The 72,089-nt window shown below is 39.7% G+C and overlaps 1 long non-coding RNA gene across 2 annotated transcripts; it reads right to left on the reverse strand.

Annotated features, from left to right (window-relative positions):
* Nucleotides 1–27,261: 27,261 nt before the first annotated feature.
* Nucleotides 27,262–45,868, reverse strand: LOC126498982 (uncharacterized). Of its 2 annotated transcripts, XR_007590944.1 has the most exons (4): nucleotides 45,680–45,868; nucleotides 43,930–44,027; nucleotides 29,735–29,906; nucleotides 27,262–27,480 (listed from the first exon to the last, which is right to left on the reverse strand). It is a non-coding gene; the product is annotated as an uncharacterized lncRNA (long non-coding RNA). The 2 variants fall into 2 exon arrangements; XR_007590945.1 differs by lacking the exon at nucleotides 29,735–29,906.
* Nucleotides 45,869–72,089: the final 26,221 nt, after the last annotated feature.

A 72,089-nucleotide genomic window follows, 5' to 3' on the forward strand; every position in this document is an offset into this window, starting at 1 on the left:
TTTTCTTGTCGCCCTGTGCCTACAGTGCTGTGCATACCTGCAAAGGCTCACTCTGTAGCAATCTCCTGCCTGCAGAAACTCCTCAGGGTGCTGGGTGAGAAAGAAGAGGAGATTTCCAAGGAGCATCTGAGGTCAGGTATCTGGGCATCTCTAATCTGGGACCATTTCGAGAACTGGACTCTATTGTGTCTGCAGTTCCAGCTCTTCCAGATTTCTAGAGATGTCAGGCATAGGAAGGGATGGGCACATGAGAGTTGGAGTCATGCCCATCTCCAGGGAACCAAAAAAAAAAAAAAAAAAGATGCAGGTACCCGTCTTCCATATCATAGGCTAAGTGGGTCACAGCCATTATGATTGGGCAATGTTCTCTTGTTGATGTTAGCCTGGGTGTGAGTTCAGAACTTCTGGGGTGAAGTGGGCCAGAGAGAGCATGGACATTCAAGAACGAACTTGGCTATGGAAATACCTCACTAGCTAAATTCGGTCAACACAAAGAGGGGCTACTAGGGCGTTCAGGTAGGCAGTGTGAGCACTGATACATGAAGACATTACAGTGTGTGTCTGGGTCATTGTATCCATACCCCTCTTCACTGTCCCCTCTCTCCAGGATGGACTCTGGGCTTATTGCTCCCAGGGAGCAAAGTCATAGCATAGAAACTAGAAATGATTATGTATGTTTTTGGTGTTTTAAAGCAAAATCCAGAGCCCTAAAAAAAAGTTTAAGTGTTTTTCCATCTTAGAGAATATTCTGACTGGGAAGACCTCTGGATAAGGAACACCTTGGCCTCCTTGTAGCACTTCAAAGAGGGAGTATTCCTGAACTTGAATCTCTGCACAGATCTGGGGAACTGGAGGCCTTTGGTTAATTTTTTTGTGCCTCAGACTCATGGTGGATTCGGTGCCAGCGTTAACACACATGGACTTCCACCCCAGCCAAGAAGCTGTCTTTAATTGACACCCACTTGCAAAGAAAAAAATTAGTTGACATCAATGGATTCTCACTGAGTATATTAACCACATTTTAGGATAGGCCACATGCCCAGCAGTAGATGACAAACACAAAATGAACTGAATGATATTTATATAGACTTTTTGTTTCATATTGTGTTTGGGTACTTTTTTCCTTATTGATATTTTGCTCATATATTTTGGTTTCTGATTTTTTGTATGTGAATTTCTTGGGTGATTGATTTTCCTTTTTTTTAAAGTTATAAACTGTTTGGCCCATTAGCTCAGGCTTCTTATTAAGTAATTTTTATATCTTACATTAGTCCATAATTTGTGTCTGAGTTTGCCAAGTGGCTTGGTACCTTTTTTGGCAAGGCTGCCACATCTTGCTTCCTCTGTGGCTGGGTCACGACTGGAGACTGCAGAATCCTCTTCCCAGAATTCGCCTGTTGTCATTGCCCTGCTTGGCTACTGGCCAATCAGCATTTTATTAAACAAGTACAAGAAACAAATGTTTATAGGGTAAAACCATTGTCCCACAGCACTGTCCCACCCCCTTTTTTAATAAACAAGAATTCTGAATCTAATATTCTTTGTTTGGCTTTTCTCCTGATCATTATCCATAACAACTTGTAACCAACATTCTAAACAAAAGAAAATATCCATAGTCTCTTTTTTTTTTTTTGAGTGTGGGCATAGTTTATCTAAGCTACTTCTTGCTGATTGGGGGCACTGATAATCTAATGGGACCTAAAGAAAATTTAAAATTATGATCAAGTCATGACTGGAGTATCCTGTGAGGCTTGATCATCTCTGGAAGCAGTCTTGAGTCTGTTATGGATGGAGAACTCAGACATCTGGGCCATCCTTTCCTACCAGATTTCTCAGATGGTCTTCCTTGATCAAATCTGATTTTTTTTAACTCAGAATGAATCCACAGGCTCTCATTTCCTGTGGAAACAAAAGCAAAACATCTTCTCCAAAGCAACATACTTTTTGACTTCAATTTTGAAGTCAAGGTATTTTCAAAATACCTATCTTGGATTAATTCAGCAGCATCTATAAACAAATATCTTTTAGCAGCTGTTGCTCCTTCCTCAGCATTCAAACAATTCAAAGAAAACATAATAACATATAGTGTCAGGATTCTGTGTGTGTTTTCCATCTTTACATGGCTTTATTTTAAACTCTCTTTTATTTTTAATTTTTGGCTTTTTGAGACAGGGTTTTTCTATGTATCTTTGTTCTGGAACTCACTCTGTAGACCAGGCTGTCCTTGAACTCACAGAGATTGGTCTGTCTCTGCCTTCCAAGTGTTGGGGTTAAAGACATGTGCCACCACACCTTGAACTCACAGAGGTTGGACTGCCTCTGCCTCCCAAGTATTGTGAATAAAGGCATGTGCTACCACACCCAACTACTCTCCTTCTTTATTTTAAGAACTTTATCTTTTTTTTCTTTTTTTCTCCTAAGCCTACATGTATTTTTAAACACACTGTAAACCATTCAGAGGTTTTCTTCATCTGAATCTATCTTTACTATATATCTCTTTTTCTGACCACATGAGTCTTTAATTTGGTAAGCAATATGGCTATGATTAAAGCTCAGCTAGATCAATCTGTAGTACATGAGACACTTAATATCAGGGTCATGGGTTTGAGCCCCACGTGGATATCATTCTGTTGCCTGAGGTTTTCTATCCCACCAGGTCCCACAGCCATTTAGCCTCAAAGAAATCACACAGAGGTATACATTAGTTATAAACTGATTGGCTCATTAGATCAGGCTTCTTATTAACTAATTTTTATAACTTACATTATCCCCTAATTCTTGTCTGAGTTAGCCATGTGTCTTGGTACTTTTTTTTGGGGGGGGGGAGGCAGTCACATCTTGCTTCCTCTGCAGGTAGGTCACGACTGCTGATTGTTTGCTTTTCAAAAAGAAAGAAAAAACAGAGTTGGGTATGTGGGAAAGTGAAAAAGACCTGGAAGGAGGAGGAGGAGGGGAAGATGATACTGTTTAAAGATATGTTTTCATTTAAGAAAAAGCTTCTTGTGCCTAAACATGACCCATGTGTAGTAGTGAGGTTGAGTAAAGACAGTGGTTATTGTGACCAAACACTATGTGTCCAATTACTAAAAGCCAGATTTCCCCTGACTACTATCTCCAACCCATGTTCATGTCATGGAATACATTACACAGTGACCGGGAATAAGATGGGCAAAGTCCAAGTGATGTGAAGCTCCTTGTCTTTTCTAATTACTTGGAACAAATAGATTCTAAACTGTAGGAGGAAGGCTGCTAGTTTGTTCCCAGCTGCTTAGCCACAAAATAATCACACAGAAACTGTATTAATTAAATCACTGTTTTTCCCATTAGCTCTAGCTTTTTATTGGCTAACTCCTACATATTAATTTAAACCATATCTATTAATCTGGGTATCGCCACATGGCTGTGGCTTCCCAGCTAAAGTTCTGGTATCAGTCTCTGGTGGGGCTACATGGCTTCTCTATGACTCTGCCTTTATCCTCCCAGCATTCAGTTTAGTTTTCCCTGCCTACCTCTATTCTTTTGCCCTATCAGGTCAAGCCCGTTGTCTTTATTAAATAACCAATTGTATAAACAGCATATAAAGGGAAATCCCATATCACCTCTTTTATTGTTTAAATAAAAAAGGAAGGTTTTAACTTTAACATAGTAAAATTATATATAACAAGACAGGTATCAAGCAAGAATTAGTTATAATATAATATTTATATCTACTTTATCTTTTATCATATTCAAGAAAAACTATAACTATCTATTCTTCAACTCCATCAAAGACTCCAGAAGAATATAATATTACCTAAGTAAACAATAAGCAATTTCTTTACTGCCCACACAGGAACATGCATACCCACATGCTCATACAGGTACATGCAGACACACATGCCCACACAGGCACATGCATTCACACATAACCACATAGGCTCATGCATACCCACAAATCCACATGTATACCACAGATACACACATAATATTAATAATAAATAATATGGTGACCACCCCGTTCACAGATGGCTTATAAATGGTTTACCTATTGTGAAGGTAAAAATAGTTATAAAATTTTTTCTTTTTGGACACATTCCACAGAATGGTCCTATGTTGTTGGATAAACTAAACTAACAGACACAGTGAACTCCTCTGAGCTATGGGAGTGTTCTCTAGCTGTAACGTTGTCTAGTTTTGTATCCCACGACCACAAGCGCTTGCTGAGCACTTGAAATGTGGGTAATGGAACTAAAGCAATTGCTTTTCAGCTTTAATTTTAATTAAGTTTAATGTGTCACTACAGCAATAGGTCCTGCAGGGGCATAGTTTCTGTGTTGTTCAAACTTTAATTACAGGGGACGAGTGACAGGATCTATCACTGTCTGCCCATAACCTGCCAGGTTCTGAAAAATCCTTCTGCGACATGCAGAAGCACTGGGCAACAGAGGCCAGGAGTTGCAGGGTATGCTCTTAGCGAGTCTTAGCCATGAACAGATAGGATTTGACACATCTGACACATCCTTCACCCCTGTCTGACTATGTGAGGCAGCTACACTGGGCAGGCTAATCCGTTCACCCTTTACCAATGTCTCCTCTGCTTCCCTTTCCACAACTCTCCTGGCATTTCTTTGCATCCAAATTCTCCAGGGAGCTGCTTCTTGTGATACAAAAAACTGAGAGTACTTACTACTAGCTGCAAAGCCATACTGACCAGTCAGTGTAATTGAAAATGTTACTTTCCAAAAGCAAAGAGTTCAGGGGGTCAAGTAATAGAAACAGACAACTGAAGTTCAGATCCTGGTACCCACCATACCAGGATGCATGGCTTTGGACAAACTACACATCCTAAGGCTCAGTTTATTTTCTGTGAGAAAGAAAAGTACTAACTTTGCTTGGCTCACAGGACTGCAGTAATGCCCAAATCAGTTATCAGTGGTGCTTAGCATATGTTGATGCTTTAGTTGATTGTGTATTTTATAGATGACGTGGAGGGAAAGGGGTGGCATGGTCAACTCTGGTATTGAAATGTGACAATAATCAAAGAGCTCTGAATAATCTAATCTGTATCAGAGCTGTTTTTTTAAATAAATATTTGGGTGTGCACATGCATGAGGAGGTCAGATGACAGCTCTATGTAGGTGTTATCCTCAGGAATGTTGCGCACATCCTTTGAGACACCTTCTCTCATTGGCTTACAGCTCATCAATTAGACTAGTCTACATGGTCAGTGAACTCCAGAGGCCTTTCTGCCCCTGACCACTGCTACAATAATCATACTACCATGCAGGCTTTTAATATAGTGCTGGGGATTTGAATTTAGGTACTTACTTGCTTGCAAACCAACTAAGTCATAACTTTAGTCCCTAGAGTGTTTTTAAGTTCTCCTTAGGTGATAGCAAATCTACTTCTGTCACTTGGGAAACCACAAGGGTTTAGCTGCTATTATACAGGGACAAGGGGCAGTCAAATTCTCTGTGACCCAACCAGAAAGTGCATACAATCAGGTTCATAAGTTCTATAATCACTGGAGCAGTAGGGCATATTGTGTGCACTCAGGGTCCTAATTCTTCCTGCTCTCTCAGAATCCTTTGGTTCCAAAAACCAAAAACAGAAAATAAACACAAAGAGAACTCTATCACTTGTGACAGAGCATAACTATAGAACATCAGAAATCTCCTCAATGATAGCTCTGCCATACTGCATATTGCTGAGCTAACACAGCTGCAGGACAAGGGTGGACATGTGTGTAAGAAGTAAGAATCTTCTTTAAATTTCATACCTAATTTTCACTCAGCATTTGAGGAAAAAGAGAAGACAAACAAGGGGCAAAATAAAGAATCAAAATCCTTTCTTTTCCCTGTTTGTTTTTTTGTTTGAAAGACACAAAAACCTGCAACTAAGGTCCATTTATTGCTAAAAATCCACGTGGGTCCACATAGAGTAAACAAGGCAATTTGTCTACATATAATATCAGGGATTCACCTTTTCTACAAGGGTTAGGAGCCATGGCAGCACAAGGAATTATTCTTAGTCATTTCTTGCCAAGAACAGAGATTATTCAGGCTGCCTGGGAGTTTTGATTGGCCCTGTGGATGGTGTTAGGAGAAAGAAATGGTCCTTAAGCAGATGTGTCATTTTGATACAAAGACCTTGAAAATTAGAGAACCTTAGCCCTCTGTCTTGATTGCTAATGATCATTCAGGATTCAAATTCAGGGCTAAAAATGGGAAGGTTTCGATTTAAATTTCAGATTAACATTGTCCTCCCAGCAATCTGTCAGAATGGTGGATGAAAAGCAAATGAGGTTATCAAGGGTCCCCCGCTGAATGGAAAAATAAATTTCAAGTATCTGGTTGAATTTCTACTCAACAGCTACATCTTCTGAAGGAATCACTTTAAAAATCAAGATTGGCTGAAAGGTGACATTTGGCATTTGGAGCATGTTGGGAGATTTTTAAATGTTAGGTAAACCATAGAACCTCTTAATATCTATTACTCCAGAAGTTAACCTGCCTAATGTAAGATGAACCCGGGGTTTACCATGCACATATAATTTTAATTTTATAGATCATTAATCTGTAATATAAGCTAATTGCTTTTATAGTAAAGTGTGTGTTGTTTTCTACATTTTGAAAATGTAGAGTTGGGCCAAGGATGGTTTAGCAGTTAAAGCACACATAGTGAAGGGAGGGAGCGGATTCCAACAGGTTGTCCTTTGACCCCACACATGTCCCATGGCAAGTGTCTGTCCATACACACATATACACACAATTAATAAGTGTAAAAAAAGATAGAAATAAAATTTAAGTGGTTCCTAGGCATATAAAGTTGTCACCCATCAATAAAGATCACAGAGTTGGTTTAAAAAAAAATTTAAGGATTTTGGGTGCTGGTGTACCTCAGTAGTAGAGCTCTTGCCTAGAATGCACGACACTAGGTTCCATCTCTAGCACTGAATCATCATCACCACCATCATCATTGTCATCAATGCAATAATAAGTAGGCTTTGTGGATATCTTTCCATATTCCTTAAAACATAAATTCTATTCCAAATCTTCATGTGTTTCTTCCATGATTGTTCAACAGTTTTTCCCCTCTAGGGGTGGGTAACTGAATCTTATTTATTTATCCTCCAAAAATTATTTGTTTACCTACTTAATTATATTTCTATCTAAATATAGGCATGTCCTTTGCTATGATTTGGATGTGCTTTGTTCCCACCAGCATACGTACTGAAATGTAGTTTCTCACCATGGCAGTACTGCAAGTGAAAGTCTTTATGAGATATGTCAGGAGGGCTGGCGCCTCTCTCCTGGAGTGAGAACTGGCTTCTGCTGCTCTGCCTTGGTCCCCGAGGAAGGTTTGTGGAGGACAAGGATGCCCTTGGTAATTTTGTCTCTTCTGCTCGTGCCCGCAGGCCTTTCTGCTATCTGTCACAAGATGAAGCAGCTTCAGGTTCCCACTATATTCCTCTTGTGATTCTAGGTCCCCAGCTCCCGGAACGATGGGATGAAATCAACCTCCATTCTTTATGAATCACCAGTCAGAATATTGTTATCTCAATAGGAAATGGGCCACTATATCCTTCAAAATATCTGAATGCTTAAAAAGAAACATGCTTAAGAATGTGGTTATGTAAATTTTGAATAATTGACAGGATTAGATTATGCTCCTTGGTTATTAACTGTGTTGGTTCACTTCCCGCTACTGCAACACGAATCGAGAGGTAATCAGTGCTAAACCAGAAGGTTTGTGGAGATAGGTATTTCTTTGCACTGCCGGCTCACAAAAACCGGCATGGAGACTTATTACTAATGGAAGCTTGGCCTTAGTTTAGGCTTGCTCCTAACTAGTTCTTATATTTTAAACTAACTCATATCTTTTAATATATGTTCTTTTGCTTGGCTCAGTTACTTTACTCTGTCCTGCCCATCCTGTTTCTTCAACATCTGACTGGAGAGAGCCTGGTGATGTGGGAGTCCCCTCTGTATGTTGTGAATATCATTGGTTAGTAGAGGAACTGCTTTGGGCCTATAGCAAACTATAGGGGAACAGAGCTAGGTGGGGGGGGGAAACTAAACTGAATGCTGGGAGAAAGAAGGGCAGAGTCAGAGAGAAGCCAGGTGGCCAGCCAGAAACAGACACCAGTTGGAAACTTGCTGGTAAGCCACAGCCACGTGGGTCCTGGACTGGATAAAAAGGGAAAGGGGAAAAACCCAGAATGCTGGCTCCCCTTTCTCTGATTTCCGGGCAGCTGGTATCCAGACAAGCGATTGCCACATACTCCTGCCACTGTGGGCCTGTCTGCTACCCTGATTTTCCTGCCACTTGGACTGTATCCCCTCAACCTGTGAGCTCAGAAGACCTTCTCCTGTCTTAGGTTGCTTTCTAATGTGCTGTTAAAGCAACTTGGGGATGGAAGGGTCTATTTGAGTTACAGGTTCAAGCCCATCACCAGAGGAAACCAATGCAGAAACTCAAGGCTCCCTACTACTTGGAGACAGGACCTGAATTCAGCACAGGCCATGAAGGAGCACTGCTCATGCCTTGCTCATGCCTTGCTCAGCCTGCTCTCTTGTACAACCCCAGAGCCTCCTGCCCAGGGGTGGCACCACTCACTGTGGGCTGGGCACTAATCAGATGACGCCCACAGACTGACTTCCTGGCAAATTTTATCGAGATATTTGATCAGTCAAGATATCTCCTACAGAAAGCATACATTGGGGACTTAACAGCACACCCTAAAAGCTCTAGAAAAAAAGAAACAGATGCGCCCAGGAGGAATAGAAGACTAAGAGAGTTTAATAATACAGTATTTGTGTGGTTATTTCGGGACTGGGCAGCTGAGAACAAACAAATGGCCTCCTCCAACAGCCTTCTTCCCAGTTTTCTTCTTCTATCCAGAAATGCCACCTATCTCTCTTGCCTAACTATTGGCCATTAAGCTTGTTATGAAACAAATCGCAGCAATACATCTTCACATGGTGTGCAAATATCCCACAACAGGTTTGGTTTTGCTCACGACTCAGAGGTTCCAATCTGTGAATGCTGGTTTTGTCTCTGGGCCTATGAAGAGTCAGAACAACAAGAGAGAGAAGACTTGGCATAACAAGGCTAGTTATGCCCAGAAAGTCACAGTGAGTGAGGAGGAAGTTCCAGGGTCCAATGCTCTCCATGGGCCCTCATGGCTCTCCCTGGGGCCTGCTTCCCAAAGGATCTGCCACCCCTAATAATGTCCATGTGGGGACCACTGTGGAGGTGTGTCCTGCCATGTGGCTGTTCACTCACCTCTTATGTCCCCTCAGTATTGGAGCAAGCTGTGTTTGAGAGTTCTACCAAGACTGCAGGAGGATAGGAGGGATTGGGGGCGGGGTGTGGCTAGTAGTTTGGATGAATCTCTGGATGGGTTTGGGTTTTGGGGGAACCTGTCTGCAGCAAACTCCCTGATGACTGGCTAGAAAAGCATAGGGAGTTGCAGGAGGAACCAGGGAATTTGTCCCATAGAGTGGGGTGTCCCACCATGTGGCTGTTCACTTACCTCTAATTTCCCCTCAGTATTGGGGCAAACTGTTTCAGAGTTAGACCTAACTTAATCTTTTTTAAAATTAATAAGCATCAAAATATTTTATTATTTTTGAATTAGGAATATATTCACTTGATTTAAAAACAGAAAAATTCTGTCCTTGGAAGCACACGAACCCGAGTTTGATCCTTATCACCCACGTAGAAGAGCAAGTTGTAGTGGTGCTTGCTTCCAATTCCCGTACTGGGCGATAAACAGGCAGATAGATCCCTGTCCTCAATGGGCAGCCAGCCTACCCTAACTAAAGAGCTCCCGGAAAGCTAGAGACCTGTGTCCCGAAACATGGTGGACGGCTGCTGAGAAATGACCCCCAAGTCAGTTCTTGTATGCAAGCACAGTGAAACCACTGAACTAGACCACTCAGGGCAGAAAAAGTTTATGGGGGGACAAACTGCAGGGCTGTGTCACAACAGCAGAGAGGAGTAGCTTGAAGAGAAAGCAAGCGGATTTTGTAGGATAGTCAGCAGGGCGGGGCCTTTGAGCAGACACCTGCCACCTCTCAGGTTAATTGGGAACCAGATGCCCTTTGCCCTCATCAGCTGACTGTTGAGGTGGAGAAGTCAGATAGTGGCTTTCCCGACGAACAGAAACTCGCATCACAAGGTTTCTGAGGGCTGCTGAGTTTAGGTTTCTATTTACCCCATTGGAATCCTTTTGTTTGCCCAGTAAGAATCCGGCCTGGGTTGGGCCAGGGCTATCATCTTAGGACATTGTCAGTCACACTGCCATTTTAGGGCCTACTTTGTGACCTGAAGTCCTCAAGACTTCACAGATAAATACACACTCAACTAAAATAACTAAAACAACCCAAACAGAAACGAAGGAAAGTTTTTGTTCCCGTTCTGCTCCATCTGGCTAATCTCCTCTCCTCTCAGACAATCATCTTATTCTAACACCATATGATAAAACCAGTACGCTTTCCCATTTTGTTGACAGTCGTAAGCCAACTATGTAGCTGCTGCTTTGGGAAGAGTAAAGCGCAGAAATACATCCTTCTCAGAGCACAGAGCATCCTTATCCTTTGCTGCAGCTGAGTGGTGCATTGTGGGAGTAGAGCTTCATGGACCAGGGCCTGGGGTCCACAAAAGGGTTGTTTACAAACTGTTTGGGGGCAGGAGCAGTTTAACTTAGAATCTCATGCATGATAAGAAATATCGCTACTAATTATATCCTTAGATCTCTTTTAATTATTTGTTTTTAATTAAAGATAAGGCCTTACTAATTTTCTCAGGCAGTCCAAGAATTCACTCTTTAGCCTAAGTAGTCCTTGAAATTGTGATCTGTTTTCCCCAGCCTTCCAAGGCATGGTGTTATAGGCCTGTATTACCAGACACAACTTTAGACTCCATTTCTTCTCTCCCTCCCTCCCTCTCTTCCTCCGGTCCTCCTTTCCTCTTTTCCCCTTTTCTTATTGTTTTGAAACAGTGTCTCATGTAATCCAGGCTAGACTCACACTTGTTCTATAGCACAGGATGACCTTGTGCTCTTTAACCTCTTGCCACCACCCCCTGAGTGCTAGGTTACAGATCCATACCTTACTAGTAAGAACCATGCTTCATGTTGGTATATATCACTTGTTGCAAACATGGGGGTTTGTAAATGAATTCCACAAAAACTCAGCTGCTTGGATCAAAATTAAACGTATTAGTCATTTTGACAGACATTTTGGAAAAATCCTCTAAATTGCCTTCTGCAGATTTTTATTTATTTATTTTGTTACTATCAGAATTATGGGAAAGTAGCTTATCACCTCCATCCTTCTTGATGTTGGAGGTTGCCAAACCTTGGGATTGAAGGCTTTTTAAAAAACATAGTTTGCAAAGAGTTTATTGTTTCACTATGATAAAATCAATCATGTGTTCATGCACTCAGGATCTGTTTTTATTGACTTTTATATAAAACCACACATCTCTATTAGTTCGAGTGATTATTTATTTCCAATATCAAAGAAACTTATTTAAAAGTAACTTTTTAAAAGTTTAGGTGTTATGCAATAAACTACACATTAAAAAACGCACAAATGATGAATTTTGATGTCTGTGAATGATGGCCACGGATATTTGAGCCCATATCTCCAAGGCATCTTCACCATCACCATGATACATTCATTACCTGGAAAGCAAGAGCAGTGCTTGGAGGTTTGTCCCGCCATCCACACCTCTGGCCAGCAGGTGGCTCTTAGGGGACTGGTGCCTCCGATTCACTTACGGGTAGGTCAGAGATGAAAAGTTCATTTTTCTTTAAAAAAGGCAGTCATCAAAGACTTTCATACACTGAAATAAAGTGAGTTTTAAGAGGCAGTGGAGAAATGATAGTTCTTTGAATTGAAAAATCAAGTTTCTATTTCGGCTTTATTATGAGCATGTGGAAACTTTTTGTTTAAAGAGTTGCTGCTGGAAAAGGCATATACACAAGCTTATTTCTATGTATACCCCCCACCTAGCAGCACTGTGTCAGGTGCTATAAAATGCAGCTCTATGCAAGCACATGGCTAGCATGTATATGTAATCACATTACTCACTGGCAGTCTAACCCACACTATATCAGAGTTCTGTGCTCTCTACACACCAATTCCAAGTTTTTATGTCAAATTTGAAATCAAGAATTTGATTTTCCACTGTGCTCAAACATGTGGTGAATGTTGAATTTGATACGGTTCCCTTTAACAACACAATTTTTCTTTTGAATTTCTATCCATCAATCTGAAATCTAGGCCTTTGAGTACACAATTTCTGTTGGGCTGAAAAAAGATACCAGCAGACAACAGAAAAAAATGATAGGGAAGATTTTCTACCTGGACCATGACCTTAGGTTTACAAAACTGCACTTAAAACTGTTAAAGCTGTGGGGCTTGGGGGCTCAAAACAGAAAATGTCTTTGGAATGTGAATGTGTTGCTTCCTCAGAAGCAAAGCAGTTACTACTTAGTGCCTGAAAACATTTGAAACACAGAGGCAGATACGGGTGGTTATATACTCAAATTATGCAGTGAAAGCTATTTTTAAGTCCACATTTAAGAATATTCATTCTTGATAAGAATAACATTTACTGAGTGTCCCTGTGTTCCAAGTCCTATGGAAAGTGATTTATAGTATGCCAGTCAGTAATCTAGGTGGTGGTAGCCAGCCAGTAATCTAGGTGGTGGTAGCCAGTCAGTAATCTAGGTGGTGGTATCACTGTGCTTATTTAATAGTTGAGCCAAAGTGATGTAGCCAACTTAAGAAACTACAAATTAATCTGATATCGAACACAGAAGTCAAACTGATAGTAACAATTATCGAATCAAGTACTACATTAAATAATAAACTTCAAAAATACTTAAAGTAATACAATGCCAATGTAGATTTAAAATGAATACATTAATTTTATTTTCCAAACTTTTATGTTTGAATTATTTATGAATTTTATTTCATTGCAAAGTACTTTTATTTGTGTTGCTTTTGGTTTTATTGTGGCTGCTTTGTTTGCTTGTCTTTTCTTTTTTCCTTTGTTCACCTTTCTGTATGCACAATTTTGCATGGATGGGCTCATGTGCAAGGGTGTGACTACATATGTGTGCATGTTCATGTGGGGGCTCAAGGTGAATGTCAGGAATTATACTGGATCATTCTATCTTATTTAATTAGGTCAGCTCTCTCAGTCAAACCCAAAGCTCACTAAAGTGCCTACTCTCAGTATCCCAGGCTAGACTCAGACTTGCTATATAGTATACAAAGAAAGCTTGCTCTGGGAATAGGCTGTCTCTGTCTATCAAGATTGGAATTGCAATAACTCAAGTAAAATTTTATCCAGATGAGGGCTGGAGAGATGGCTCAGAGGTTAAGGGCATTGCCTGCTCTTCCAGGGGTCCTGAGTTCAATTATCAGCAACCACATGGTGGCTCACAACCATCTGTAATGGGGTCTGATGTCCTCTTCTGTCCTGCAGGCATACACACAGACAGAATATTGTATACATAATAGGCATCCTCATAAATAAATAAATATTAAAAAAAAAAGATTAGAATTGCAGGTAGCCCACCATGCTCACTTGGCATTTCCATGGGTTTCTGGGAATCTGTATTCTAGTCTAAGGATGCCTGTTTAATATCAGATCCTCAAACTCTTTGTTGTTGTTTTTGAGAAGGGGTGGCATACAGTCCTGGCTAGCCTCAAGCTTATGATTAGATTGAAGACAGTCTTGTATTCCTGTTTTTCCTGCCTCTATCTCCCAAGTGCTGGCATTATAGCTATCATAGCTACTATACACCTCCAAACTTTTTAGCTTTAAAAGTCATGTTCTAGTTCTTTCAATTAAATACAGTGGAATATTCAAGCATGTTAATCTCTGTAAAAGAGCCTGTTGTTTTCTTATAACAGCCTGAACTATGAAAAAGAGGTGGATCTCAGACCACTTTCTCTACCTTTGGCTAAGAGAAAAGCAAGAAAGTATTTTTAAAAATTAATACCTAAGTTATTATTGCTAGTATTATTATGAAGTGAGTGTTTAGGCTACTTTTCTATTCTTTAGATGAAGACATTGGTATATTGTTTGGCTAATCAATAATTATAGCCTGTTATATATTTTGGTTAAATTATATAGTTTTTCTTTTCTTTGATTTATAATTATTATAAGACTTTCTTTGCATGCTCCATATATGAACACAATCAAAAAATGCAAAGAACAGATTAGCTTTTTATTACATTACAACTAGTCAAATAGTCCCTGATTTTATCTAGCCCTGATAATCAAAAAAGGCCCTCAGACAATATTTTAAAACATTACAAAATTCAATAAAACATTGCAAGCAGAGACATTTCTTCTCCAAATCACATCTATAGTAAATACAAATTTGATTTATACTAGTTAAGAATACTTTTTTTCTTTTCTTACTAATGAAGAATATTAAGAAGCCTAAGAAGCAACAAGTGCCTCCATTTAAGGGAAGAACACTGGCCAAGCTGGAGGAAGACCAAGAGCAAGTGAGCTCCCAGGTCAGTTATCCCAGGTCAGTCAGTGGAAGTTATGACAAGCCAGCCCACACCACTTTCCAGACCAAGAACATGCATATCTGTGGGATGGAAAAGAGGAAACTTTACTATGAGCCCCACTCTTTCCATGCAGAGCTGAGGAAAACATGGCACGCCACTGGACACACTTGGGGCAGGTTGCCTGGATGACACCCTAGGTGGGACCAGAGAGCTTTCCTTCTTTTTAATAAAGTGGAAAAGAATGAGAGGAGGGGAATGGAAGAACAGATGGCATGGGATGATGGGCAATGCAAAAGAAATGTACTCTCCTTTCTATCAACAGGTTAAATGAGACAAAACTTCATGGAAAAAAAAGTTGTAAAGACCACCATTTGACAGAAATTCAAAACTCCGGGGTCAGACTTCTTGAAATCAAAATATGTGTTCAAGGTGCTCAAAATTCCATTCTTCTCATTGACCACACCCCTTCGAATTAGCCAGTCACGTAGGACTGTGAGGTTGAGCCCTGGCCACCTTTGCAGCACTAATGACAACCCAGTGAGACTCCTGCTGAGTGTGCTTGCCTGCTGCCACACTTATTGCAGCTAAGCGCCCAACCACAGAATGACGTTTTAGCCTAGATGAACTCCTTTGAATTGTGTGGTCATTTTCTTGAGGCCCACACACCCCGTTCTAATATCGTGGACAGCTGGCTTCTTATAAATAGGTAGCTTGCAAATCCCTTTTCTATTCAGCTGCTTTTAGATTAATTCAATAAAATGGCACAACACAGGAGAACTCAGGCTCTCTCCTCGCGTGGGACTTGTGTGCTCCTGTCTGAAGAACAGAAAAGGACATTGCTCCTTACATGATATCCTTCTGACCTTGGTTTTGGAAGACACTCTTCCCCAACAAAGCATTTGGGTTAGCTCACACGGTAGAAAAGCATAGGATTTTTCTAGTGCCATGGGGTACTACTGATGCCGCCGCCTTATATAACAAATAACAAAAACAGTGTCTCAAAATGTCTTAATAAAATATCCACAGGATTCAAGAGGAACATATGTAGAAAGGTTGAGTGTTCAGAGAAGGCAAAACTGTCAGAAGTGAGTAACATAGCAAATAGCACCTGTGGGGTCCGAGACAAAGAAAGAGGCAATCAATTAAGTTAAAATTCTTTGAGTTAAATAAAAAAATCCTATCATTTAAAATTATTGTGTCACATAAATGCCATGAAGTTATTTATGAAGAATTTATAATAGCCAGACATAGCAGACATGCGTGCTTCTTAGCATCCATCCCCAGTGAAGTTGTTTGGGGGCTGTTTAGATTATGATGACTCTGCCCTTGTGAATGAACTAATCCTGATAGAAGGTCTTGGCAGGGCCCATGTTCTTCTCCCAGGTGAGGATAGAGCTTGCCCCTTTCCTGTCCTTCTGCTATGTAGAGACGCATGAAGGCAGTTGGCGCACCGATGATGCTTTGACCTAAGACTCTCCCATCTCCAGAGCTGTGAGGATGTGTTCCTGCGCATTTTAAGTTTCCACGTCTCTGCTGCTCCCTTACAGCCGCACAAAGTGGACCAAGGCGGTGGACATGTGGGTCTGTCTTCCTTGCTTGCGCTTTATTGGTCACGTCAGCTCAATGTCTCGAGGCATGCTTCCCTTCTGCGCATTTGTCCTTGGAAGACCGTCTGTCAAGACGCTCCGAACTCCCTTTGCTAGAAGCTGGAACAGGAAGCGGAGCTCAGGGACAGCTGCAGCTCATCTGTTCTGTCGTCTCCCTGAGATCCTGTTCCGCTATGCAAACTTCTATTTAATTCTGCTTTCTACCCCGAAGACTGTTTTTAGCAAATTTGCTTTTGACTTAATAGCCTCTGTGTCCAAAATTATATCAATTAAACCCTTATGAATGACACATAAAAACTGCTATATGTAGTTGAAAATCTATATCTTAATAAGAAAACAACAACTTTACCTTTTTTCCCCCACAGGGTTGCATGTAATCTTGGCTGGTCTTAGGTTCTTAGATTCATTACATAGCTGAGGATTACCTGAACTTTTGATTCTCCTGCCTCTACCTTTTAAATGTTGGAATTACAGGATACCACCAGGCTGTCTGTATTATGAAATATTGAAGGTAGAAATCAGGACTCTTTGGGTGCTCAATCAGTTGAACTCCATCCATGGCTCTGAAAATTTTTTCTGATAATTGGAATAAAAAAAATCCTTAAAAATGAAATAGATGCTATTTTTCTTCCTTCTACATTTTCAATAATAAATATACTTATCTTTTAAAATTAACTCTATAAAACAAAGTAATTTTCTTTCAGAAAATTAATACATCCTTTGATCAAATTTAGTTATACAATGTGCCTCTGTAAATATAGTTAAAATTTGCCCCTCACTCCTTCCCAGCAGCCACAGCTGCAGTGACAAATAGACCTGAAATTTTCCCAAAAAGTGGAAATATTACCCATTTGATCTTTCCACTCCTTCCATTAATACAAGTTTTCCACACAACTGCATCAAAAGAAGGAAAAATCGTCTGTACCAACGAAGCCTGACTTGTATCTTTAGTGTTGGTCATCTACTATGAACCAAGTGCTGTTCTATCTTTTTATAAGGCAGCAGAAACATGTTGGCCAACTTTTCTAATAAGGGATCAGGCTTGAGGGCCGGAAAGTGCCTTTTTCAAGTACCCAGTACAACTGCTGTGTACAGAAGCCCCCTTAGACAGTGTGCTTGTAAATAGATATAAATGTATTTAAATAAAACTTTATTTGTTAAAATAGAAAGTTGGCCAGATTTGGGCCATCCACACTATAATTTGCTAACTCCTCATTCATATAGATGGAGTTTCTCTACTGCTGGAGCTGTTTTTTAGGAGAGCAAGAAAGGAAAAATAACTACTCTTAAGTGAGTAAAGATATTTGGAAAAGTGAAATAGGTAACGGGATCGACAGTGACCTGAAAATGAGGCTCACATTCTCCAGGTCTGCAGCAGAGGTCTCTCTAGGAGGCAGCCACATAAAGCCCAGGAAGAGCAGGCACCTAGGAGTGATCTGTAGCATCAGGAGTTGCTATACTTAGGACAGAAGCTTAGGACATAGGAGACTCACCACAAGGGTGAGCAGAAGGGGGTTCTGACTTGTGCTCCTTCACCTCAGAAGATAGGGTTAGCCTTGCTGGCTGAGTTAGCATCTTTGATGGTATGTCATTGCAAGGACCGTACCATTAAAGGAAATAACAGCATGATGTCAGGTGTAGCACTAGCTGCATTCTTATTAGCTGGGGTGTCAGGGACTATTTGACACAGTCTCATGACACAAAGACATCTGTCCACCACTCTTCACCTGGTCTCTCACAACAGAGGTTGTGAGAATCTTCTTGTTTCATGGCTTCCTGATAGAAAAGGACAGACTCTTGTCAGTCATGTCTGTACATGGACCCCTAATTTGACGCCCTGGTGACCTGATTGGATTGATAGAGTAGGATTTTAAAGACCTACTTTCTCCCGTTTCTTAAAATATCCCATCTGAAGACTATGCTCTCTGCTATGTCTCTTTAGAGCCCACCAGAGTGTGCTGAGTCCTTCAGATGTCTTTGAAGAAGATGGCACCTGTGCCCCTTCAAACCCTACCTTCCCAGGTGTAACCCCACCTTTTGTAAGAGAAGATAAGGGACAAGGCAGAGACGAGGAGACCATCCACACAGACAGATGTATATACGTGTCAGAAGCGATGCATTTTACATGGAGCTCACTTACTCTTTAGATCTCTCTATTAGCTGCTTTTCTATTGCTATGATAAAATACCATAAATAAAAGCAACATGAAAAGAAGGGAATGTTCTGGCTTTGACTTACGGTTCCAGAGGCTACGAGTTAGTCATGGCATGGTGACAAGGGGCAGGCATGAAGGCAGGAGCATGAGGCTGCAAGGGAACATCTTGAACCTCAAATACAAAGCAGGGAGAGTGAACTTGAAGCAGAGGAAGGCTGTGAGCTGTCAAAGCCCACCTCCAGTGACACGCTTTCTTCAGCAAGGCTGTGCCCTCTAAATCTCCCCAAATGCCACCAACTGAAGAGCAAATGCCTGTCACTGTGGGGACATGTCTTGTTTAAATCACCATAGCCTTCTTGCAAGATGGAGAATTCACCTTCTTTTCCAGGCTAAAGAACAGGTTTAGTGTGGTATCTCATGTAACTACTCAGGGCAGACCTGGAATTTGACTGAAATTTTATAAATTTCTGGACTCTTTCCAGTACAGAAATTCTCAAATGATAGTTGTTTTTAGTACTTTTAGAAACCTAAGACCCAATGAATCTTCATAATTTCCCCATAGGTCCAAGACTTGGGGAGGACAAGGCCTGTAGACACTATGACACATATATACGTACACCCATGGGTATACACGTGCATCTACTTACCACAAATCAGCCGTTAGGTGTGTAAGAAAAGGTTTTGAATTCATCTCCTGATAGTTAAAGTCTGCTTTCTTCTTCTATAACTTTATGAATATCTACTTTCTGAAACTTGGTTTTGAATCTGTTTATGGTGCCGGATGAAAAGAATAGGTAACCATTAAATTCTCATTAGATAAATGACTAATAAAATTTTAATTCGTTTGCACATACAAAATAGGAAAGATTTCAGATAAAGCTTCTTTCCTTGTGTGAATAAGATTGGTAAACTTGTTCCTAGTAAGTTAGAAGTGTATTTTAATTGAAGTGTATAATTTAGTTTTATTGGATGATTTGATTTAGAGGAAAATACTTCAAGCCTTTGACAGAGATGAATAAAACTTCTCTTCTTTTGAAAGGTAATTTACAGCTTCACTAACCTTGCAAGACACGTCATTATCGAGCTTAAGTGATTTACATACTTATCAGGAAGACTCTTCCATTAGGATGGGACATAATTTAGTAGCTGAGAGTGGGCTCAGAAGTCATAGTGTCTGGGTTTGAGCCCTGCTTCCTCATTTACTATCTGTGGAATCTCAGGCAAAGTACTTAGACTTTCTGGGTTTCTCCACCTATAAGATAGCACAGTAGAGCGCACACTGGGGAGAGTCATTGGCGTGCACGGTTGTGAGACCACACTGTAGAACAGTGTAGAACAAAGCTGTGGAGTGGCCCTTGGCACCTGAACTCCAGGTTAATGTCAACTGTTTTTTACTCCTTGGATGTAGTTTCAATTGTTTACTGGACATAAAGTAGAGTCATGTGGGTAACAGTCTCAAGTAGAGATTATCTACTGCCGTGGGCCAGTCGGCAGATCTGTGGAGGACTGTCATGATTGTTTTGATTAATGTGGGAAAAGCATCATGAGTCTGGGTGGCACCTTCTGGTAGCCGCCTAGATGAGAAGAGACACGTGGAAGGGTGGGAGGAAGGCCCAGCTTTCCTGATCACTTGCCTTCCCCTCTCGCAGGTGAGTTCAGCCACTAAGCTGTTGCTGCTGCTGATTCCTTTCTCGATAATGAATTCTTCAGGCTTCCAGAACAGATGAAGACAAGAAGCTCTCCTGGATTCCCTTAGGCCTTTGACACTAGCCTGGAACCGCTGAGCAAACAGTCTTAAGGACTGAGCAACTATTGCATTCTCTGCCTCTGCCGCAACTCAACAGCCATTGTTGGACTATCTATTCTAACTATCATGAGAGTCAATGTAATAAAATACCCCTTTAATATATCTGTTCACTCTATCAGTTTCATTTCTTTAGAGAACCCTGACTAAGACAACTTCCAAGGCACATTTTGAGACCTCACTGGTGGAAAGAATGTTCTTCTCACGTGATTGGGGATCTATGACTAAACACTCTGTCTATGATCTATGGCTAAACTACTCTGACACATTGCTTGGCGCTGTCCATTCCCTCAGGATTCATCACACTTCCGCAATCCATTGGAATTTAGACTATTTTGGTCAGAGACTCATGACAGCTCAGAGGAGAAGATTCAGCAGAACTTTGGGAATTCTAGTCTAAGCCACGACCCTGACAATAAAAGTTATGTGGAAAGTGTGACACCAACTTGATGGTGATAGGGTATTTCTGTCACCAGAGAACAAGGCAGAAAACACACACTTAGAGATGGAAAGTATCTAGAAAACTACACAAGGCCCGTTATTGTAAAAAAAAAAAAAGGAGCAAGCAAGGCCATTTTCACATCCCACTTGGATATTCTTTCACAAGTTCCAACTGACAGTTTTCACAACTTACATTTTCCCAGATACTACATACTCAATAAAAAAATGAGAGGAGGCGTGCCTCACGGCTTCTCTGTGAGCACTCTCAATTGATACTCAGCACACTGGGGCCACTCAGGTGGAAGGCCCTGCTGCACTCTGTGTCTATTAGAGGAAACCACTCTCCAAGGGTACATTGGTGGCCATACTTCAGGAAGGGAACATTCTTGTTAGACTTACGGTTCTCAGCCTGCCTAGGGGCAGAAGCATGAGGAAGGCTCAACACAAACAACGAAGCTCTTGGACTATGTAGAGTGCTGCGTAGAGCGGGAAAGAAAGGAGTTACATGAGGAGTCTGCTGGGAGCAGACGCTTGAACTTTATTCCAGACTTCTGACATCGTCTAGAGGTGAGGAGAAAATGTTATCCGAACCATTTTTCCTTCTTTACGTGGCAAATCACTTGTTTTTGTTTTCCTTGTTTATATGAATGCTGATGAAGTAAGCGGAGAGCACACTGCAATGGGAAGATTGATAGTTCCAAATTTGTCATTAACTTGGGTAGTGAAGCCAGTACAAGCACATGTTGGTCCACCTGAAATTGCATCTGGTGGTCATCTCCACTGGACCCTGTAGCCATTTCCTCAGAACCAAAGTTTTTAGTGACAGGAAACCCAAACCAGCCTTAGCAGAACTGAAGAGAGTTCAGGAGGTCACAGAACCATTGCTTATCTTAGAGAACCAAGACCAAGAATAAGCTTCTAGAGAATATATTAAATATCATGATTATAGCATAAGTTTTTGTTTTGTTTTATTTTTTCAAGACAGGGTTTCTATGTAACTTTGGAGCTTGTCCTGGAAATAGCTCTTATAAATCAGGCTGGCCTCTAACTCACAGAGATCTGCCTGCCTCTGCCTCCTGAGTGCTGGGATTAAACATGTGTGCCACCACTGCCCGGCAGCACAAAATATTTTAAATATATATTTATACCTTATTTTATAAATTTAAATTTGAAACTATATTAATATGTTACACAGTCATGAGATAAAAAACAATCTTGAGCTATTCTGCTATACCCATAGATGGACGCCTAGCCCACCTGTTAGCAGAAAGGCCTCACCTAGCAACTGATGGAAGCAGATGCAGACCCACAGCCGAACATTAGGTGGAGCTCCGGGAATCCTGTGGAAGAGGAGGAGGAAAGATCGTAGGAGCCGGAGAAGTCAAGGACAGCGCAAGAAAACCCTCAGACTCACCTCACCTGGGCTCATGGGGGCTCACAGAGATTGAACTGACAACCAAGAAGCCTGCATGAAACTGACCTAGGCACTCTGCATATATGTTACAGTTGTGTAGCTCGGTCCTCTTGCGGGACTCCTAACAGTAGGAGCAGGGTCTGTCTTTGACTCTGTTGTCTGCTTTGGAACCCTCTCTTCCTATCAGATTCCCTTGTCCAGCCTTAATAGAAGAGGGCGAGCCTAGTTTTACTGCAACTTGGTTGATATTGATGGGAGGCCTGCCCTTTCTTGAAGAGAAAGGGAGGAAGAATGGGAAGAATGGGGGCTGGAAGGAGAGGAGGGAGGGGAAACTTTGGTCAGGATGTAAAAACAAACAAAGAACAAAACAAAAGAGCAAAGCAATAACAATAAAATCTTTGAAAACCTCACATTAAAAACTGACTGTGGAAGGAAACAAAAGGTGGTGGCAGAGTCATGGAGATGGATTTTTTTTTTTTTTGAGTTTAAAACACAATTCTTTGATTCTGCTTTATTATCGGATAAAACCAGAAAACAAAAAGAAAAAGGAAAGCAAAAAGGGATGATAATTTTTTCTCAGTAATTATGTCTCTGGTAGCAGTACAATGGGGTATTGTTTGTTTTTTAGATGGCTGTATATTAAATGGATAATTATGTTGATGTAAGAAAATGGGATGTTAGTTGCAAAAAGAGTAGATAAATGTTAGACTGGGAAGTCTAAGTACAAGTCCTCTGTAATTTTTACTGTAAATACTATTGTGAACGCATGGCTTACTTTAAACATACCATTTTAACCATTTAGAAGGCATAGAGCCAAGAGTACTTCTAGAATTTATTTTAGGATTTCTAAATACTATTTCCAAAGGAGCTACAACTCCTTGGAGAAATGACTGAAGGCTTGGCCCAAGGCGAGAAATGAATGAAGTGAACCTGAGGCATGTTATTATTTGAGAAATTGAAGGGGTTATTACAAGTCATTGTTGTCATACCCCAAAGATTCAAGAACCAGTCTGAAAAGGTGTTCAGTGAAAAAAGACGGTTCAAGTGAAGCATCAATAAGGATGACAAGTATAATAGATCGAAACACATTTGTATTCAAAGTCAAGAATTTAAAACTCAACCATGGGCCCAACAATGGAGGATACTCAGTGGTTAAATTTATTGTCTACTTGTCACAGCCTAGAATTATCTGGGAAGGGGTAACCTCAGCTGAAAAATTAGACAGATCAGATAGCCTGAGGCCACGTCTCTGAGAGATTGTCTTGATGGATGATTGATGTGGGAGGACCGGCCTAAGAAAGGTGAGTCTTGCCTCGGTAAGACAGCCAGCTCAGCACAAGCCAGTGAGCAGCATTCCCTTCTGGTTCCTGCTTCGTTTCCTGTTTAAACTCCTGCCCTAATGTCCCTCCATAATGGACTATGACCCACAATTGTAAACGAAAATACACTCTTTCCTCCCCTAAGTTGCTTTTGACCATGGTGTTTATCATAGAAATAAAAAGCAAACTGGAAAAACAACCATAACTTTTAAAACTGGTCAATAAGAGCCACAGTAACAACAACCCAATCAGGTATTCATCCTGTCTTATACAGGCTCCAGAAAGGTGCTGGGGTCCCCTCTGTTCTTGGAAACCTACTGGGTAGCAATGGTCACAGCATATATTGGAGCAAGCAGGTAATTATGCCCTGAACCCAAGAATTGACAGGAATGGGCTTAGGGTTTTTTTTTTTAATTTTTTTTGGAATGTGCCATTTTATTTTGCAAAGATTCATGCTTTATGTCACATGATGTTAGCATTCAGAGATCAACTAGAGCCAGGTCTCACCAGACCTACAATCTGATGGCACACCCAAGGACCTAAAGAATCAGCATAGAGAGCCACCTGGGAAAGTTTTCACAACAAGACCCTTCTGGGCCACAAAATCCAAGTCAAATTTTCAGCATTTTTACGTCTTCTATTAGTCTGAGAGAGATGCACCGTAGCTATTCACCTATGGAAAGTGGACTTCTGCCTTTATCTACTGTTTCTCTCGTGACTGTTGCTGTTATGGCTTTTGAGTCATATCTAGTATGCAATATACTCCAAAGCATTCTATATTACTCTTTGCTGTGTTAAAATTGTTGGCAATATTTCAGCCTTGCTGGTATTAGTATCCATACACATGGCTTCTTTTTAATAACATTCGTCTTATATCCTTCTCCCTGCCCCCCATCCCATATACTTTTGATCATTCTGTTTTGAACTGCTATGGATCATTTCCTCTCAAGTATTTTTTTTATGAGCAAGATTGAAAAGCTGAAAGTGTTTGATTTTGTTACTTTACTAAGAAAAAGTTATAGACTGTAACCACTGTCTGGCATGAACTGCAACTACTGGCCCTAATGAGTGACCATTTAATGTCATTTTGAAGCCAGGGCTCAGGAAGCAGTTTGCCTTTGCTCTTTCCCGTCAGCACCTTGCCTTCTCCTCTTCTGTTATTTTACCAGCACCCCCGAGAGTTATGAAACATGCAAAAAGAAAACCATTTTAAAGACCTTAGGAGCCTAGATCACTAACAAGGGAGAGTATTTGGCGGCTGAGAATCTCGGAGGAAGCTCAAACTCCTTGCTGCCCCAGTGGGGGTCACCAAGCTGTCCTCAGCCTGTTCATGACCTGGCTCCTGGAGGGGCCTCATCATGCAAAGAAAAGGAAAGAAGATAGACAGTCTAAGTGTGACAGTGTCTCACTGACCCAGACGGTAGGCAGAAATCTGCAGTAATAAGCCCAGCCGCCCCTTGGGCACAGGGAAGGAGGGGAGAGAAAGCTTTAGAGAAATGACCCCAGCTCCATTTATAAGCCGCTTGGCTTAGATTCCTCCAAAAACCTTAATAACAAATCCTGCCCAAGAAATTTTAAATTGATATCAGCTGGCTAGCAGGGCTAAATTTGATTAAAACCAGCCCCCAGGGTCGGAGATATCATCTATGTTTGGCTCACAGAACAAACTTTATGAGGCTCAATATCGGTTTTTAAAAACAGAATAGGATTGGGAACTTTGGAAAAGAGAGACAAAGGAAAACTTCTCCAAAGTTATGGTGCATAAACTCGCCCTTCCTAAATACCCCTTCCCTCTGGAACAGTTTGCAGGGATAGGAGCTTAGGAGATGTTGGGGCTGAGCTGGGGATCAGCGTTCCCAGGAGTTGAGGTCCAAGGGTGGGAGCCTAAATACTTAGTGCAGCCTGGATTCCAGCTCTTTTTTTGTTTGTGTAAGTCCCATGCTGCTCACTGTATATCTGCATCTTCCAGGGCGATTGTCTTCTCAAATAGTGGCAGCTTTTCTGCTAACTTTGTTCTCTTCTTTCCTTGCAGACACCCAGAGCCGAATTTCTGGAAAAGAATGGTGTTTGGAACCTCACAGGGAGGGGCAATTTCACTGTTGGCAGCTCAGCTTCCTGAGCTTTGGTGGGAGTTTTGGGACTAAGGCATCTCTTCAGACTGCAGCTCCTCCTCAGGTGTTTATCAACAAACACACATGTAAAACGTAACAATGACTTTTGAGATTTAAATTTTTTATCATTATTTTATGTGTCTGGGTGTTTTGCCTGCATGTGTGTCTGTGTACTGTGTGAATGTGTACCTGTGGAGGTCAGAAGAGTGAACCCAATCCCCTGGAACTGGGATTACATGTGGTTGTGTCTCACCATGTGGGTCCTGGGAATCAAACTCAGGTCCTCTGTAAGACCAGTGTTCTTAACCACTGAGCCATTTCTCCGGCCCTTGTTTTTGGTACATTCTTATGAAATTAAAGTTACACCAAACAAGAGAGGAAATCAGCAGAAGAGTTACTATATTTGAGCATGATTACCTCATATTTTCAAAAGATATATGATGCGCTATATTGATTTGTCCAAATTATCAGACTGGAAGCCACATGAGTTGTAGGACACAGAGATCATGGAATGAAGGCATGGACGAAGAGCACATTTATTAAAGAAGCATACCATGTTTGAGTCGAATTAGGCATAATACTAATACTTACCCAAAGAAAATAAAAGTACAGCACATACACATACACAACATAGCCCCTAAGATGTCTGGTCCTTGCATGTTCTAACACAGCTGTATTGCGACTGGATGATCTGAGAGAACATCAGATACAAGCAACTTCTTAGAGCAACTCAGATGTACAGAGAAGAGGAGGTATATAGAAGGCTTATAGAGGTAAATAATTTTCTAAATAAGATCTCCTCTTTAATAATTTTGTTAGGAGAAATGTCTTATAACATCAATTTCACTCATCTAAGTGTGTAGTACAGTGCATTTTTGCAGAAGTAGAATTGGGAAAGTGTAAGTTGAATCTTAAAAAATTTGCATTATTCAAAAACAAAAATAAACAAGCAAACAAAAAAAAAACACCAGAAACTGCATGTGTGAACAGTCTTTCCATCTTTGTCTGTCCCTATAACTTATCATCTCTCCAAGGAACAACAGCAAGAATCTACCTCCTTTCCTTTGGACTTAAATATTCTGGAACAGCTATACAACTGACACAGGATGCATCATCCTTTCTTCCTGGCTTCTTGACCTTATCATAACGTTTTCAAGGTCTATATAGCATGAGTCAGTCTTCAGTCTTCCCTCTGATCACACAACGCTCTGTTTATACGCGGCTGCCGCTTGATAGACGTTTGCGTTATTTCTTCTTTTCGGTCACTGTGAACAATCTGCTATAAACACATATGGGTTTTTAATGTAGACAAGTTTTTCATTTATCTTGGGCATATAATCGGATTTAGAATAGTGTAGTAACATGATAGCTCTGTGTTTAACCTTTTGAAGAAATGTCAAACAGCTCTCTAAAGCAGCTGAGACATTTTCCACTCGCAGCAGCAATGGATAAGAGCTCCAGCTTCTCAGCATCCTTGTCAACACTAGCTAATGCTCATCCTTTGATTAAGGACATACTGAGTGCACAGCAGAATCCTATTCTACGTTTGATTCATGTTTTCTCTATGACCACAATGCCAAGAATCCTTTTAGGCACCTGTTGACCATCACCTATCTTCTTTGAAGGTAAGTCTAGTCAATTATTTTGTCTATTTCAAATTATATTACTTATCTTTTTAATCAATTACTTATAAAGTTTCAATTTTAGACTCAACTTTCTCAATAGTTTTCTTTGAAATCCAAGTATTTATAATTTTGTTGAAATCTAAAGAAATAGTTTCCTTCCTTTGGTTACATGTTTTAGATGTGGTAACAAAGACAACCGTTGTGCAACATAATTAGATTATTAGCTTTATTAAAATAGAAGAGTTTGGGTACGACCTTCATGTGTCTTAAAACTTAAGCTTCAGTTTTACTAGTTTTTTTTTTTTTTAAATCATTCTGTGGCTGAAATCTTGCTCCATCTTCTTCAGAAGGACTACTTTAATTAAAAATGTGTCCAGAAAGATTATGTAGGAGAGGGGGTTTCAGCTGCTATCCAAGGCAGGCCAGCATTTAGGGTGTTCGTGTGTGAGTTCGCATTACTCTTGTTTTCCCTCCTATAATGAAGGAAGGCAGGTTAATCACTACGGAGACTCTCCCTCTGCTTGGATCCAGACTCCTTCCTGAAAACACAGCCATGTGTATGAGTTTGCAACCTCACTTTTCTCTCTGTACCTCACAGCCAGAAAGACTAGGCGCTGCTCTTGCCAGTAACTTCTGAAATTCAGGGTTGGGAGGGCAGGAGACAGGGTCTCACTGTGTGGACATGTGCTAGCCTAAACTCACAGAGTCCCTCCTGCCTCTGCCTCCCAAATGCTGGGATTCAAGACATGCAGTACAACACCTGGCCAGCTTCTGACTGTAGCCTTTTGTAATCCCTTAGCAGAAGTGAAGGCCCTCTTTCTTTCTCTATTAGACTATTGAAATAACGGACCACAAGAAAGCAGAATTTCTCAGGAATCTTTTGCCAAGGGAAGGGAAAGGCTGTAGCCTAGTTTTAGCCAGAGGAAGAATTCGCTGTCTCCCAGGAAGAACTTTCACACAGTTCTGGCAGCTTTCTGGACCACTTTTCAGGACAGCGTCAGGGGCAGGTGGAGAACCAGATAATGTTGGGTCAGTGTTGGGTGGGACCACACTGTAACCAGGGCTGCTTAGTTCGGCCTAGTTTTTACCCTCCATTTAAACCTAAAATCCATATTGGTACTTGGAAGATGGACTTGGAGGGTTACCCCTGGACCCCATTTGCTTCTCTCACCACTGTAGGCACTTATAAAAAAAAAACCCTCCTTTTTCTGCTTTCCACTATGACACTTCTTTAACTGCCATCCTTAGGACCAGTGACTGAGCTTAGTTTAGGCCCGGGGGTTCACAAAATACCCTGAAAAATCTGCTCTGGGAGATGGCTCAGGGGATGAAACTCACATCCTATAAATCTGAGGGCTGCAGTTTGGTTCACCGGAATTCACAAAAAATCTTACCTGGTAGTGATTGTCTGTAATTCCAGGACTCAAGAATCAAAAACATGGGAACCCTAGGGCAAACTGGCTAGCTACGGTAGCCAATAGGTTCAATGGAGAGACCTTGCTTCAATAAAGTGGAGAATGACTGAGGATGGCATCCATGTAGACATGCATACATTCAAACATACATAACACACACACATACACACACACACACAATGCACACTTACTGAAATAAAAAAAATGTAGTTCCCTTTTTCTTTCTTTCTTTTTTGAAATTCTGGTGTCTGCTTGTTCCTCAGCCTCCTCTCTCCTCACCCTTCTCTTCTCAAGATCCTTGTTCAAAACCAGCTGGAGTCAGAAGCCTTTGCGGTTATTTAGGACCTGGGAATACTGACTTCTCCAGGTTTTATTTTTAAGATGTGGGTTTGGGAGGGGCTGCAGCTCAGTGGTGGATTGTGTGCTCATCAAGTCGCCAGACTGAGCTCAGTCTTCAGCACCAGAAGAAAAGAGAATGTGGTTTCTTTTGTTGCCCACTCTCTTTTATGTTTTGAGATAACTCCCAGGAGAAAAGGGAGTGTATGAGAAGCTCATAACAGTTCCCATATTAAATAAATATCTCCGTTAACTGCAATAGCCAGCTACAAGTCACAGGAAACTCATTGGGTCTCACCAGCCTGCATTCATTTCCCTGTGAGTATTAAATATCCACTCTGTATTAGGCCTCTTGGTACAATGTGGTTTTAGATTTCTACTAGTAATATTTCATTGCACTTTGATATAAGCACTTACCAACTTATTACTTTAAGGATATTTTTCTAATAGTAACTTACCTTTTTATGTGTAGCAGTATATAAAAACATTAGCCCTAGAAATTCGGAAACACGTGAGGATGAACCTGCACTGAATAAGGAAACATTTAAGAGTATGATCCAAGCCAGGTGGTGGTGGCGCACGCCTTTAATCCGAGCACTCGGGAGGCAGAGGCAGGTGGAGTTCTGTGAGTTGGAGGCCATCCTGGTCTATAAGAGCTAGTTCCAAGACAGGCTCCAAAGCTGCAGAGAAATGCTGTCTCAAAAAAAAAAAAAGTGTATGTTCCTGCTAGTCTTGTGCTAATGAGAGCTGTTTTAATTCAATAGAATGTAATAATGGGCATCATTTACTGAATGTCCTATATATCAAGCCTTCTACACAAGGTTTGTGTATATGTTATCTCTTATATGGCAGTTTTAAAATTTGCATTATTTATTTTTTTCACGCATGAGCAAAGCATATATCAGAAGACTAGCTTCAGCTCACACAGCTTCTCTGAGGTAAAGTCAGGCTTCTGATAGCTTTGTGGGTACCATACCCATGCCCAGCAATGTCATGTTTTCTCATACTTGATGACAAGGACTTCCTCCCACCAGCAGCATGAGGTCTGCATCTTCCTGGCCAGCTCTTGTGAAGGCCTTGGGAGTGTGAGGTCCTCTATGAAGGAGACTGGGGGGAAACTGCTGGGACATTTCTGGACAAGCTTTTGTCTAAAAGACAAAACAAAAAAATGGTACAGGATAACAACAGTTCTTCACCTGATGTGTGTGCACCAAGCAGGTAAGTTAGAGATGGGCAAAGAGAAGGGTGGAGTATTGGTTTCATTCATGGACTTCTTAACCATGAAAGACCAGACTTCTCAGACTTTTGCACAATGTCAGAATGAGATCCTTACAACGGTGCCTCCTATAGTTTATACTGTGGAACAATTTTCATTCTGAACTATTAGGGGCGTTAAATGTTTCATTCTAAGGTCACTCTGTGTAGCTGTTCACAAGAAGGCTTTTAAGACCAGTGCCCTTGTTTTTGACTGAGTGTTTTGTTTATCTGGGTTTCTTTTTGAATAGTCAGCCATTATTATTCTCTGCAGACTCTCTTCTTGGAAACAAATTCCTTTACTCGCAAGCTGCTCTGGCTCATTCTGCTGCACACCACTCCACTTCTAAGCTAGTCGATCTCTGTCCCCAATGTGTCTGCTCACGATTGCCAGTTTCGTCTGCATGCATTTCTCCCCCAGTGTCCTGGAAACAGATGCTGTTGTCCAAGCTCTTTCCCACACCGAAATAAATGCAACAGGACTGCAATAAAAACAAGACACATTTGCTGGTTTCAAATTATTTTAAACAGCAAAACCAGATGTCCCAGCTGATCCAGATTCCATTAGACAGATGAGTTCAATTTTCTATCATTATGTAAGGCATTTACACTTATGAAATGGCATGGAATGAAGGTATATCAGAAATCCTTGAAAATTAGCATCTCACATTCTTTTGGAAGTAATCACTCTGTAAATAATTATTTAAGTCTTTTTGTCCTTGCTTTGCATTCACGTGTGTTAGGAATGTGACTCCTACCTGAAAGTGGGGTTTCTAAGAGGTAACTGATGTTAAATAAAACCCTGGGATAAGGCCCGATCTGATTGGTGGGAATCTTAGAACAATAAGATTTCCCCCTCTTTCTCTACCATATGAAGAGACAAGAAAGTAGAAATCTTCAAACTAAGAAGACTGTCTTCATACATGTAGATGGAAGTTTATGTCCTGCCTTGTCCTGCATTCCGTCCCAAAGAAACACACAGAGCCTTATATTAATTATAAACTCTTTGGCCTGTTAGCTAAGGCTTATTATTATTATTATGATTAACTAGCTCTTTCAACTTACAGCCCTGCACTTTCCTAGGACTTGCCAATTAACATAAATTTTCTATTCAGGATCTCCTAAAGATATCATTGCTCCCAAACAGCAGGAAGTAAATTTAAGAATATGACATCCACATTCCCAAGAGGTGGGGTAGGTGATTTTTGGTCATTAAATGGAATATGGAAATTTGTAATTGTTCGTGGGGAGTTGGTTACAAGTTATTATTGACAATAGTCAGGAAAAAAGCTAAACAAAGGAAATTAGATTCAAGTTTCTTGTTTTGTAAAGAAAAAAGGGGGATATAGATATGATAAAATAAAAGGGTATATTAGTGAATCTACTCTGAAAAGAAGAAAGGAAGGATATAGCTATAACAATATATAAAAGTAGATTATTAAAACTACTTTTAGAAAGCAGCTACTAGTTTTAAATGTTTTACATTTGATTGGACTTTTGTATGTAGTATAAAAATTTTGTATATTGATACAAATTTAAGATTAATTTCATTAAAATATACTGTATATATGTTTCTAGTCTTGTTCAAGGTATTATACTTATATAGCTCACTTAACAATGTAATGCAAATTTCTAGTCTTTGGAAGTTATTGTTACCAACTATTTAGGATAATAAGGAAATGCAGGTTAACAACTAGTCGCTTATTATAATTGAACTTGTAGTCACATTAGGTATGTTTTCAAGGTCAAATATAGATATATTTTAGATAGACAGGTTATCTTCAAACCCTTTGGAGATCTACAGAATATAGCATTTTAAACAACGTTTTAATAATATAAGTTCATTTTTTTATAATGAGACATGTCTGCTCCTGGCAGCACCATTCTACTTCAGAGAATATAATGGGCATTGAAAAAAGCCCACATGGGGTTTACTTTCTTTGTGGCAAAAGTTCCACAATTTCTTTGTGGAACAAGAAAATGCCCTTGCCTCAACTGCTGACAGTATACTTTCCTAATTGGACAAGCAGAACACAAAAGAAAGTGACTACCAAACATTGTAAAGACAAGGAGAAACAGCCCTTCAGAATATCTTGCTTCACAGAAAAGTCTGTCAGATATGCTAGGCCTGTAGGCCAAAGAGATACCCCAACATTGCAGAGAAACTTTGGGTGACTGTCCAGGCAGCCAGTTGTTTCTGTCGTTTCTCACATATTTTGGAAGGCGCTTGCTTGTACTTCCTGCTTACTCAGTTAATATTATTTCCTTCTTGGGTCTCTGAGGGAGTTGAAGGCTAGATAGTTATAGTTTTCCTAGGTTATCTGACACAAAAAGCAAGTTTTGATATAAAGTAAATTGGGCACAAGACTTTGAACTCAACAAGATAGGATATATATGAAATATTTTTTTTCTGAATTTGTCAAATGCAAATAGACCAGATATTGTTGATGTATTTATTTTTCTCATTCCCTTGACCACAACAATCAATCATCTACTAACCCACGTTGTTTTGTGGTAGAATAGTTTTCACTACTATGTAAATATAATCTTAGAATTGCTTTCTCTTTTTTCTTTCCCCGTCTTCCCTCATTTCTTCATTCCTTCCTTCTTTCTTTCATTTTACTTTATTTTAATGCTGAGAATTGAAACCAGAACCTTGAAGACGATAGGCAAATACTCTAGCTCTGAGCTGCCTCTCTTCCTTTTGCTAAAGAAGATTTATTATTTAATTACTTTAAATTGTGTGTGTAAGTGTTGGTGTGTGTGGAATGTGCATTTGAGCACTGATATGAGTGCATGGGAGGCAAATAAGGCCAAATCTTCCTGGAGTGTAATTGGAGACCACACTTTGTTTCCTGGCTGCATAGAAACTGTATTAATTTCACCAATGTTTGGCTGATGGCTCAGGTGCATTTTTAGCAAGCTCTTACATCTTCAATTAGCCCGTTTCTATTATTTTATATTTTATCATGAGGCTCATGGTTTGTTACCTCTTGCTTCTTGGGTGACTGCATGGCATCTGCCTGACTCCACCTTCTTTCTCCCTACATTCAGTTTATTTTTCCCACCTAACTATATTCTGCCCTGCCAAAAGCCAAAGCAGCTTCTTTATTAACCAATGGTAATAAAACACGTTCACAGCATACGGAGGGGAATCCAACATCATCTCCCCTTTTCTGTCTAAATAAAAAGGAAGGTTTTAACTTTAAAATAGTAAAATTACATATAACAAAACAGGTATCTAGCAAGAATTACAATTACAATATTTAGTCTATTTGTAGCTGGCTCAATTAAAGAAAATATTCTATCATCTATTTTATGTTTGTGAGTTTCATATCTAATTTATATTTTATCATAATTAAGGAAAACTATACTATCTGTCTTCAACTCCATCAAAGACCCCAGAATGATATAATATCACTGAAGTAAACAGGAAGTGCATTGTAAGCAACTTCCAAAACTCTAGAATTGACAGAGACATCTTGCTGTCTGAACAGTCACCCAACGTTCTTCTGTAACATTGGGGCATCCATCTTTGGCCTATAGGCCTATCATAACGGACAAACTTTTCTGTGAAGCAGGATATTTGGAAGGGCTGTACTTCTTTGTTTGACAAAGTTCATCAGTTGCTTTCTTCTGTGTCCTGCCGATTGTCTGGCAGTTTCCTCTGTGAAGTAGGAACCCTGGACCATCTCATCTTTTGGAAAGTTCAGCAGTCACATTTCTGTGGGTCCTGCATGTCCAGTTTATACAGCATACCATCAAGAAGTGTAGACAAGAGCAATTTTTTTTGCCCAAATTGCTAGTCTTGTCACTTTGAAGGCTAATTTCATAATGAGTTTCTTCATTGCCCATCAACCTCTCTAAGGTAATTGGTACTGCAAGAAGCAGACATGTCTCATTGTCAAAAAAAAAGCCTAAGTTCTTGAAACCTTTTAAATGACATATTCTGTAGGTCTTTGAAGTGTTGAAGATTATCTATCTAACTGAAATATATCTCTGTATATCTAGAAAAACTAATATGGCTAAAAGTTTGACTATTATAAATGACTATCTATTAATCTGCCATTTTCAATTATACATTTCACTTTAAATGAGCTGTATAAACGTAATACCTTAAAGAAGAGTGGAAACATACATATAACAAAATTGACCTTAAGCTTGTATCAATAAACTGAAGTTCATACTAATGTATTCTTTTCTATATCATATCATTCCCCTCCTTTTTATGAAAGAGATTGACAGTGACCATTAACTCCTTATAATAAACCCATTTTAAGTGAAAGCAAACATTTATAAATAATCAATTGGGAATTTGGGCATTGTTTTCTCCAAACTGCTTCCTGCTGTTTTTTTCGGGGGGTGGTGGTGGTGAAGTATTTTTAGGTTTCAGGGAGACCTTTCTAGAGCTCTTGTTCCATCAAGCCACATTAGCCTGGAAGGAATCCACAGGTTCTCATCTTCTGTGGAAACAAAAGAAGAACCTCTTTTCTAAAGTAACATATTCTTAGACTCAAATTTTGAAGTCAAGATACCTTAAAATATATATGTTGGTTTATCTTACAGCCCTCAGAATAAAATATCTCTCTGCAGTCAAAAAATTTTTAAAAAGAACAATAATATACATAATCCATATTGTGTATTTTTCATCTTTATATTACTTTTTTTAATAATATTTTTACTGTCTCTTTACAGACTTTGTTTTATTGTTTCTTTCAATAACTGCCTATAACCATTTTTTTCTTAAACCTAAGTACATTTTTATACACACTCTGACCCATTCAGAACTTTATTTTTGTCTGAATCTATCTTTGTTGCATATTTGTAATCCTTTTCTGACCAGGAGCGCTTCTTAACATGCTAAGTGGTGTGGCTAGAAGTAAGGTTGTGGCTTTGCCTTTTGGCTCCACCCAGCCCATCATGGCAGAGGTACATTCACCATCAGCTCTGCAAGCCATGCTCACGACCCCAGCTCCAGGGACACCGTCTATGTTGCCATGAAGCCACTTATTGCACTCTGCTCACAACCCCATTTAAGCGTTCTGCAACAGGATCTCCCAAAAGAGCCAAAGTCATTCATGTTCCCAGCATAAACCAGGAAGGCAGCTATCAAAGAAACTGTGTCTCTGCTTGCTGCCAGCAAACAGAGCCTATCTTAAAAAAATGCAGCTACCAAGAAGTTCCAATTGACTCCTGTTTTTGTGGATCTAGAAGCCCCCCATTTTTTATATTTTCTTAGGTCTTATGTGGATGTACATTGCCAAACATTGGGCACCATGTATAAGCAAAGACTGTACTTTTATTTTCTGGCCACATAAACTCAAATGATCACACAGAAAATATATATTAATTACAATATTCTTTGGTCAATGGCTAAGGTGTATTTCTATCTAGCTCTTACATCTTAAATTAACCCATTTCTCTTATTTTATATTTTACCATGAGGCTCATGGTTTGTTACTTCCTGGTTCTTGAACAGCTACATAGAATCTGTCTGTTGCTACTTTCTTTCTCCCTGTATTCAGTTTAGTTTTCTCACCTATGTAAATTCTGTCCTGCCATAGACCAAAGCAGACTCTTTATTAACCAATGATAATAAAACATATTCATAGCAAAGAAACAGGAATCCACATCACTGGAGCTGTAGTTACAGTGGGTTGTGAGCTGCCTGACATGGGTATTTAGAACTAAACTTGGGTCTTCCTTGAGAGCAGTACATACTACAACTACTAAGTCAGCTGCATTTTTGTTCAACCTGACAATCTCTCCTAGGGATACCAGGTGAGAAATAAACAAGCAAGAACTTGTTTATGTAGTTAAAACTAAATGAAACTGTGTTCATTTGCAAATATAAAACATAATCTCTAAAAATCACTTTTAGAGATTCCCTTCCACAAACATTTCCTTATTCCCCATCTGATGGTATAGACACATCAACATGCAGACTTATCTTACTGTTAGTAGTGGTTAAAAGTATTCTTTTGTGTGGTTAGCAATAATGGGTTTAGCAATATCATCAGGATCCATTCTATTGCTTTATTAAGACAAGACTTTAGTAAATATTCATGATCACATTTCTTGAAGTATAAATATGAATTCTTATTTTTAACAATCCCACAAGAGGCTCTTCTGAGTGAAAGAAAACAAATTTTAAAAATACTGGTAGATACTGAGAAAATGAGCTTTTCCAAACCAAATTTCTAGGATGGTGGAAAAAATTCGGCTGGTAAAGTGATTGCCTTGAAAGCATGTGGAACTGGGTTTGACCCCATAATACCCACTAGAGATAAAAAGTCTCTACATTATACTCACAGCTAGAGGGTAGTACTAGGCAGCTCCCCAGGGTTAGCATACTTGGTGAATCTCAAAACAAATAAACACACCCACACTCCCACTCATGCACACAACCCCCCATATCAAGGTGGAAAATACCAAAACAACAGCAGATGGAATTGTTCTCTGGTTCCTAAACGCACATCTACTTATACGTGCAACTGGAAGCACATGAACATGGACATGTATGCAAGTGCACACACGCACACAGAGCAAACCATATTGCTTTCAGAAGACTTTGTAACCCTCTTGGTAGTGTTCTGCATGTGTCCCTGCTTCCCTTCAATCTCCCTAGTATGTACTATTCAATGAACCACTCGCAAATTAGATTTGATTACTGTCTTTTCTCTATGAATTTTAAGTCTGTGAGTGAGTATCCTTTCTCACTGGGACTTTTTGCTATTCACACATTCTGCCCATTTCCTGCTGGGCACTTTGTTTATGTGGTTTCTTACCCAAAACATAGTTAGAGAACAACTTTCCGTCTGCCTCATGGGCTGCATATATCCTCACAGATTTTGCAGTTGAGAGTTGGCATTCTTTATGTTTATTTTCCCTCTGGTAGAATTCTCAATTTTCTACATAGGTAAATTTATTATTTGCCCATTTCTTGGTGGTTTATTGAGTTTTGTGTCTGGCCTTAGGAGGTCTTATTCTTTCTAAGGTTATAAATAATTCTCTGGTCCTGTTATGCTTAAAGTTTTGATTGCCTGTAATTTATTCCCATGGAAGAGTAAAGAAAAGGGGCAATAGTATTTGTTTTCAAAATTGTTGACCACTATCACATCTCCATTTCTTAGATATCCATCTTTTCTATGTTTTGTAATGCCACCTTTTCCATAAATGCAATGCCTTTGTGAAAATAAATATTTATCAATATATATTGAATTGATAAAATTAAGGGATAGTTAAGATAAACACTTTCTTCACATTCTAATAAAGTTGGGAATCAGATTGGGGCAGCCACAATACAGAATGATTTGTTTTACATTATTTCACGCACAAATCATATCTTTATATTGCCTGTAGTGGCTAGCTCCTCCAGAATATATCCACTGATTCTAATTTGTGCAAACAAAGCATACATAGCTAGAAATATCCATGAAACTATTCCCTTACTACAGGAAGACAACTGACTGGTGATGAGAAAGTAGCTCTTTAACTGATAACCAAATCTTGCCAAGCTTTGTGATAAAGATTGATTCCATGCAAGATGAGAATAATTTTTGTTTCTTTAATTGGTATAAAGAATTGGGTCTCAACTTTTAATTATGGCTACTCATCTGTGGTTGATTCAAAATATTAGAATGAGGGAAATTCATGCAAAAGCATAATAATCTGGTGGGTAAGAGAGAACACTGTCCTGTTTTTTTTTTTTTTTTTTTTTTCTGTCAACTTGACACAATCTGGAGTTATCTGGGAGGAGGGAGCCTCAACTAAGAAACTGCCTCCATCAGATTGGTCTGTAGGCAAGTCTGCGTGGCATTTTCTTGGCTATTGATTAAAGTGAGATCGTCCATCCCACTGAGGACAGTGTCTGCCCTGGGCTGGGCAGGTGATCTTGGATTGTATAAAAAAAAAAAAACAAACTGAATAAGCCTGGAGAACAAACTTGTATGCAGCCTTCATCTACAGTTCCTCCCCTGCTCCCGCTTGAGTTCCCACCCTGAATTCCCTCAACGATGAACTGTGATCAGGATGTCTAAGTCAAACAAATGCTTTTCTTTCCAAGTTGCTTTTGGTCATGGTGTTTATCACAAGAGCAGAAAGCACACAAATATAAGCATCTTCATCCTTAGTCTCCATTCCTTCACAGCTTCTGTTTTTAACTAAAAGACATTTCTACATAAAAACAGGAAAATGTGAAATGATGTGTGTCTATGCACCACTCAAACAGAACAATTATTAATTTTTAAATCCCCAGTTTCCTTTTTTAAAGAGTAGTTTACTCTTATGCATATCATTATGCATTTCTCATACATGTGAACAATGTTTACTGCAAAACCATGACACCATAGAACAAACCCCACAAATTCATTGGTAGTGCAAAAGAATAGGATAAAATCAAATTTAATCATCCAAGAAAGTTTTTATTTTATGTATTCTATTTGTTTAAATCCAAATTATTTTTTTTATTGAGGATAAGAAAAAAAAATTTTCCGCCTCCTCCCAGCCTCCCATTTCCCTCCCCCTCTCCCCACTCTCCTCCCCCTCCCCCCACTCCTCTCCCCCTCCCTCTCTAATCCAAAGAGCAGTCATGGTTCGTTCCCTGTCCTGTGGAAAGTCCAAGGTCCTCCCGGCTCCGTCCATGTTATTCAATCAAATTTTGCTCATTGCCAGATTTTCATGTCTTACAGTTTTATTAAGATTTAATTTATATAAAAAGCATACATTTCAGTTTTTACTTTTTGTGCTTCTGAGATTGAACCCACAACATTATTCACACTAAGAACATGCTCTGTCACTGAACTACATGTCCAAGATTAATGTGTGTAGTTTGATGACTTTGGACACATGCACATACATATGATAACCATCACTATGGTCATGTTAATCTAGTTTCTATCTAAATTTCCTGTATTGTGTGTGTATCTGTGTGTGTATAAGAATATAGTATGAAATATAAATTCTTAACAACTCTTTTATTTCCAAAATACTTTACTAGTGGTGGGCACTATGTGGTACAGTGTATCTCTAGAATTTGCTTATCGTACACAACTGAAACCTTATGCTCACTTAACAAGAACTCATCAACCTACCTCCTTGTTCTTCTAAACATATTCCTATGGCATATTCTCTTCTAGGACTCCTTGTTTGTTTTGTGATGTGATATATTTCACTAGCTATTTCTGCTTTTTAAATTTCTTGGCCAGGCTACTACAATCTTTCTTTTCTTTTCCTGTTTGCAGAAGCCAGCCCCTCACAGATTCCAATCAGCCTTATTTTTATTTATTCCACTTTATGAGAACTTTCAGATGCAGGTTTTTCTTGTGATCTCCTGACTCTCATTCATGTCCCTGGCCAAGGTGATGGAACAAATCTCATGAGTCCCCTCCCTCTCTCTTTTTCCACACCTCTCATTATTAAATCTTTCTTCCAGCTGCTCCCTCAGTTCCTTGCAGAAGTTTAGCTCTTAGCTTTCTTCTCTCTTCTCATACACTTGCCCTTGGCACTCAGCAATCACACTGAAAGATCCAGAATATCACCTGTGCATGGGCAACCTCAGTCTAGCCTTTGACATTAGCCTACTGTATGAGTTCTTTTTCAGCTTTTTGGTGTCTAATTAAGCTTTTACATGTAGTGTTGTTCTTCTGCTTCAAATTTAGGACATCCAAAATTTAGTTCTCTTCCTATACAGCCATATTTCATGCTCATATTTTGACAAAATGTCATAGATTTTAGCTACCTGGGACATTGAATTAGAGATTCAGAAGTGACTGAACTATGAGTTATAGATTATATTTTTCATCTTTCCAGTTCTGTTTCCTTTCTCTATTCTCAGTATTAAGATCCAGCAATCATTTCTACAGTCACCAAGAGTCTGCCTGACAGTTACAATACCTGCAGTATACACTTCAATATGACTGCTGGCATAAAAATGGATCATAACACAACAGCACAGCAGGAATCAGCCTGTGCACAAAAAAAAAAAGACCACCTCATGTTTGTTTGATTTTACTGCATCAAATCATTTCACTTTAATTTAAATTTCAGGGTCAACAGACATGCAACTTTGTAGATATTTAATTAGGGTTAGATGTGTACTGACTATTTAATTAGGATTAAGCAAGTCCTGCTGCCAAGACAGGGAAGACATGGCCTGCATTTTCCAAAAGAACATGAAAACTCAGCAGCAACATCCACTTACTGGAACATCAACAGTTGGAGCTCACCATTTGGTATAAAGTGGTTTTTGCTTTAAAATTGGAAGACTTCATCTTCATGCTGTTTCTCCCTTTGGAGTAGGACTAGAGCAATAAACACCTGCTGGGCATCTAGAGGTTTGCCAGACTCATCTTACAAAGCAAATGGAGAATGAAGACAGCCCAGATTGCTTCTTCTGGCAGGAACACTGCGGCCGTGCTCCCACGTGATCTGCCTATTCCGGTAGCCACAAAGACACAGCTATACTATACTGAAAAATTATCTCTCACAAGTCAAAACACAGGATGCATTATTTATACATTGGTTTTCTTTTTTGGCCCCTTTTTATTGTCGGTTGTATTTTAGAGTGAATTTTCAGTCATGTTAATGGATCAGAGAGCCAAACCGAAAGGCAATTAACAGTAAGCGATGGATATGTGTGCACGTTGTGTGAACAGTGGAGGCAGACAGATCTAAAAGCTGTATCACTGTTGGTAGAACACACCACCAACAGCACCAAGTTACTTTATTTTTTTCATGTTGCTCATTCACATAGGTTGTTCTCCATCTTGCTGACCTGGGTTTCTTGGTCCATGCTAGTAAGCATGGACCATAATTCATCATCTGTCTTTTGAATGTCACACTCCTAACTTCTCTCCTGGTTGTTTCTTCCTTTGGTTTTTACATCTGTGGTGTTAGGTACCCTGGGCACACTTCCTTGCATCAGGACCCTGTTCTGCTCTGACATTATCCATTCTATGTGGTCCTTTATGGGCAGGGGAATCAGACACGTGACTTAGTGCAAGGATGCCTTCCTGCATCTGCTCTCCATATTTGTATACTGCAGAGGAAAACTATTGTGTCACTTTTTCTATTGGACATCTTCCAGGGACGCTTAACTGTCCTTAGGATAAAACACATGCTTCTCAGCATGGAATTCAAGTGGATTTACATGATCCAGTCTTTGACTTTGGTCACTTTTTCATGGATAGCTTAGGTTCCTATAGAACAGGATTCCTCACAAAAGTCAAACAATTGGTGTTCCTTCAGGTTCTGCAGTATTTGTCTACAGAGTGTTATCTGTCTAGTTCAGGACTGAGCTCCTCATGAACCCTCTTTGACACACAGGTATTGTTTTCCATACTTACATTCACATAGGTATAAATCACACATGAGTACATGTACACACACACACACACACACACGCTCCCAAGTTTGGGGCTTGTTCTTTATCTTAAAGTTGATTTCCATAACTAGTGGAAGCTTTCCAGCATTGAAGAGTTAGGCCAGTCTTAAAGAGACACAGAGTGGTCTCACTCGTGTAATCCTAGACTTTGGACATCTGAGGCAGGAAGATTTCCATGAGTTTGTGGATGGATTAGATTAGAGAGATAGAACTTATCTAAAAAAACAAAGCCATACCAAATGACAATACCAAAAGGGAAAGTAATAAATAGAAGATAAAGATGAGTATAAAATATACCTATAGCCATCAAATGATGGATATCAAACAGATATAAAAATTGACTGATTGAACAATTGGTTGACGCTAAAATGTTTTAAATATATGTGTGGTAATTGATATTGATTGACAGACTGATGAGATTTAGAGTCACCATGGGAACAGACCACTGGCAGGTCTCTAAGGAATTTTCTACATTAATATTGAGGTGGAAAGACCTACTCTTAATGTGGCACTGTTTCCTAGACTTATGTCCCAGACTGAATAAAGAAAGAAGGGAGCTGAGCTCCCCTACTCCTTATTATCTCCTTCCTGACTGTGAGCAAAATGTGACCAGCAGACTCAAGCTCCTGATCCATGACTCCTTGCCCTGATGGACTGTGCTTCTTCACATTTTGAGCCAAAATCCCTCTTTCTTTGGAAAAAAGCTGTTTTTGTTCACAGAAGTGAGGAATTCAACTAACATAATATGCATATTTAAATTAAATATGTTTTAAATATATTTCTTTATGTTTTGGCTGATCATAAAAGAAGGGTTGGGGACTTTATTCTCATGGCAGTGAGGTGTTGGAGACTATGAGTAACCGCATCTGCATCGGGATATTCTTGGTTCTGATGGTCTGCTTATCCATAAACTGGTGGTTTAATATCTTCAAGAGCTGCCTTAGACCTTTGTAGTCAGAAGAGGAGGCTGAATTGAGAACAAAATAAAAAGGGAAACCTCAAAATACTAGGCCTAGGGAAATATTTACAAAAAAAGGATTGTAAATAAAATTGACAACCACCCACTGATACAGAGAGAAGACAGATGTGTGCAAGTGTAACCACTAGCAAAGGTAATCTTTTTTTCGAATGCAAATCCCTAGCCTGCGTTTCATGTGAATCAGGATTCCAAAAAGGAAAAAAAAATCTAATCTTCTCTCTAAGCCTGGAATCTTAATAGAAAGAAGTTTGATTAAAAGTGAACCCACCAGGGTAGCACGCACCAGGTGCTCTGAAAAGCAAATATAAGACAGCTTCAGAGACGCACACCCTCAGTGTGATCTCATCCGCCGAAATGTTCTGGGAAGCATACAAAACAGACTAGGCCCAAAGAATGAAGCATAATACCAGTGATTTGTTGAAATTATAAGAAAACAATAGGACACTGTTAAAAAATGGCACATATTAAAAACAATGAAGATTGAGAGATGGCTCAGGGTAAGAGTCCATGTAGAAGCTGAATGCAGTAGTGAGAGTGTTTGTAATACCAGCACTCCTACAGGGAGATGGGGCAGGTCAGAGACAGGAGGATCCCCAACGATTAAAGGACAGCTCCCCAATGAATGCTGCACTCAAACAAGAAAGAGATGATGTCTCCAAAAAGGCGGAAGACAAATGCTCATCCCAAGGTTATCCTCTGACCACTGCGAGTAATTCAGTGGCATGCATTTACTTGAGTCTCTTTTCTCTCAAAAAGAATAGAAATTAGATTTTGTTAAAATAAAAAGTAAATGGATGCCCTCAAAAAGAACAAGATACAAATAAACAAAGGACCATAAATAGATAGGTTGGAAAAAGATTTCCCAGAATATAGCATTGAGAACTATAAAACACAAAGGATAAATTAAAAGCCATGGGGGTTAGAAGAAGAGCGCTGTGCAGTGGATATTTGAGAAGGAAGCAGCTGAGAGAAAAGGAGAGAAACCATATTTGTTAAGGTATTGGCTGAGAACGTCGAAATTGGGTAAAAATCAGAAATCCCTAAGGAAATATTATGAGCCACAAGCAGGCTAATAAAATGGCACATATAAAACTGAAGAATACCGTTTCACAACCCCAAAAAGAAAGATAAGAAGGACTTGAGGACAGTAGAAATAAATGGTCGATTGCCTTAAGGACAACCTCTGCTGGCGCGTGCCCCCAAAACTAGTAAGGAGCCTAGTTGATTGTTTTCCTGTCTGTCCGCAAAATCCTAAGGGAAATGAACTTAAACAAGTGGTTCAAGTTAACATCTGTGGAAGGGGACTGAAAACCACATTTTTACATATATTGATGTGTAAATGCTCCCAAGGATGCAAGAAAGGCATCAAGAAGAGCAGACAGCAAGTGGTGATTAGATGCAGACGAGAAAACCAGTGCGACAACTATATCAAAAAACCAAAAATCCAAAACCAAAACCAAAACAAGCAATCAAAGAAATCAAACCAAAGCCAAAACCTGAAAATGGATCAAAAAAGCCCCATAGATGATTCAAACCAAAGCCCTCAGTTGCTTACCTTTGCTGCTTCCTGCCTTGAATGTTGTCATGGGGTCACACAATGCCCGAACCACAGCAGTCAGTCTGGAGCCAGGAAAGCACATCTGAGAAGGAAAACTGTGGGGGATGGAGGTTAGAAGTGAAGAAGAGCTTGGTCATTGTTGAGCCTCCCGATTAATTTGGAAACACCACTTCCAGAATTTTGTTCTATCAAATGGGTGTTTGCTCTGTTAAATCATTTACAGAGGTGTCTTCTATTACATGACACCTAAAGCATTTTCTGCCCCAGTGACAACCTAAAAAAAAAAAAAAACATTTATTTCCCAGAGAGAGGATGGTTGGTCCCAGATGAATGCACCAGCTATTCAGTAGAATTGTTAAAGTAACCAAAGCCAAATTCCCACCCTGGAGATCATGGTAGAGAGACGGTCACATTTATTAACTTGCAGCCTTTGGGGCTAAGATCAAGTGTGATGACACATTTACACTTAGAGCTGTGAGGATCGGCAGGGCCTTGAAGATGCTTGATGACAGATGTGAGATCTTAAAGGCAATATTTCAGAAATGTGAATTTTGTGTCATAGTGAAAGGGATTGCGCACCTTGGTTGCCTCTACCTGGCCTTATTTATAGCAGATTTTATTTTATTTGACCCTTAAAGCAAATCAGTAAACATTGGACATATGTTATGGGTGAAAAAAGTCAAGGCTCGTGTAATTTACTGATTTTTCTCAGGGTAAGACAAAGCAGGTTTGTTTAACTGGAGGCCAGGCTCTTTCTCACAACACTGTCCCTCATGTTTCCTTTGTTCTCTATATTCACTGGGGCAGCATAGAGTGATGCTGAGCGGGGCAGCAGTTGTCAAGGATGAAAGCAGTAAAGAGGATAAAGGATACAGTGTAAGGAGAAAGGGAAGGTTGAGGTGACAGGCCATTCAGAAAGGAAGGGCCAGACTAGGTGATTCTCAGAGCAAGAGTTAGGTGGTGATGACAGTGTTGCTTAGCTCTCTTTCCTTTTTAAAAAATTAAAATCAACTCTACAAAAAAAAAAATCTTGAGTTTATCCAGGACTTAATATATAACTATTTTCTTTCAATGCTTTTCCTTTTATTAAAAATAGATTTCTCCCCTTACATTATACATAATAACATAATAATATACATTATACATTATACATAATAACATGCTTCCCCCTCCTTCTGCTCCTCCTGGTTTCTCCCCACCTCCAGCCCCATCTGGATCCATCCCCATTCTATCTCTTATTAGACAAAAAATAAACTTCTAAGGTATATAGTCAGATACAATAAAACATAATAAAAATAAAACAAAAAAAACTAACTTATCAGACTAGGACCAAACAAACAAACAGAAGGAAAAGATCCCAAGGAAAGGCACAGGACACAGATAGAGATGAATGAGACCCACTCATTCACACACTCAGGAATCTCACAAAAACACTAAACTGGAAGCAATAATATACACACAGAGGGTAAAAATAAAGAAAAATATGTGTAAATAAAATACAATAAAACAAGATAAAATTAAAGTTAGAAATGGGGGAGAAACCCCGACATAACATTATAAGAAAAGAACCCTCCAAAGATCTGATTAAGTTAGCTTTCTGTCAGCTATCTACTGGTGGCATACAGCCTACCCTTAAGAATAGTTTGTTTACCCATGGAGACTCCCTTGTAAGTGTTTATCAGTTGGAGGTAACCTCTGGATTAGGGATGAGGGTGTATGTCCTCTTCTTTCAGCTCTAGCACCTCACCTGGGGCAGACCTGTGGAGTTCTGTACATGCTGTCTCGGTCTCTGTGAGCTCATATGTCCACCAGTCTTGTTGATTTCGAGGGTCTTATTTTTGTTGGTATCTTCCATCTGGCATGTACACTCTTCATTCCTCATCTTCTACAGGACTCCCTGAGCTCCAAGGGGGAGGGATTTGATGGAGACATCTCACTGATTTAGATGGTAATTGTACCTAAAATAGACTTTTGCTGCAACACTGATATTGGTCTTTGACCCAACAAACGGATACCATAGTCCAGCCAAGTAGACTGAAATGTTTATTCACCTCTTGCCTGAAAGGCAGCAACTAGCTGAGGATCTGACCTTAGGCAGAGGAGGATCAGATGTGAATGGGAAAGTGAGGTTGGGCACTGATGTGGATGTGTAGGGGATCATGCTTCTGACTGTGCTTAGTAACAGGAAAAGACTGAGGGTTAAATGGCTGTAGATATGTGGACAGAATTGGAGATGGGTCAGAGAACAGGTTTCCGAAAGCAAATGTCAGATTGCTGAGTAGAGCTAAGGGCTGTGATTACAGTCTTACGAGAGACGTCAAGGTCATTAATAAGTGCTTGTTGCATAGCTATTTCACATCATCTTAGATGGCCTCTCTCAGTGTTTGCACAGCGCTTCTCTAGTTGACGACCATGTACCCTGCTGTAATCTCTTTTTCAGTAGTGCTAACTGTGACATGCTTTGAGGAGAGCCCTGCTAATGTTCATCTTGAATGCATCGTTTCACATACAATCAAAGGTAACATTCTGCATGGTACACGGCTCACACGGTGAATCAACTTAAGGTGAAGAATGTTATTACTGAGATTGATTTCAGTGTTATTGCTGAGAACAATCTCAATGATAGATGTTATTAATAGGCATTCTCCCTACATGACTGCTGCATGGCCTGAGAATCACACAGTTGTGTGTGACTAGTTTGCAGGCTGGGCACCATGTCCCCATATATATGAACAGATGAAAGATTTGGTTTCTTGATTCTCGTTCTATAGCTCTGTTTATTAGCATGCCATATTAGCCCAAGAAAGTGGCTAGGAGGGTATTTATCTACAGCTTTAATTCATTTTTATTCTTTTCCCCTGGGTTATCTATCAAGCAGTATATGTTCATTTAAGGAATAAAAAGAATTAACAGATTCTTCAGAAATGTGGTCATAAGGCCTAATGGGAGGCAGGCCACTTAAATCCCTGCATAAATGGAGCATGTTTGCGCCTGCCAAACATGCTACCTGTTCCAGAAGGTCTGGTATGTTACACCTGTGTTTTGGTTCAGGATTTACTGCCAGACCATATGATATGGGCTTAACCCATAAGTGTTGGCTTAATGTCCTTTATCTTAAAAAATGTTTGCAATACTTATTTTACCTAGGACACAGGATTGGAAAGAGGATTAAATAAAATAATGTTATGTAATATAATCTTTAGATTATACAAATGCACATGTATTAGCTACGGTTCTACCCAGAAACAGAACAAACAGGATATACATAGAACTTACCCCCCCCTCTTTTTTTTTTCTCTTTCAGAGAGGTTTATTTTAAAGAACTGTTTCTCGTAATTATGTGGTCAACGAGGCTGAAATATACACAACAGACTGTCAGGAAATTCAAGGAGAAGTTGGAAATGTATGTAGAGTCTCACAGTGCAGTTTGGAAGTTTGAGCAGAGCTTCTGGGTCACAGACTTGAGGCAGAATCATTTCTTTTCGAGGGAACCTCAGACTTTTCTTGCAAGGTGAGACCTGCATGTAGTATGGGAATAGGGGATGGAAATTTAGTGGCTTAAATGACAATCACATCTTTTAAAAACCACCTTTGCAACAACACACAGACTAGTGTTTGACCAAATGAAGAGCACACTGCAGGTGCAATTGCCTAGTCAGGTCTATAAAATTAACTCTTAATTAACTCTTAGAACACAGCATGAACTTTAATATCTGGACTTGTTAGTTAGGGTGCCTGGATTTAACCCTACCTCTGCCCTTGGGGAACAAAGAGCCCTTGAGTAAGTACTGAACCCTCTCTGTGATCCAGCTTCCTCATCTTTCAGGTAATCTGCGCATTGTGTTCAGAATAAGACATGGCAGAATAAATGTTCAGTAAGAATGACTATCACTGGACCCACTAAGGACTATTCCTGTTATTTTGATTTATTATGGTGAGGATGGATATGCATGCCACCGCTCTTGTGTGGAAGTCAGAGGGCAACATGCAAGTGCCAATTCTCCCTTCCACCATGTGAGTCCTAAGGATCAAACTCAGGTCATAAACAGTGCAGATGACTGACCTTTCTAAGATGATAGTTCACCCTCACTACTTGGGTTTATGTTATTGCTTGACAAAGAACTGAAAAGTTAGCCATCTGTCTGTTACAAAGCCATGCTGGCCTCCAGCAAATATCTTAGTGGAGGGTGTGTAATATCATGTTGCGTTTTTCATTAAGTCATTGTTAGAGTCTCAGACGGTTGTAGTTTATTTCCCTGCATCTGAACATGTCAGCATTATTTAAAAGTTTATTAATACTCCAGTGATTTTGCCATTTCAAACTCTCACTGATTTTTTTTTTCTCTTAGAACAACTGTGTGGGTTTTCCTTTGGACACATAATTGCACATTTAATAAGTGCCCGATTCCATTAGCATAACTGCATGTGGGAGAAACTGTGGGTTCTTAGTGACTCCACATTAGTTCTTAGCAACATCACATTAGAGAATTAGATTAATTCTCTTTAGATTAGAATTAATTTGGCTTAGAAGATGAAAATAGGAATAAAAAAGAATTAAAAATTGTAAAGGTTAAATGACTGTGTATTGTTAAAGCTAATCTAATATTTTCCTGTTTTCATGACAAAATTTGAACATAGGTTTATTAAATCATGAATGAGTGAAAAGCCAGTGTCACTTGTACTAATACAGACAATATGGTTGTTTACTGGGGAGACTGTCACAGTGTGCAGATTCTGATTTGGGTTGAGGGATCCATTTCACATTGAGAAACTTCATTTCATTGGCTATTCGTACGATTTAGTTTTGAAGCAGAACTCTTAATTATCAAACTTAGAAATGACTGCAGAACATTTTAGAATACCCACTCATTAATTTTTCTCTGGGCTTTTTTCTATTAAAGGATTAATCTAAGTTTCAATTCTTCTGCTATCAAGAAGCCTTGGAAGTATTGGGAGGTGTCTAAAATATGTTTGGAAGGCCCACAGTTTGGATAAAGGGAACAAAAGTAATATATTAACTTTTCAATCAGAGGTTCATATTTTTAAAATAATTGCTTGCTTTCAACAATTCTTTTTCTTCCTTAATTTCAATTTGGATTACCCAAAGGATAAAATAAATTTTCATACTGGACTGTGAGGGGATTTAAGCATTCTTTGCAACTGTAAAAAATCTCTTCAGAGTCTTGAAGATTTGTTTTAAAGGGAGTATTTAGATGACAGCAAACTTATCTTTTAATAGTCGCTTCATATGTATTTTTAAAAAGAAATCTACTCTGCTTCTAGTTAATAATGTTTATCTTATAAATCTGTTTAGACTCTTCAAAGGGGAGAATTCATATTTGAGCACCAAGGTGATACCTTGCCATCACTTCTTTAAGAGTGTTTGGTATTCAACTGAAGAAGACATTAATCATTCCCATCGCAAACATTAACATTTCTAATTTTAAAAATTTCTTTCGGTGTTTGCAAAAAGATATTTGACTTTTTATGAGTGTCCAAAATTATCCGACACCCTGATTTTGGTTATGTAGAACACTGCATAAAGTCAAACCACCCATTGGGAGCATCTGCAGATAAGTAATCCATTGCTACAGACTGTCCTACACTTATTTTTTATGCATAAAGTATGTTTAATTTTACTCAAGTTCTGATGATTGCATATTGAAACTCTGTCATCAAATGTTTCAGCATCAATTAACAAAAACCTGATACAAGCTGAACTAACAAAAAGTAGTTTCACTCAGAAGTACCCATTAGATCAGCCCCACCATCACAGTGGGTGGGCACACCTCTCACGGCCCTGACTTCCTTGCTCATGTTCTCTCTCCTTCTGATCCTCATTTGGACCTTGGGAACTCAGTCCAGTGCTCCAATGTGGGTCTCCGTCTCTATCTCCATCAATCTCCAGATAAAGGTTCTATGGTGATATGCAAGATATTCATCAGAGTGGTGATGGAGGAAATGATGATCTGTCTATGTGTTGCTCTCATTGGTTAATAAAGAAACTGCCTTGGCTTTTTGATAGGGCAGGATTTAGATAGGTGGGTGGAGTAGACAGAATAGAATGCTGGGAAGAAGGGAAGTGAGCCATGAAGCTCCCACCCAAGATGGACACAGGCTAGAATCTTCCCGGTAAGCTACCACCTTGTGGTGCTACACAGATTACTAGATATGGGTTAAAGCAAGATATGAGAGTTAGCCAATAAGAGGCTAGAGCTAATGGGCCAGGCAGTGTTTAAATGAATACAATTTGTGTGTTATTATTTCTGGGGCATAAGCTAGCCAGGTGGCCGGGAGCCAGGCTGTGGGAAGCAGCTCGCCTCATCACTACAGAGTGGCTATAGTATAAGGCCAGCTGGATTGGGACTGATGGAGCATGTGATCAAACTGGACTCTCCAAACGTGGCTGACATGGAGGGCTGACTGAGAAGCCAAGGACAATGGCACTGGGTTTTGATTCTACTCCATGTACTGGCTTAGTGGGAACCTAGTCTGTTTGGATGCTCACCTTCCTAGACCTAGATGGAGGGGAGAGGACCTTGGACTTCCCACAGGGCAGGGAACCCTGACTGCTCTTTGGACAGGAGAGGGAGGGAAAGGGGAAATGGGGGGAGGGGAAGGGAAATGGGAGGAGGGGAAGAGGTGAAAATTTGTAATAATAATAATTATAAAAAGGAAAAAATAAAAAAAGAAGACGCTGCAGAAGTAAAATGCACTATTATCACAAAATAGCATTGCTGGGTATCTTAAAAACAACAGAAAATTAATTTTTGATGCTTTGAAAACTGAGAAGTCCAAGATGGAGATACCAACAGACTCAGTATCTTGGTACTTTCTCCTTGGTTCCCCAGGGCCTATACGGGGGGAACTCACTGGGATCTGGGTTCTCTTATCAATATTTTATTAATAATGCCATCACGAGGCTCTGCCCTCTTTTAGTAATCATCTTCCAAAGGATCACTTTTATAGTGCAAGTACATATAATCTTAGCTTTCAAGTTAAAAATAAAAGATGTCATACAGAGAAAGAACATGACCAATCTGGATCATCTATCTATCAAGATGTATATTGAACCTGCAATTTAAGCCAGAGAACATTCTTTCTCTTTTCATTCTCTGGACGAATTGGTGAATATGGAACTAATTGTCCATATTTTGGTAGAAATAGCTATAAACCATCTGGAAATGGTGCTTTCCTTTTCTAAAATCTTAGACTAGTGATTTGAGCCCTGGGTCACTGTTATGGTTCCATTTCCTCAGCATGACAAAGTTGGGTTCTCCTGTAAGTTGCCTAGCCTGCTTCATTCTCTTTTCTAATGACTGTTGTAATCAATAAAATAAAATGATTATTTTATTGTATTTTTAATATATCTTCCATGTTTTTAGACATATACTAATGTATCTGAAATAGCCTGTGATATTTGAAAACTCATTATTGAGTTTGAGCAGGAAGTGCTCTTACCCATTTCAGTCATTTCTCTAGCCTCTTAAAATTCTTTAATAAAGGTCTTCATAGTTTTATTTTGTTCCTGTTTGCAAATTAAGTAGTTGGCTTCATTTCGAGCATGGGGGGGTGGATTTGGAGTTTCCTTTTTGGTCCCCATCTTTTCTTTCTTTGTTTTTAATTACTAGAAGGTGTTCATTAACTGGAAAGATAAATACTCTCCTAAGACTTTATTAAAAAATATCAGTCAAACATTCCTTTATGAGAGGAATTATAATGTAGACCAAAGAGACTCAGGTTTGCAATTTAATAAAGGTGAAGAGGGTTTAATATTTATAGGTAGATTGCACTGCACAGTGTGAGAAATATAGAAAATTTACTTTTGAAAGTTGAGTAACTATGATCCTCAGTTCACTTTTATAGGATCTGACTATGAAATTAGTTCATAGATTGGTTCTTAATGATTATGTCTGCAGGTTAGATTTTTTTGTTTTATTTTATTTATTTATTTATTTATTTATTTATTAAAGATTTCTGCCCCTTTTCCCTCCCCCTCCCCCAATCAAGTCCCCTTCCCTTGTCAGCCCAAAGAGCAAGCTGGAGAGATGGCTCAGCCGTTAAAGGCTAGGCTCACAACCATAAATATAAAGGTTAGATCTTTTTTAAAGCTTTCCTTGCAATAGGTGGTGAGGCAAAGTTTATTTAATTTACTCATCCAAGTCAATATTCTATATGAGTATATTGATTTTGGTCTGAAAGGGCTTAGCATCCGTCATGTTGAAGACAGTTGTTACAGAATGAAGACCTGCAAGAAGCAAGTTGTTGAGTTGCCAGTTAAGACCCGTATTCTTCATATCTTTTGACATAAATATATGCGGAAAAGGGTATTTGAAAATAAAGTTTCTAAAGGTGAAATTACCGATGATATATTTCCAGTAGGTTTTGCCCAATCTCTACTTTATAATTGGGCTGAGATCAAACAGTTTTGCTTGGGTTTTACTTCATTCATTTGAGTTTCTTCACTTTAGATCTGTGTTAATCCTGGCACTTGAGAAATTGGAGTGAATGACCATCCTGTCCACGGAGGATTAAAGCATCTCTTTTAAGGATCTCAGTCTTTTGAGTCCGCTGAACCCTGGGAGGGTCAAGAGGTCCTGGTCAATGTATCTTAATTTCCTTGATCTGGCAAGTTCACAAACCCTCCCATGTTCGTTACTGTGTGTCATATATGGGAAGTTGCCTGGGGAAGAAACTGAATTTTGAGCTAACCTAGAAGGTTCATCCACTTTGGTAAAATTCCAAGACCCAACTTTGATAATGTCCCATTGGGCCCCATAATGATGAACACAAGTAAAATAAGCTGGGAAGCTCATGGGTAGAGTCTTGGTAATTGGTTCAGATTCCGAAACAGGGGACTTGCAAAGTTTCCTTGAACACAAAGCTGTCCTTGTTATAGAAGGAAATCAAGATGTTCAAATGACATTTTCACTTAACTACAGATAAATAGGTCTCAACTACTTGGGTGAGTGGGTTAGGCACCTACCTACCTTTCATGTGAGAGATACCAACATTAGCATTAGAATAGTAGGCATTTATTGAAATGATTAGTTTCTACTACTCAGCTTTTAAAAACTAAGATTTATATCTATGGATATATTGCCTGTATGGATGGCCATGTGCCATTTGTGTGTCTGGTACCTGCAGAGTATAGAGAAGGCATCAGTTCCCTGGAACCAGAGTTATAAACCATTGGGAGCAATCAAGTGGGTGATGGAAGAAGAACCCTGATCCTCTGGAAGAGTCTCCAGTCTTCTTAATCTCTGCACCATTTATTGAGCCCCAAGTTTATACTATTCTTTGTGTGATAATCCTCATGAAACAATACAGTTATTATCCATATTTTAATGATTAAAAAGTCAGAGACTTAGAGACTTTGAGTGACTTCACAAACTTGGTAACTGGCAGATGAATACTCTTACTTGATCCCTTTTGTTAAGACTTGGCTTCTACTTGAGAACCTTCTGCTATAATTTTCACGCTAGTGCAGTGGTTCTCAACCTGTGGGCTACAACCCCTTTAGCAAACTTCTGTCTCCAAAATAATTTACATTATGACTCATGACAGTAGCAAAATACAGTTATGAAGGGGCAACAAAAATAATTTTATTTTGGGATGTCTCCATAACATGAGGCACTGTATTAAACTCTATTAAATGTATCACATCATTAGGAACGTTGAGGACTACAACCTACTCCAAGTTCACTGAGCGGGGATTGGAGGATCTAGGAATAAATTAAAAATGAAAGAATATATGTAGTTCTTAACATTCATATTTGACATGTTCTGAAGAGGAAGACAATATATGTTGTGGTGTACGAATCTGGAATATAAGAGATAACAGCTTAAGTGTTAAACTTTAAATTTAGCATCTGAACCCAACTTTACAGTGTGTTAGGTTGTTAGCATGTCAGATAGTGCTGTAGTTTGTGACATCTTTGGCAGGAAAAAAAAAGAAAGATAGGAAGGAAGGAAAGCAATGGAAGGAAAGAAAGCTCAAAATGTTAACTATTGATGTTGAATTTATTTTTGTTGTTTTGTACATACTGGAGACTCAAAATTAGTTATTAGGATGCCACAGCCTAACCAAATCAGCCCAACAGGCATAGGTATGTCAGAAAGTACCTAAGTTATGGTTTGCAAAGTCTCCAAGCAGAGGAGTTGAAGAACAGCAAGAAGCCCGAATGTCATCAAAAAGGACGAGCCTCCTGGTACCCAGCCCAGGGCAAGAAGGGGATAGGAGATATTTGGGATCCATTTCCACTGCTGCCGTGTTTGTCCTTGACAGTCCATTGCCAAGCCTGAGCCAGAGGAGTAAAAACTGCCCATCGAACACTCTCTTAATTGGATACTTCAACCCTCCCACTTTTCTCCTTCTGGTTCAGGAAGCAATCACACAATACTATTAGAGGAAAGAAGAAAATTTTGCCCAATTTGCAAAATTGCAGGTAATTCTCTTATTCAATTAGCGTTGTGCCTATTGTTCAGCATAGTCTTTTGTCCTAAATTCAACCCTCAAATGGGCCTCAGATGCATAGACAAATAAGAGTGGTGTCCTCACAGTTTCTCTATTCTTATATTAGGGATTCTCTCAGAATTATCTGGTAAGTCCTTCCATTTCATCAGTTTCAGTTGTCTCAAAGAATGTAAGTCATCACCATGACAACTGCCTCCATATCTGATGGGTACTGTAGCACCTGTAATATGAATGTAATCTCGATGATACCTACATTGCCTTCTGAGAACATTTTATTTTTAGTAAATTTAAGGCTCTTTATGGGAAGAATTCTTATTCACAGAAATACTTTATAGTTATATTTCATCATTAACCAAGGAAATGATTTTTTCCAATGTTAATTTTCTCTGTCTTCTAACAATACCTTTTGGTTAATCACAATATTTAAATTCTTTTTATTAAAAAAAGGCAAAGTACAGGCCGGGAGATGGTGGCGCACGCCTTTAATTCCAGCACTCGGGAGGCAGAGGCAGGCGGATCTCTGTGAGTTCGAGACCAGCCTGGTCTATAGAGCTAGTGCCAGGACAGGCTCCAAAGCCACAGAGAAACCCTGTCTCGAAAAACAAAAACAAAACAAACAAAAAAAAGGCAAAGTACAGTATACCACATCATTACAGAAGTTGCAGTATTCTGCACACACACATATGATCCTAGTTAGGAGCTAAGAAGCATAATATTCTGGTCTCTGTAGGTTTTATATTTTATTTTGGTGCTGTTTTTTTCCTGGCAATATGTAGTGTACTTTTATTGAATTCAAAGAAGACCATAAATGTGCTCAATGCAGATAATTTTGCACCTGTGAATTCCTATGCCTTACAATTGTGGGTTGTATATCTCAAACGTTTAAGGGTCTGAGTTGTTCTCCAAGAATAATGAATTGAAGACTCATTGAAAATATGTATTTATTAGTGCTGATATAATTTTTCTCTACTTCATTGGCTAGCTTGGTACTCTAAACATAAGGCATTCAGTCGCCAAAGAAATATACTGGATTTATCAGACTTAGATACACACACACACACACACACACACAAAAAAAAAAAAGCTAAAATTCTCTGGAAATTAAGAAGCACTGTGTTGACACTAACTCCCTTCTGCGGCATTATCTAGATGAAGCTTGGCTGTGTAATGGCAGCCTAAGTGATGCTGCAAAGGGCTGAATAAGAAAGGTAAAGTTGAAGCAGGCAGATTCTGTGCACCATCTTATCCTCTTCCTTCACAGAGTGTTTTTAGTACAGCCAGAATTGGAACATATTGGGACTGGGAAGTTATTTGACAACCATTTAGATTTTATAGAAGATACATTTTAAGAGAAGTGAGGGTTTAGGGTCATGGCAAGAATATGTGCCCTTCCAAAAGAACAGAAGATGGCACCTGTCCAATGTCTTTCCCCAGGTACTGCTGTGCCCAGCATGTACTGTGTGTTCACAAAGCAGTGTTGTGGGATTTCTCAAGGAAAAAAAAAAGAAAAGCGGTGTTTTCCAGGAGCTAGACAGTCTTTTCTAGTTGACAGAGACACAGAGAAAGGAGAACATCTGAAGTGTTAAAAAAGAAAATTTGTGGGACTGCCTTTTGTGTATAAGTCTTGATCAATCCTTCATCACAGAGGATAAAACATGCACAAGAGGAAAGGTTTTGATGAATATACTTTTCCTATTGTGAGTTCTAGGTATGGTCATAGATTGGCTTGGTTGACCCAGTTTATAGGGCTCCTAAGCCTAGGATTTTTCCCTTCCCTAATGAAGATTTAATTTTAAATAAGCAAATAATTCAGTCTTTAGTCAAAGAAAATGATGAGTCAATTATGTCAGGCACAGAAGAAGCCATGTCATTTGTTTTTTTACTTGGGTAGCTTAGCATTCATTTCCTTATTTGAGATTCCCATTTTTCCATCATCTGTATATTTGAATAAGGCATTAAGTATAGGGGCCTGGAAAGATGAATCAGAGGGTAAGAGCACTGGCTGTTCTTCCAGAGGACTCTGGTTCCAGTCACAATACCACACAGAAGCTTACTGTCTGTATCTCCAGTTCCAAGGGATCTGACACAGTCATGCATGCAAGCAAAACACCAGTGCACCTAAAAAAAATAAGAAAATCATCAAAAAGTAATAAAGAATAGGAAACATCTTGCCTTCTTTAACTAAAGTCTCAAAACAATAGATCCTAAAGCGAAAATGGAATAAACCTTGTATGAAAAACTTGTTGAGAAAATATTTGAGAACTGAGTGCACACTAAAAAGAAAAAAGGATTCATTTAGTTTTAAGTATGTATGTGTGTGTACCTGTGTATATGTATGTGTATGACATGTATGCAGGTACACACAAAGGCCAAAAGGGGCTGCTGGATTCCTATGAACTGAAGTCACAGGTGGTTGTGAACTACCTGATATGAGAGCTGAGAACTAAACCCAGGTCCTCTGCAAGAGCAACAAGTGCTCTTAACTTCTGATGCCATCTCTTCAGTCCCCCGAGTTCACAGTTTTGAACTTACTCCAACTTCCAACAAAAGGGGCAAGGGCAAGAAGTTGGAGAGATGGGGTCTCCCTTGTTTCTCTAAGGAGAGAGAAGTGATAACTGGCTTCCGGCCTAGCTTAGTAAGAAAGGAGGCCCCTCAAAGAGAGAGGCTGGGTGGTGGGTCAAGGATGTCCTGTGCAGTATAAAGATGGGTGCACTAAGATATTCCTGGGAGCTCAAAGTTTGTCAAGATAAGGGTACATGAGAGTTTGCCATAGCCAGAGGTCAGTTATGTTGACTTAAGAGAAAGAAGAGCTGAAGTGGAGTGTTTGGGGCCAGGATTGTCTTATCCTTTCAGAAAAGTAGGATCGGTCACATGTTCCCCTGGATGGACCACCAGAGCAATAGGCAGCACAGGAATCTTGGCAATCAGAACTGGTTCCATTTTCCACTAGTGAGTGATGTGAACAGCATAAGTAAATCCTCATTGGGAAGAGAAACCCGCGGGAAACATCCATCACACCCAGAGAGCATGCTCCTTCACCCACAACCCAAACCTGGAGGGAATGAAACATAGTTAAAGATGGGAGAAGCGGAATAAGACAGGGAGAAAAACCATAGCTAATAGATACCTTTTCTTCATGGGGAAGCGCAGCAGAAGGGAGAAGATGTATCTGTCTACAAATAAACACAGCTGTTGACTGATACATTGGCAGACACAGTCAGTGAACAAGTTGAGATTTTGTATTGTCTTAACATGCAGGCATGAATCTGTCAAACATTTATCAAAAGCAGAAAACAACACCCGCTAAAGACACTGTACAGCAGTACTGGGAAAAGGAGTGAAAGTAGTTCTTGCTTTATCCAGCTCCTCCCAGTCAGAGCTGGAGTCCTGCCTTGTTCTAGCTGCCTGTGTCCCAGACCCGTTCTGCCCCGAGAAGGAGATTGTGAGGGGATATTATACCATTAACACGGAGCTCAGCATTAAGTTATTCTTCTGCAATGTGGGCCAAATTTTGAGATTTCTACTCTGGATCTGTGTCCTATTTTTGAAACCCACTTATTCTGTCAAACATTTTAATTATAAGAGTGGGGGAAAGGACCAGAAAAGTGAGGTTTGCTTTGACAAGGAAAACTTTGAGGGAGAAAGCAGCATTGCAGACTAAAGAGTGTTAAGAATGTCCACCCGCCATATGCACAAGGAGAGGGAAGAGACATACAGAAACTGCCTTGACTGTGATCAGCACATCACGTCAATGTAGTCTGACCAGTCAACAAATAAAAGCTGTGGTTGGCTGAAGCATGAATGCTGTGATTGTTTGAGACCCACTTGCATTAGTAGGCTAAACCACAATGTGTTTACAAGTCCAGACCGGATACAATTTAGTATGCACTGAGGTTAGTTTTAGCTAAACTTTCTCATTCAAGGACGGACAGGTCTGGGGGAAAATTTTGGGTGAGATACTTTTTATTGAGACAGATGGTGCTTTTTTAAAAAGTAAGGCATGAACAGATGACAGGAAACTCCAGGAGAGGTTTTGCATATGAAGAGGGCATGAAGCAAGGTCAGCTTCAGACAGCACCAACTCTCAGCATCTGTACGGTGTTCCTCCTGGGTGGCAGTCTCTCTAGAGAAGTAGTTCAGCATCTTTCCCCAACACTGTAGCTGCATCAATTACCTGGAAGACCTGCTAGATTCCAGAGAGTTGAGCCTCATACCAAACTCTGTCATTTGGTCCATCTGAGGAGGGAGAGAGTCATTTCCTGTAAGTGCCCAGGTGATGCTGAGGCTTTGGGTATGAGGACCACACTCGGAGCATTCTTGTTTTAATGTGTGACCCCACCACCCTTTTAAAGACAGTTTTGCTATGTAACTCAGATCAGCCTCAAACTTGTGATTCTCCTACCTTTGCCTCCAAATCAGTGGGATTAGAGGTAAGGGCCACTACAGCAGCTTAGCACAGGAACTCTAGACCTTGGTGCAACTGATATTATATGAAGGGTAGTGCTCTTGTGTGGGACTGGTCCAGGCATTTGTAGAATTCTTCGCAGCACCACCATTTTATGTCTGCCCATTACACACCAACAACAACCATTCCTTGACAGACATCCCATAGTGGACACATTTTCCCAGACTGAGAAGCACTGACTGTCTTAGGGCTTCTGTCTCTTTCTAGAAAGCAAAAACATACAGCTGTGTGCAATCTAGCAGGAAGGGGGGGGGGATTGAAGTCTTATCTTTCACTTGATACACTCTATTTAATTGCTTCATTTTCTATATTGCCTTTCACCAATGCCATCTGGCTCTGCATTTCCAGCTGTCAATCTCTCTTCAGAGTTTCCTGGGGAGGCGATCCACAGGTCTAACAGACCATCACACACACGTTCAGCACATCTTCCAGTTTGCATCTCCTCCATGGGTACTTTCTGGGGTACCCATCATTCTTAAGAGTTCTTTCTGAGCATTGGAAGAGCTGCAGCAGTTTCCCATCGGCCAGCTACAGTCCTCTCTGGTCTGCTAAATCAGTGACTATACACCCATCTGCTTCCCCAAGCCCAAAGCATTGTTGACATCTCCTATTCACTGTTATCCACCCTCTCATTCTTTGTGTTCGAAGATTTAGGTCTTTTATACATTCTTTTTCATTTAGGAATGACACAAAGCTGCAACAACAAACACGCGTGTTTAGTCTGCTGTGGGTAGCCAGAATTCACAGATTCTCCTTTGAAATTGGGTTCTGGTACGAAGAAAGATGCAAAAGGCAGTGGGTGAATTGGAGAGATGCTTATAATGGTCATGATTAAAGATAAAGGATAAAGAAACAAAAGGACAAAGCACATTCTTTTCATATTTTTCTTTTTTTTTCTTAAAGCCCTAAACTGTTATCATCGGTTCAGTAGAGCAACATTCAGAACTGAAAACAAAACCCCAGAAAGATTTTGAAGTACAAGACCCACTCCCAAAACAGATATGATTGAGCAAGACAGAATGCAGTAAGACCCTTTGCAAATTTCAGTAGTTATCTATGCTGGTTCATGGTTCTTCCCTTATAAGCATGGAGATTACAGGTCTTAACTTGACTCAGAAAACTGAAGGTATATATTTTTACAGTTGGACTTGCCCCAAAATAACACAGGCATTAGTCCAAATAGCTTTAAAATGAGTTAACCCTTCCCTGGAGTATTTGGAGACTTTTTTATTGTTGTTATTAATATCCCTATCAGTAGAACCTTTTGGCTGCTCCTCCCAAATATTAACCCCTCTTGCCCAGAGACCCCTCCGAACATGTTCTTGAGGTATCAAACACACTTATATCTAACTCCTGTAGTTGTTGATAAAGTCCAACTCGTGATTTGAGGAGATCATGTGGGCTTTAGATATAAGAAGGACTCAGAGAAGATATTGAATTTGAATTCCATAATTAGTGGAGGGACAGGTGGGAATTCTTCACTGATCTAGCTCCAGGAAAATTGCCGTGTCCTTGGGGGGAGGGGTGTTAAGCCTCCACTAAAAAAGAAAACTTATAAAAATATCCCAACTGAAATGAATTAAATGTCATATGAATTAAATTTTGCCCAAATATTTGACTTTGTTCTTTGGCTTTTTAGGGGTATTGTTAGATATGATTTAAAAATATTCCCCAGCAAATTCTAAGAATAAGCAATACTTTAAAAATAATATTAAATTAAAAATCATTGCTCATCACATCCTCACTAAACAAATATTTGAGTGCCTAAGATCATGTGTTATGTTGTAAGTACAGGCTTGTGGGCATTGAGAAGAGTGTGGTGTTCTTACCCTTGATTTTGTACCGTGTAACTGTTAACTTGTCATGTTATTTTGAACTAACATAAATGAACTAAGAGCAAAGCAAACAGAACATTTTGAGATATGAAAAGAAGGTCAGAACCACGATCTTAGAGTGTCAGAAATGTAAAATATGAATTTATATACAATACACCAAATTCAAATGTGGGGTCAAGTGTCCACAAAATCTTGAGTGGAGGATGGATATGGAAGATAAATTTACCTCAAAGATGAGTGGATATGGTGACCATTCACTGGATCAGACATTCAGAAACCAAGTTATGTGACCCCAGAGAAAAGTAACTTGTCCTTTTTGAAATTATAATTTCAAATCTGTAAAATGATGTTAATATGTCTTTTTTTACTCCCAAGAGATGAATGAGGATTTGTAGAGATAATGTGTAAAAATATAAATTTTGCATGTTACAAGAATTTAAGTTGTTGGGAAGAATAGAATCAGTGAAAAACAGGGCTGCTAATGTCCTTAGAGAGTGCTTAATTGTTATAATAATCCATGAAGAATTTGTAGTTATCTTGATGATATTTGTCAACATATTCAAAATTTTGTACTTTAAAAAATATGAAGTAATTGGGGGATTTTAAGTTATGCTAAACAACAATTCACCATGTAATGATAGACATATGATACAATTTTAATCCTTAATGATTTAACTCCCTAAAGCAGGATCTCACGCAGGCCTTGGGGAGTTTGGGACTTGCCCATGGTCCTTGCGAAAGCATGTGCTGTATACTGAGGGGCTGTCCTTGGGGAGAGGATTCGTATCTTCCATTGTGTTTTCAAGAGATTAAAATAGTGATACTTGAGGAGGAGAGGAAGGAAGCACCAAACCTCTGCGAAACGGAAAAGAAGAGAAAGGGCACTCTATGTGTCCGCTGTAGAGAAAGTGGCCTATAGGTTACGTGTGTTCTTCCAGAAGGGCTGTGTCTTTATATGGGGATCAAAAAGACCATGATTGAAAACATTGATAACTTACAGTCCCCAGGGTTGAACTGTGTCTGGGCACTGTGCTAACAGCTTTCATTCTCCATGTCACACCTCACACAAACCCGAGGCGTGGCCCTCTTAGAAAAGGCGTGCTCCAAATACGTGCTGTGTCAAGATATGCACACTGGGGCCACATTCGGTGATTTATAATCTTGGTTTAACGAAGACAAGTTAAATATATGCCTTCACTGCGTATATTATACGATAAAACCGAGGGATTCTGAACAACTATAATAGGCTCTCAAAGGGTTCCATGCTAGTGATGTCATAGGTCAAGTTTCGATGTCAAACGAGCTATGAAAAAGCATTTGGTTTTCATAGCTTTTAGGACAATGCAAATGCGGACAAGAGGCTGGGAAACTGGATTGTTAACACTCAATGTTATAAATGAGAAAATGGCATCAGGGGTTAATCAATAGCTCTCCTTTATATGCCCAAGGATCAAAAAAACAAATTTTTACATCTGGTTCTTCTGACTCCTAGGCTATGTTAATTTCAGAATCCCACACAGACGAAATTCTGTGTGATTTCAAGGAGAAATCCCAGGAGACACCATTTGGTATTACTCCACAGCTACCACCAACTTTCTACCTTACTGTTACTATGAATTTTAACATCCCCTAGCAACCATGAACAATGAACTAGGAGGCAAGTGGGAGGGAGAAGGAAGAGAGAGCCGTAGAGCCCAACACTTTCCTAGAAGCCGGAAGAACCAGTGAGAAGAAGGCTGGTCTCCAGATGAATGATCAGTGGAGGGCTCTCCGTGAGCATCTCACCAAGAAGAGCCAGGATGAGCTCACTGAACATGCCCAAAGGATTAGCTGAAGAACTATGAGGTGTGAAGTAAGATCCTGGGTAATGAAAACTACAAAAGTTTTTCTCCTAATGGAGAAGACATATATTGCAAACCACAAAATTAGAATACACCCTGATAACTATTATAGTAGGAGTTATTAGGAAATAATGGAAATGTCAAAAAAAAGTCAGAGAAAAATAGACCTATTATTACATCTGTACTCAAAAGATGAATTTTGAAAGACAAAAAATTGCAAAATAAGCAAAATAGCTATTGTATAAATGACTTTTCAATTTCTGTGTTTTTAACCAAGATAGATTGACAGGGACATGGCTTTTCTTCTGAAACCACTAAAACTTGGATAATGTGCATGGAATAGTAAGTAGTTCTTAGACATTACTCCCTAAACACCAGTGGTTCTGGAGAGAGTCAGATTTAACAAGGAGTGCCTACAAGTGTCTTAAGTCACAGCCCAGTATGAAAATCCACACAGCAGGCAGACCACAGCCTGCACAGACTGAGTTGAATAGTTGGTGTTGATTACCCAGAAAGCTGAAAGTGACTAGCAACCACAAAAAAAGGATACAAAGGGGGGATACCCAGAAAGAAAACTGCAACCCTACACAAGATCTTTTCTGAATCTTTAGCTGAGAAATGAGCAGCGAATGCTTGTCAGAAAACTACCCAAAGTAGGGAAATCCTTGGTGCTCACACACAACCTCAGATGAAGCCTGTTCCCACCAGGTGGGGTGGAAGGACTTCTAACTCATTATGCATTTGAATAAAAAACTGAGAAGAATCTGGTTTCAATAGTAGGACCCAAATTGGGCCTAGACTAACCACAGCTGTGTAACAGCTAAGAACGACTCGAAAGGATCCTATGTTTTCACTTAACTGTGCCCCAGAGCAAAGTTCCAGACAGAATCACAAGAAGGCATGTAGCACCAAAAATAGCAAAATGTAAAATCTTTAAGATTTACTTTCTTTTATTTTTGAGTTTATAATATAACCAAAATGGTAAATTTTACAATGTCTCATATCAAAAAGTTAGTAGATTTGGTAAGACACAGAACAACAGGAGTCACAAGCAAGTGAGAAACTGACAACTGACATAAACTCAGAAATTACACAGGAAATTCATAAATCAAGGACACGGAATGTTACTAATTCTGTGTAATGCTTTACTCTATTCTTTCCCAGGCTTTCTCTGGATTCAGTTATCCACATCTGGGCGCCATTTGTAATGATGAGGCGGGCCGCTTCCTGCTGCCCAGCTCTCAGCCACCGGCTAGCTTTTACACAGAAACTGTATTCATTAAAACACTGCCTGGCCTGTTAGCTCTAGCCTCTTATTGGCTAATTCTCACATCTTGGTTAACCCATTTCTAATAATCGATGTATCACCACGGGGTTGTGGCTTACTGGGAAAGATTCAGCATGTCTGACCTGGCGGCTGGCTCCATGGCATCTGCCTCATTGCCTTCTTCCTAGCAAGCATTCTGTTCTGTCTACTCCACCCACTTAATTTTCTGCCCTATCAAAAGGCCAAGGCAGTCTCTTTATTAACCAATGAAAATAACACATACACAGAAGGCCTACCTACATCAGGTACCGAGCCACATGGCTAACACAGACATGAATAATGGGCTAATATAAGTCACAAGAGTTAATAAGAAGTCTGAGCTACTAGGCCAATCAGTTTATAACTAATTTAGACCTCTGCATGATTTCTTTGGGACTTAACAACTGTGGGAACCAGGCAGGACAAAAACCATAGTTGACACTCTCCCAAACTCCTTCTATGAAACCAGTATCATTCTAATGCTCAAAGCAGGTAAAGACACAAGAAGAAGTAAGAGGAGGAGGTGGAAGAGGAAGAGGAGGAAGAAGAAGAAGGAGAAGGAGGAGGAGGAAGAGGAGGAGGAGGAGGAAGAGAAGGAGGAGGAGGAAGAAGAGGAAGAGGAGGAGGAGAAGAGGAAGAGGAAGAAGAAGAATTATTATTCCTCGTGAACATAGATTCATGAATTATTTATAAAGCACTTACAAACCAAATACAGATATATATCAAACAGATTATCTACCATGACCAAGTTGGCTTTGTCCAGAAAATTCAAGGATAGTTTAAAATACACAGTTTCATAAATTTAATAAACCATATAGGTGGATTTAAAGACAAAAATCACATCATCATCTCAATAGAGCAGAAAAAGCTTTAACAAGATTTAACACTCCTTCATGATAAACATCCTAGAAGTAGTAAAAGTAGATAGGACTGGAGGGAACATTCCTCAGCATAATAAAATATATATATGAGAAACCCACAGCAAACATCATCCTAAAAGAGAAAAACCTGATGTAATCTCACTGAAAACAACAATTAATACAGGGCTGTTTACTATCCTTACTCCTTTTCAATATTGTTCACTAGCTGGACAATAAGGCAAATAAAAGGATATAAAGATGAACAAACAAAGAATCATAGTAAGGGAGCTAAAGGTATTTATAAACATGAAATGGCAAAGAAATAAAATCAGTGAACTTCAAATAGAAGAACAGAAATGCTCCCAACAAAAAGGTAAAGAGAAAAAAAAAGCCAGTATGTCCAGAAGCTATGGCATGGTACCAAAATAGAATTGTTAAATTTAACCAATCTATCAGAAGACAACAAAAGAAAAAGGATAATAAACTCAAAGGATAAAGTATCGAGATACATCTGCCTGACAATGGAATTAAATCATCTACTCAGATAACTAAAAAGACTAACCATAGCAAGGGCTAGAGGAGGCTGTGCAGAGACTGAAACTCAACATTGAGTGGTGACCGTGTACATACAGTGAATGCTCTTGCCGTCCGGAAAACAGTTATCCATTTTTAGAAAGATAATATACCGGATGTTTGATGTAGCTACACTTTTGATGCAGCTATCAAAATTAAATGAGAACATATTGTCCTAGGTAATTATAAATGAATACTTATCATAACCTGAGCCTTTTATTGTAATATCCAAAAATAGAAGCAGCTGGGTGGAAGAATAGGCTCTGAGACAATGACATGAAGAACAATGGGTTTTTAATAAACTCAACACCAAAGAGAAATCTTGAACTAATCATGCTAATTTTCACCTACATGCAAGATATGTTTCCACTTATGGAAATTCAAGTTGGTCTAATTAATAGAAATCAGATCAGCATCTGTCCCTCAGGTATCTCGACTTCAGTTTCTGCCGCCCACTCCTTGCTCTCTGGCCTCCAGGCAAACTGGCCTCCACACTTTTCTCTCCACACAGAGAGAATGCTCCTGTCTCACAGTATGCATGTTCTCACATCCCTACACATGGATCCTCTTCTTCAGGTGCCTGTCCCTTACTGCACTGTGGACCCGCATCCCACATCATTTGCCTTACGTTAACCCCAGCAGGCCCTCCACCTTGTGGATTCTGTTTCTCAAGAGTCTGAGCTGGGCTTGGTGACTTATGATTAGTAACAGAATAGGGCTGGCTGAGAGGGTGGCACTGCCGTGACAGGGTTCCATCTTACAAACTCTCCTAGCCTTCTACACTCATATTTCTTGAAACCCACAGGGCTGATCTATGGGGATCTACAAGGCAATCAACAGCCAGACAGCATCTGGGCTGTTAGACTCAGCTACATGAATGAGCTCAAGGAAACTCTCTCCGCACCAGCCATGGGGGTAACTGCAGTCCTAACTGGGCATCTTTATAGTCATCTGCAAAAGACCATTGGCAACAATAAAATAACAAATGGCTGCTGTCTTAAGTAGGTAAATTCACAAGTAATATTTTCCCCTGCAACAATAAATAACAACACACCGAAGGTGTTGGCTCCATGGAGGGATTTTGTGAGCAGACTAGAAACTTCATAGTCACCCACAATATCATCTGCGTGGTAAAATGAGCTGTGTATTCCAAGTAACCGAGCCAGAACCAATTAAGAGATGTGTCAGCTTGAGGTGTTTGAAAAGAATTTCTGTCCATTGCGGAAGCCGCCGCTAGAGGCCACTAGGTGGCAGTGTGGTCGCGACTTGCTGGTGAACCGAAGATGGAAGTGTTGAATCTCAAGCTACTGATTTTTCGTTTGACATTTAGAAGTTTACAATAGAAAATGTTCGTGAAATAATAGACGGGAAGTCAAACAGTGAGAGTCATGAGAACAGCTATTGACATAAAATAGACCTGTTTTACAAGCAGTTACAATGGAACGTTTTATGAAAAGTCAAAACACCAAATTGTGTCTGCTGTTCATCATCAATGTAATAGTGTGCTAAAATGATTACCCCTGCAAGTGCTGTGCATTCGTATGCTAGGCGTCGTAAAGTGCAGGCCGGTGAGAGAACACGGCTTTGGTACCTCCTTCTCAAACCTTAAAAAAGCCAGGCCTCGGTTGGAGTTTTTAGACCCCGGGAGCCCCACTTCCTTCTTCATTGGGTGCTTGGTGTTTTCTGGTTAAAAGCGATTAAAAACTTTTGCTGAGGAACAGCACCTCGAACTATGTTACTTCTCTGCGCTAGCCCGAACGCCTGCGCAAGGACAGACACACTCACGTCTTGCCTCTTGTGCTTTCCTTTCCTGTTTCTGGGACGATTACTCAGCAGCTGCGCAATGCAAACTCGGCCAAGGTTACCGAACCTCTCTCGACTTCGTTTTTGTTATCAGCAATGGAGGATAAGAAAGTCAACACACTTACAGAGTGTTTAAAGGAGACCTTGACTGCTGTCATAAGGGCCAGGCACCGTATTTGGAGCTAGTTTCCCAACCAGAGTGTAAGGGGAAGGGAAGAAAGTGTACACTGTGGTCCCCTTGTCCCCTTCCTGTTTGCCTCTAAGTGCTGGATATGCAGCTTATGATTAACGAATGCATAAATGAGCGAAGAACTGAAATATGAGGGTACACATGAGATGCACAGGGGTGAGTTAGTAAATGTGCTCTGGCATTTAACGCCCTGGAACATTTTTAGGAACATACTAATTTTGCAGGATTTAAAAATAGAAATATTATAGTAGCAATAAATAATAAATCCTTACGAATAAATAAAATATATCAGCATGTAGAAGCAGCAAATATTGTTAAACATTAGGATGATTGTTTAGAATCATTAGTTGAATCCTTAAATACTCATTTAAGGGGGTAGGCACAGTTAGCTACAAGTACCTTTGAGATGTTCAGGTAACTCTATTTTTAGACTAGACCTTTACGGTTAGTTCTCCCTTCACTCCCCAAACAAAGTGCCATTTCAGTTTGTCAAAAACACATAAATATGAAGATTTTGTTAATTCTGGTATTCTTGATAAGAAATGTATGCAGAAACTGAACCTGGATGAGTCCGTAGACATAGAGTGCAGGACAGTGGCCACTTAAAGCCAGCAAGCGAAAGGGGTCAGGATGAAGAGAAGGCCAGATAACCAGCGCAGAAATGCAGGCAGGAGAAATAAGTACCAGTGTTCTGTGGCTTCCTCGAGAGAACGTGGTTAACAATAACTTATCATGTATTTTATGAGCAGGTAGAAGAGAGATGCTTGGAGCTTCTCAATAAAGAAATGAAATGTGCAAGAAGATATAAGGGCTAAGTGCCCTGATACAATCATCACACATGTTAATACATCTATGAAATTACCACCTACTACAAAAATATGCACAATAAAATAGGTGAAGATTTAATTATTTGTTTACATAATGGTTTATGTGTGTGTGCCTGAGTGTGCATACATGCATGCAGGTGCCTGAGCTGGTCAGGAGAGGGTGTCAGATCCCTTGGAAATAGTGTTGCAGATGGTTGTTAAGCACCTGATGTGGGTGCTTGGAACCAAAGCTCAGTTCTCTGCAAGAGCAACAAGTGCTCTTAACCAACGAGCTACATCTTCCTCTCCTAAAAGATTAAGAAAAATATTTTTTATTTTTGAAAATTTTGAACCATAAGTACCATATTTACAAAATTTCCTCTTCTCCCTCCAGTACTTCTGTATACGCCCCTCAAGTTCATGACCCCTTTTTCTATAATTATTGTTACACAAACACTCATAAATACACATAACCTACCGAATCCATTAAGTGTTGCTCAAGTGTGCATGTGTTTAAGGACTGAGCACTTGAAATGAGATAGCCTTTTAGGGAATAGGAGGGCATTTGTGCCTGATAACCTAGCTAACTGCCCAGACAGGTCATAGATCCTAGGGGAGAACATACTACCATCGTTGGTAGTTGAAATTATACTAATTTCTAATTATGTGCTCAATACTCAACCTATTACCAACAATAAGTGTAGTTCTCACCCCTTATCAAAGAAGTTTCATTTTGCAACAGATGAAAACTCTTTCAGAGGTCCACAACTGGTCAAAATGCAGAGAACAAGGGACAAGAATCAACCCACAATACAATCTAGATGCTTAAGGTTCAGGAAACATCATGAAGAAAGGGGAAAGACAGTAAGATCCAGAGGCCCAGGACATCTGCCTCAAGATAGAGTCATCTAGACATGACAGGGAAGATGTAACCATGAAACTTCAACAATATGATTGACCTAAACAAGACCTGTGTAATGACATCACCGGTAGACGTGCTGATGGGAGGGGATTAAAGTGGCTGCCATTACAAGATGGCATTTGGCCCCGGCCTCGCTTGATACCATAATAAAGGTTGCAGTTCTTCCACCAGAAAACAGGGTGAGTTGTTGTGATCTAGCTGCCCACACTCCCCCCTGACCGGCAGGGGAACTTCCTTGCGGTCTGTAATTGACAAGGATGTTCTTACTTTTGCTGTATCAGGCCTTAGCTCATTAGACATTGCTCATCCACGTTGATGAGGCCATCTTTGCTCCGTCCTCTGATTCAAATCTCAGTCTCTCTGGAAATACCTTCACAGACACGCCCAAAGTTGATGTGTGACCAGCTTTCTCGAAGAGAGCCAAAGTCAACCCTCAGGTACATGGCTTATGCATTGCTAACTTTTAAAAATACAGTTCATTGTCCACATCCTTAAATGTTGTAGTTTAAGTGCATCAAGCCCAGGTTGACCATAACTGAAGCTGTCACCATTCTTTCCTTCCCCTGTAATAACTGGAGAATGGACCACACCTCCTCTGAAATCTGAAAGTGGACCTGTGCTAATTTCATTTTCTCAGTTTTCCATATCTGTGAGTTTCTGACCCTCCTCTTTGCGCCATGTTTGATTTCAAGTGCCACCCAAGAAGGTGAGTCCTTTGCAAACTTCAAGGCCAGTTCTGTCCCTAGGGCAGAGCAAGCATCCAAGGAATGGATAGATCATGAATACTTACCCCACAGATCTCCTTTCTACTTCTGTTACAGCAAGATCAACCTTAAACATTTACCATCTCTCACTGCATTGGCTCCAAAATTGAATTTTCCTGACCCTATTCATTATCTCGCTCACTGGCTTTATATTTGGTCTCACTTTGTTTTACTCCGTCCTTCTGTATTCTGCTCAACTAGTATTGAGCTGATTCTGTTTCCTGGCATTCACACTGTTTCTTGCCTTTATGGTTGTACCCATGATATTTTCTTCTTTAGAATGGCCTACTCACTTTTCTTAGTTTAAAAACCACTGCTCATCTTTACTCCTTGGCTCTCATGACACAGTTTCTAGTAATTCTTTTTTAGAGTGCCAGGTTGCATTCAATAACTCTGTCTTTGGTACCTTTGTTTTCTATGTATTCCCCTGACTGCATTCACTGCATTTTATTCTATATTATTGTTTATATCTCTACCTTTTCTGCTAAGCTCCTGAGTAGGAATTGATTTTCAAACACTATAATAATCCCAAAGGACACAGCAAATCTGTAAATGTTTTCACTTCTTCATTTTAGGGAATGAACAAATAGTTTGGGTAGTGTAGAAATTTAGCATTTCTTCTGATATAGATGCATCTACTGTGTCTAGTGTCACTGGCTATAAACATTTTATACCTTCCTACCCTAGGAGTGGTTACTAATAAGTCCCATAGACTATAACATGAATGTCTACTTGCCTCATGAGTCAAATGGCCACAGGTACTGCCCTGGTGAATCTGGAAGAAATCCTGCAGTAGTTAGCTGTAACATCTAAATTTAGAAATTTTGATTTATCTTGATTTTAAAGGCTCATGTCTATACTCACTAAAGAGATATTTCTGTTCTACGTCATCATGTGTCTCCTCTTTGCAAAGGAAAACATTTGACTTTGTATGAGGTGCTGCTTCCCAGTCTGTGCTTCAGAATCGTGCACTAAATGACCTTCAGTTCCTGAGCCACATACTCTTTCCTTCAAGGGGATCTGCAGCTCCTGGAACACAAAGTTTATTTGGATGGACAAACACCAGTCAAGGGATTTCACTAGGAAAATTAAGTACGGCCTTGAAATATCATTATCTCTATGATACAGAGCAGGCAGCATAAGAAAGTCATTTAAGATTAGAGAATGAAGTTGACCTCAAAGAATATCACTAGTAAAGAGCCAGTACCGCTCTCCAGTCCCAGAACTACATTAATTATGTTTAATTTATCATTAAATATCAAATTCATAGCTGTTAGAAAGAAATTCATTTCCTCCAGGAAGTCGGGATTTTGGAACTCGAACTTTGGATTGAAAGAGATGAATTTCTCTATTTAGGAACTAGAATATTACACATTAATGGACAATAAACTAGAGGAGTCTTTCAATACAATAGAAGTAGTAAGATATCATGAAAATGTATCAAAATAAAAATCAATTACATGGCCAAGCTGGTATGAGACCTAGTGCAGACTTTTCAAGTTGTAGGTGATATTTATAATCCATATGGAATTGATTTTATAATAACTGCCTGGCTGGAGGCTATGTGTCTGGAACTTAGCTGCATGTCAAGTCCTTTCAAGATTCTTCCTGAATCACCCGGATTTATAAGGAAGGCAGGATTGTAATATTTGTGTTATGACAGCAGTATGCACATGTGGAAGGACAGAAGAAAGATGTAAATTACGGAAGATGCTAATGAAAAGTAAACAGAAGATAATGGGTCAGTCAACAGTGAAAAGCAATGAGAGCATTTTGGGTCCCAAGACCTATGACTAAATCTGAGCCATCCCAGAGAGCTCTGGCCCTCTAATGTGTTCTGTCTTATCCTTGTCTCAGCGCTTCCATTTTTATGCTGACTTTCTGAGTCTGTTGTGGAAATACAGTTTTAGAATCCACCTGTTGCTCCCTGCTACAGATCTGACGCACATCCCTGAGGTAAACCTCTGTGTCAGGTGACTAGTTCTCTTTAACACAGCTGCCTCCTGCGTAGGGCACTCATGCCCCAATTTTATTCACATCACAGCATTTGCATAACCTTGTACTATGTTTGCTGGCTTTAAACAGACAGCTTTAGCCATACAACCATGAGGTCCTTGCCAACCCTCCTTCCTAGAAGCCTAAACTCTGTCTTTAACTCAAAGGCACCACCAGCCTTGGTCCTGAATCTGCCTCAAACTGCCTTTCCCACCTTTCTCTCTCAGCTACTGGTCCTGTCAGCCCACCACACTGAACCAACATCATAGATGCTGCAGGACCAAACTGGCTTCTGGAATTGCCATACCTGAACTACCAAA

The sequence above is a fragment of the Alexandromys fortis genome, unplaced genomic scaffold (genome assembly GCF_014885135.2).
Source record: "Alexandromys fortis isolate MF-2015 unplaced genomic scaffold, M_Fortis_MF-2015_v1.1 scaffold_14, whole genome shotgun sequence".
NCBI classification, from domain to species: domain Eukaryota; kingdom Metazoa; phylum Chordata; class Mammalia; order Rodentia; family Cricetidae; genus Alexandromys; species Alexandromys fortis.